Genomic DNA, 72,089 nt, shown 5'->3' with positions numbered 1-72,089 from the left:
TAATTACTTTCTGAATTTTCATCAAGGTCATGAGACCCATCCAACTTGTTATGTAAGATCTTGTAGCTATTTACATATTATACTCATATAAGATATAAATATATTTATCTATGTCAAAACACGTATGTGGTAATTCAGTGCCTCACTCCTAACCTATGAACTCTAGAAGATTCAATTTATAAGTAAGACCATAGTTTCAGTTCTTGAAAAATGGTTAATACCTTAAGACCCATACCATCAATGCACGCATCTACCATATCCATTTAAAATTTCAATGCATATGAGAAAAAATTACAAAAAATTCAATGTTGGCCCCATTCACAGGTCACTATGTGCGAGGTTAATTAATAAGAGCATATACATTTCCTCCAATAATGATCTTCTCTTGGTTTCAAGGATAATGTAATATTATGTACTTATTCCAATCAAAATACTCCTAGAATGGTGAATCCTCACAAAACGACTGGAATAGATTTGTTACTTACCAAAACCCTAGATGGATTATTCCAATCAAAATAATCCTAGAATGATGAACCCTTGCGAAATGACTAGAATGGCTCTGGTACTTCCCAAAACCTCAGAGGTCTTATTCCAATCAAAATAATCATAGAATGTTGAACCCTTGTGAAATGAATGGAATGGCTCTGATACTTCCCGAAACCCTAGATGGCTCCAAACGTAGAGGCCTTCAGAAGGAAACAAAACACTAGCAAATGACCTAGGGTCGAAATCAATGAACCAAATAATGAGTTTGAAATTTCCCTAAGGGATTCAACTTTGGATAATCAAAGCCAAGACTCAATACTTCATTCATTTTTCCATAGGACTTAGTGCTCCATTTCTTTTTCTATAGGACTAAATGCTAAAAAACGACGGAACAATTATTTAACCTAGTTAAAATTTATTTTAATTTTATATATGTTAAACACTATATATATAATGTTATATATATTAAAATGTTTAACATATATAGCTTAAATTTTAAATTTTATATTTTTAGATGGCAACACTTAATTTTATATACATGAAAATATATATTTTTTTGTGGCACTCAGAGAGTTAAGATTGTTTTTCTCTTGCAAAGTGGGAATAACAATGGGGATTGTAACTTTTCATAGTTCTTGGTATAACATGTTAAAATGATTCTTGGCATTGAAATTTTGAAAGAAAATAAATATAGCTAGGAAAAAATCTATGTCAATGTAAAAAATAAATAAGATGATCACGAGAAAGGTTGAGTTTCGTACTCGTTAACCAGTCCTATCTCATACAATTGACAATGAGAAGTTAAATTTGTTAACACTATTCGATAGCTAAAATACTCCATGGTGACAAATTTTCCATCAAATTCTATTCCTATGTGGGAATATTATGGCGATCCTCAAAAATAGCATTGCGAAATTGCAAGTCCTTCAAAAATAAAAATAAAATGGGACAGAAAATGATAGGAAATTATTTGTGGTATTAGGGATAATATATCTACTTATGATATTGCAAATAATATTCAAAGTGACACTTTGCATGCTCTAAATCAGCTTCATGTAAGGATTGAAAAAAATAATTCGAAAAAAAGATGTCACCAACAAAAGCATTTCAATATTTCACTATGTGTCCTAAAAGAGAGAGAAAGCCCAACCTATGCAGGTGTGTCAGCGACATTAAAAAATCATGGTATTAAGAAAATGATCACTTTTCCCTAACATCCTCAAGTGAATGGGAAGGTTGAAAAAAAAAAGAAGTTGTTAGAACATATCTTAACGAAAAAAGTGGCTAGTAATCTCCAAGATTGGGCCTATAGGCTCCCTGAAGCCCTATGGGCTTATCACACCACTTAGTGTAATACTGCAAGATTTTTCCCAATCAACTTGCGTATGGTAAAAGCCCCATTTTCCTAATCAAATTTGAGATTGAGGCTCTTCAAACCACATGAGAAGTTAGAGTTTTAATTTTAAGGTACAATTGTTGTTACCTCGAATTATCGTTACTATTCCCTCAAGTAATAGTTGTTGTTCCCTCAAGTCACAACTCGTGCTCCCTCAGGTCTCAAATACTACAACCTCTAAATTCTCATTTATACATTTGTTTCTCTTGGGACTTTTTAATTTCTATGATCCTTTAATTTCCCATTATCCTTTAATTTGTTATTTGATTATTTTTGTGTTTGATTTTCTAACTTTTTTATTTTCTTTTAATTTAAGATCCTATTTTTGTTACCTCGAATTACCATTGTTGTTCCCTCAAGTAACAATTGATGTTCCCTCAAGTCACAATTGCTAACAATGTGGAGAATATTCATAATGGAGTAATTACTTTCTCAATTTTAATCAAGGTCATGAGACCCATCTAGATTGTTATGTAATATCTTGAAAATATTTACATATTATACTCATATAAGATATAAATATATTTATCTATGTCAAAACACCTACGTGGTGGTTCAGTGCCTCACTCCTAACTTATCAACTCTAGAAGATTCAATTTATAAGTAAGACCATAGTTTCATTTCTTGAACAATGGTTAATACCTTAAGACCCATACCATCAATGCATTCATCTACCATATCCATTTCAAATTTCAACACATATGAGAAAAAACTAAAAAAAATAAATGTTGGCCCCATTCACAGGTCATCATGTGCAGGGTTGATCTAATAATCACCTTATGAGTGACCTCAGTTAAACATTTATTACATGAAGGTATTACAGACTCATGTGCTGGTGTGTGTCTATGTTATTTAGGCAACGGATCGATCAGATTGCAAATACACAGACACTTGAAATGAAAAACAACAGATAAATATAGTAAGCAATATAAGAACACACGAATTTAATAAGGAGTTCACCCTATCCTCCAGGGCTACGTCTTCGGTCTAGCTCTCAGTGGTGGCCTTCTTTTATTGTGTCTTAAAGTAGAGAATTACAATGAAGGAGCTCAATGTGAGTCTCTTGAAATGGAATTTTCTTGGCAGGGTGGTTCTTAGATGCCCCAAGCCACTAGAGTACACAGACTCTGTTCCTTACCAGCTCTGTGACCTTCTGGTCTATAATGGAGAGAGCCCAATGTGGTGCTCAGTCTGGATAGATCCTCTCTGAGATGGCTTGAATCTCTGAAGCTCTATGGTGCTCGATGCTACCTTTGGTCAGCTCAGCCCTCTATCTTCCGTTATGCTTTTGCTTCATTGTCTTTCTTTTGTTTGTTCTTCCTTTCTATGTTCCATCCTCCTCTCGGGGTTTTGATGTCTTTCTGCTTTTCCTGTGCATGGCTTTAAGGCCATTCGTTCTAATGGCTATTTGATTCCTCTTCCACTTCTCGTTGGATTGCCTGCTACAGCTTCACTTGGAGTTCCCTGTTCGGCGTCATCATCAGGCTCATAGGGAGTGGCCACTTGTCCTCCTGTAGCTGCGCCAACCTGCTTTGTTGGTTCAATTCTTTAGCTATGTCATGGAATGAGTCTTCTGCCACCTTGGCAGTCAAATCGGACCTCAAATTCTTCTAAATCATGGCTTATTCCATCATTAAATTTGGTCTTTCCGTCAAGCGCAATGTCAACTATCAGATCTGGATTCCCTGGATCCAATGCCAACCGCTCATTTTAGGTGGTTGACTTGCTTGACTGTTAGCACGCGATGAGCGGCGGTTTTCTCTCTTCTCTGCTTGCGACATGTTGGGTGCTGAGTGGAATCGCTCCGCTTTCACCAAAATTGCTTACCGCCTAAGGATGCCCCTGATCAATACCGTCGGTTTCAGAGCGGGTCCCACCTTTTAGCTTTTATCCTTTTGTCCCATGGTTTTCCCGGCTCTCCATGCGACTAAGCACTCGGGGGCTTCCCATTTCGAGGGTTTTTTCCCAGCAATGCAAAAAACCCCCTCCCTCTGTTTCCCGATTCGGGCTCCCTAGGGGCTAGTTTCACCTCCAGCACAGTGTCCATGGGCCTCGGTCAGCGCACTTTGATCGAGGTCCTCGTCGTTCCACACTGGCTACTAACTGCCACTGTTTTAGAGGTGTTTTTTTATCACTGCTCTCAATTCTTGGAAGTTTGTCCCGACCTGGTACAACCATGGTTCTTTTGATCTTTCTTTATGGATCCAATTCGGATCATGACCTTCCCATTGAAAAGATTTTGGACCACCAAAAATTGGTTTTCAAGCATCAACTAAGTGAGGGTACTGCTGTCTCACTTGTCCAATCTCAAACCACTTTGCACTGCTTGGTTTTGAACCTTTGAGCCCAACTCTGAGGTATTCAACATCTCCCTTGCGCGTTGTCCTCACCTTCCTATCCAGCACCGTGTCTTCCTGCAATTCATTAAGATATTCAAGTAGCAGGTCATCAATAGAAGGCAATTGACTTTGCTCTTCAGGATCCTCAATCATTGAAGGTTCAAACAATCTCAAGCAATCTGCATTTACGACTGAGTAGATGTGCATGTAAGCTGGTAGATCAAGGCAAAAAGCATTTTCACCAATCTTCTCAAGTATCCTAAAAGGTCCATACCTGATAGGCTTTAGCTTTTTACCTTCACCTTGCATCCTGTCCTTGCTGATATACAGCTAGACCTGGTCACCCACTTGAAATCTATTCTCCATCCGATGCTTGTCATGCCTAGCCTTGTATTTGGCTTGGCTCTTTTCCAGCTGTTCCTGTACTGCCTGGTGGATCTTCTGGATCTGTTCAATGAACCTAGTTGCCCTGTCCACATTACTGTGTCCATCAACCATGGTATATTTACCAAAGACAAAATCCAAAGGTGTCCTTGGTGTGAAACCAAAACAGGTCTCAAAAGGAGATCTCTGTGTAGAAGAATGTTTTTCTCTGTTGTAATCATGCTGCACATAGCACAAATGTTCATCCCAAAGCTTAGGATGTTTGCTGCAATATCGTCTCAGTAACTAGATCATTGTCCTGTTAACTACTTATGTTTGGCCATCAGTTTATGGATGAAAAGCTGTGCTTTTCTTCAGTTTGGTGTCCATCAGTTCCCACAGACTTGACCAAAATTTCCCCACAAATAGAGTGTCTCGATCAGATACAATAGAAGTGGGTAATCCAAACTGAACCCATACATGTTCAAAGAACAATTTTGTAGTCTGTTTAGCTATAATCTGTTTATTACAAGGTATCAAAATAAACATTTTGCTAAACCTATCCACAACAACATATAGATAATCATGACCTTTCCTAGATTTAGGCAGTCCTCCAACAAATTCCATGGAAACACCTTCCCAGGGGTGAGAAGGAACTAGCAATGGACTGTACAAGCCTAGTTTTCTATTACTGGGCTTGCTTTTAGCACACATAGCACACCCTCTTACATATCTAGAAATTGTCTCATTCATTTTCGGCCAATAACAAAACCTTTGCAGCTGTGCAACTGTTTTACTTACCCCAAAGTGACTTGATATCAAATAACTATGTGCTTCCCTAATTATCTTTACTCTCTCAGTTTGTGGAATGTAGAGTTTCCCACAATGGTATAAGAGTCAGTCCTTTACATGATAATCCAGTTCTTCTACTCTTTTGCCTTGACTCAAAGTTGCATATACATCTTTAAATTCTATATCTTGAGAAGATTGTTCAATGTAGCTTTCATGTAGCACAAAATTATGCTTAAGTATAGTAGATGCATTTATAATGGGTCTAGATAACATGTCTACAACTTTGTTATGTATGCCCTTTTTATATCTGATGACTAAATGAAACTGTTGTAGAAAACCCATCCATTTGTAGTGTCTTGATTGCTGCAACTTAGTTTGGGAGTGCAGATATTGAAGTGGTTGATGATCAATGTGTATTACTGTCTCTTTGCCCATTAAGTAATGTTTCCACTTTTTCACACTCTGAACTAATGCATACAATTCTTTATCATATGCAGGATAGTTAACTACTACAAGATTAAAAGTCTTAGAATGATAGCATATGGGTTTACCGTGATGTGTCAACACTGCTCCCATGGCATAGTCACTGGCATCTGTTTGGATCTCAAAAGGTCTTTGCAGATCAGGTAGTGCTAGTACAGGTGCTGTACTAATCTTTTCTTTCAAGGTGTCGAAGGCTTTTTGATGTTTGCCTCCCCATTGAAACACCTTGTTCAATCCTGTTAAAGCATGTAAGGGAGCTACAATTGAGGAAAAGTTAGAAATGAACTTCCTCCAATATTGTGTTGCTCCTAAGAAGCTTCTCACTTCTGTAGAAGACTTGGGTTTAGGCCAGTTTACAGTGACTGCCACTTTAGAGGGATCTATCTTCAATTCACCACCCACTACTATATGACCCAAGTGGTTTAGAGATTTATTGCCAAATCCACATTTTGAGACTTTAACGTGAAGTTTTTCTATTTTCAAAACATCTAGTGTCTGCTTAGCATGCTTTAAGTGTTCTTCCCACGTTTTACTAAAAATTAGAATGTCATCTAGGTACACAATAACAAAATCATCAAGAAAAGGTCTGAGTACATCATTCATTAATCTCATGAAAGTAGCAGGAGCATTAATTAAGCCAAAAGGCATAACCAGCCACTCATACAATCCCTGCTTTGTTTTGAAAGTAGTTTTCCATGCATCTTGTTCTACAACTCTGACCTGATGGTATCCACTGTGCAAGTCTAGCTTGGTGAAATAAACAGCTTCCTTCAATTGATCTAAAAGATCATCTATGCGAGGAAGGGGATAACAATTTTTTATTGTTATCTATGCAGTGCTCGGTAATTAACGCACATTCTCCACGAGCCATCTTTCTTTCTCACCAAAATGATTAGTGACCCACATGGTGATGTGCTAGGCCTGATGAATCCCTTCTCGAGCAACTCCTGCACCTGCTTCTTGATTTCAACATTCTCTAAGGTAGACAACATGTACATTCCAATGTTAGGCAATGGAACATCTTGCTGCAAAATAATATCATGTACTATTCCCTTTTTGGGTGGCAGACCTTTAGGTTCTTGAAATAAGACATCATACTCTGAAACAACCTTTTCTATATCAGCTTGATGTTCAGCATTACAGCCCTCAAATACATTGGTTTTATCAGGTTTCTTTTCCTTTACAACCATCAGTAAGAATTGTTTGCATGAATTTATCATTCTTTTCATCTACCCTGATTTTATGAGAATATAATTATTCTTGAGCTTATAAGCTCTTACAAAGTATTCAATTCCATCTTTAACAAGTAGATACTTGTTCTCAGCTCTCTAGAAGATAGCCTTTCTATCATACAAGTAAGGACTTCCTAAAACAATTCCACATATATCCAAAGGAATTATGTCTAACTCCACCTCATCTACAAATGCTAACCCAAAATAAAACTTGAGTTTGCACTGTCTAGTCACTTGTAGTTGTGCTTTATCATTCAACCATCCTAATGGGTATGGTTTCTTGTGAGGTGTGGTTTCTAATCCCAATTTCTTTACAATTGCTTCAGAAATTAAATTTACTTGTAAGCCACTATTAAACAAAGTATCAATCTTTTGATGTTTGGAAATAACTCGAATATGGAAAAGCTCGTGTCTTTTTCTCTCATGTTCTTCATCAATAATAGATTGAGCAGAATTACTGGTAGATGCTTCAGAATTCTTACCTTTTATACCTATGGCTGCAATGGTTGTTTCATCTCCCAAGTCTGACCCAAAATATTTCTGGATAGCTGCAACAATCTTCTTCTTCTTGCCTTCGAACTTCTTAGGTCTCAGCTCTGGATGTAGAATCCAACAATGCTCATCATCATGCCCGCCATTTTTACAGTGAGTGCATGAAGCTTTGCTTTTCTATGCAGTGTTAGCCTTCCTTTCTTTCCACTTCTGCTTTCTTTTCTCCTTGCTCTTGCTTGCAGTGGGTTGGGATGGTCCCCCAACTTCTGGATTTCCATTCTTTCCTCTAGCTTCTAGATGAGTAGCATGTACAGATACCTCATCTATACTAGTGGGATTAAACATGAGGATGGTATGCCTCATGTAGCTGTGTAGACCACCAATGTAATTCAAAAGAGTTTCTAGTGAGTCTAGTGATATTCCTAGAATCAATGCTCTCTTTCTAAATTCTTGAGTGTACCCTTGCACACTTTTCCCTTTCAATTGTTGAAGAGTTTTCCAAACTCATCATGGCTTGTTGCATGCAGGCCAATGGATAGAACTACTTTTTGATTGCAGAAACAAATTCACTCCAGATAGAGATAGTCTTACCATGTCTTTTCATGTTAGCTTGAGCTCTACCTTCCCACCAAACCAAGGCAGTGCCTCCTAGGAGTAGGCTTGCTAGCTGAATCTTGCTCTTGTCTGAGTTGATGTTCTGTACTCTGCAATGCACATCAATTTGTCTAATCCAATTGTCTAACTTTTCAACATTTAGTTCTCCATCATATATAGGCAAGTCAAATTTAACATCTAGCTTGAGCAAAGATGCTTTCTTATTATGCACAGGGCTATTAGGAGGTGTGAGGAAGTTTTCCTCTTTCCCTTTTCCTTTTGAGTGATCATGGGAATGAGACTCATCTTCTTCTTTATCTTGTTTAAAACGTAATGAATCCTCATCCTTATGCTTTCTAAAGTACCTATACATTCCTTCTACCATAGACTTTATAGCTAGGAAACTTTCTATCAATTAAGGGTCTAGCACCACAGAACCTTCTTCTGACATTTTATTCCAAGGATAGACTCTCCCAATTTCAGGGTTAGTTTCCACCAACTCTCCTTCTCCTAATTTGAGCTTTGATCTAGTTAGCATTCAACAGCTAAACCAACACAAGCTTGTCTAACCTTACAGCCTAAAGTTCTGATACCACTTGATCTGATAATCACCCTATGAGTGACCTCAGTTAAAGATTTATTACATGAAGGTATTACAGACTCATGTGCTGGTGTGTGTCTATGTTATTTAGGCAACGGATCGATCAGATTGCAAATACACAGACACTTGAAATGGAAAACAATAGAGAAATACAATAAGCAATATAAGAACACAAGAATTTAATAAGGAGTTCACCCTATCCTCCAGGGCTACGTCTTCGGTCCAGCTCTCAGTGGTGGCCTTCTTTTATTGTGTCTTAAAGTAGATAATTACAATGAAGGAGCTCAATGTGAGTCTCCTGAAACAGAATTTTCTTGGCAGGGTGGTTCTTGGATGCCCCAAGCCACTAGAGTACACAGACTCTATTCCTTACCAGCTCTATGACCTTCTGGTCTATAATGGAGAGAGCTTGATGTGGTGCTTAGTCTAGATAGATCCTTTCTGGGATGGCTTGAATCTCTCAAGCTCTCTAGTGCTCGATGCTACTTTTGGTCAGCTCGGCCCTCTGTCTTTCGTTCTGCTTTCACTTCATTGTCTTTCTTTTGTTTGTTCTTCCTTTATGTGTTTCATCCTCCTCTCGGGGTTCTGGTGTCTTTTTGCTTTTCCTGTGCATGGCTTTAAGGCCATTCGTTCTCATGTTTGTTCGATTCCTCTTCCACTTCTCTTTGGATCGCCTGCTATAGCTTCACTTGGAGTTCCCTGTTCGACGTCATCATTAGGCTCACAAGGAGTGGCGACTTTTCCTCCTGTAGTTGCGCCAACCTACTTCATGGGTTCAATTCTTCGGCTACGTCGTGGAATGAGTCTTCTACCACCTTGGCAGTCAAATCAGACCTCAAATTCTTCTAAATCGCGGCTTATTCCCTCGTTAAATCTAGTCTTGCCGTCTGGCGCAATGTCAACCATCAGATCTGGATCCCCTAGATCCAACGCCATCTGCTCATTTTGCGTGGTTGACTTGCTCGATTGTTAGCATGCGATGAGCGGTGATTTTCTCTCTCCTCTGCTTGCCATGCATTGGGCGTTGAGTGGAATCGCTCCGATTTCACCAAAACTTCTTACCGCCCAAGGATGCCCCCAATCAATATCGTTGATTTCAGAGTGGGTCTCACCTTTTAGCTTTTAGCCTTTTGTCCCACGGCTTTCCCAGCTCTCCATGCGACTGAGCACTCGGGGCCTTCCCATTTCGAGGGTTTTTGCCTAGCGATGCGCGATTAGCACTAATCGCGCATCAAAAACTCCCTCTGTTTCCTGATTCAGGCTCCCTAGGGGCTAGTTTCGCCTCCTGCACAGTCTCCATGGGCCTCGGTCAGTGCGCTTTGACCGAGGTTCTCATTGTTCCACGCTAGCTGCTAACTGCCACTGTTTTAGAGGTGTTTTTTTCACTGATCTCAATTCTTGGAAGTCTGTCCCGACCTGGTACAACCATGGTTCTTTTGATTATTCTTCATGGATCCAATTCAGATCAGGGGTTAATTAATAAGAGCATATAAATTTCCTCCAATAATGAGCTTCTATTGGTATCAAGGATAAGATAATATTATGTACTATGCAAGGCCAACCATGTAAAGGTCATGGAATCTAATATGCCTCCCCCCCCACCTCACATCACTCTCAATATTCCTGACACCCAATTTATCTACTATAAACTATTTGAAAGTAACAAAGTAAGAATCAATCATATATAGAAATTACTAAGAAAAATATATTTAAGTTAAATGAAAGAGAACATATCTACAACAATGCACCTAAATCCCAGAGACGGAGCGATGGCGGGTCTTTGAGCACCTAGGGTTACAGAACAAACATGCTATGTCGTCGCCGTCCCCAGAGATCAGCCAGGCCCCGAATCTGCTTGGCGTCTAGTTGCTGGGATCTCAAAATTCGAGTCATCGCTTTGTTTCTCTCCCGATTTCACTGCTGGAAAGGATACACATGGATCGGATCAAAGACTTCAACAGCAGAAGGAAATATCTCCCTTCGTGGAGCAGGCCGACATTCTCATGGTGGATCTGGGTTTATTTCCTCAAAACCCTAGGTGCTTCGCTTCAACACAGCTTGATCATACACAGATCTGGGTATCTGAGCTACCGTGCGTGGATGATCCAGACCGGCTAGGCAGAGATGTCTGCGCAAGGTGGAAAGAGATGCGGCTGACGTCTCCTCTGCACCCATCCGGTCTGCTAAGGGATTATGGAAGCGGTGGTTTTCGATCTGCGAGCACTGATGCCGGCCTTGGGGCCAAGCTAGCAAAACGATGGGCAGCTGCGATCTCCCCAGCGAGGATTACGCCCTGGCCAGGAAGTATTGCCTGCGCTGATGGAAAAAAGATCCGACAGTCCACTCCTCGACCCCCTCTCGGAAAGCTGTGGGCACGATCTATCACTTTCTGGCAGCCCCCAAATGGTTTATTTGAAGTCCGAGCTTGGGGGCATCGGACTCAGGGTAAAATCGAACATGCAGAGGACGAAATAACTCGTCAACACCCAGATCTACAAACACACCCTGTTATACTCGGGAAAAAAGTCAAGGGCGATATGAACAGGCTGGATATGGCCGCGGAGATGAGGGTTGAACAAAATATGCCGCCACTTCCTCCCGGTTGGCTAGATCCAGCAATACGAGAACCCCACAAGACCGATCCACTCAGTATCGAGGCTGATCTGATCCAGATCTTCATAAAATCAACAGAGGGCAAACACCAATGCATGTGGATCAGTCAGAGAATGAGCATTCATGAGTTAAAAAATGAAATCCAGGGATATCTTGGAACCCCAACACAACACCAAAATCTTATATATGCAGGATACAGTATGCAGGACAAACAAACTCTCCAGCAATACGGCATTACTAAAGATTCAACCATTATCTTAAACCTCCGACTGCATGGTGGGAGCACTGGAACCAGCTCCAAGAATACAGGTTCCTTTCAGGATGCAGTGAAAGGAAAAGAAAAAATGAAAAATAAAGAAGCACCACCATCAGAGGCGCCAGGACCCTACATTGTTGAACAAAAGCCAGAATCACCAACGCTACAAGTCGCTATGCCAAAGGTAACTAGTTTGCATTCTGATTTATGTAAATGTGTAGTTATTTGCAGATTTAATGGCTTCTGGCCAAAATCAGATGCCTTGCACCAATGGATCTATACAACATGGACATCAAGCTGTGAAATATACCTTTGTCCCAAAGGTTACTTCATAGTCAGATTTAACTCAGAACAAGAACGAGACAACATTATCAATCAGGGGCCTTGGTTCTGGGGCAGTGCTGGCGTCTTCCTTACCCCCTGGTTTCCTGATTTCGACGCTAATACAATGAAAGTTTCAACGATGCCTGTATGGGTGAGGCTACATGGTCTCCCTCTACACTTTTGGAATCACAAAGTATTAGCTGCCATTGGGGATTCCCTGGGGAAATTCCTAAAAATGGATGAAGACAGAGCTATCAGGGGAATATTTACTTTTGCCAGAATATGTGTAGAAGTGGACCTGAGTCAAGGGCTCCCTGACCACATCACGTTGAACTTCAATAACTCTCAATGGATACAACAGCTCGACTATGAGAACACAGCATTCCGGTGTAGGGGATGTATGCAAACAGGGCACCTTCAATATGACTGCCCTTTTGCTCGAAAGGACACCAGGAGAACCAAGAATCAACAAAAAAAGCCCAAAGGCTGGCAGAACACCGAACTAGTGGAAGAAGAAGACACAATCATGGAGCCTACAGAGAATCAGACAGAACCCGATAATCTAACGAGACAGACATTTACTCAGGAGGAGAACGCTCCAGCTACACATTCAGGGACTCACACTTTGGATCTGCAACGAGAGCCACAAATGGAAATAAGCGGCATCAAAAGAACCCATGGATCAGAGGGCTCGGATTCTGACAAAGAACTCCAACTAATCACCATGGAAAATCAGCTAACGATCATTACACCCACTCCCGACACTGGTGGTTGGCGACGGGTGGAGAAGAAGAAGGGTAGAAAAGTCTAATCTCACTGGAATTCTTTTTCCTTTTCTCTATATCTTGTAGCTTTTTTTTCCGGGGAAAAAATCACAACTTTTTATTAAGGCAATAAAAAGTTTTACAAGCTATTGAAACATATTCCACCATCTTTGGCTCATAAGACTGCTGCTCTGCTCAACATTTAAGGAGCTGTTCTGCTGTTCTGCTCAACAATTAAGGAGCTGTTCTGTTGTTCTGTAGGACACAGAACCTTTACAATCAACCTCCCAAAAACGAAGGTGCTATATCAACTATGTATCGTTAATGTGTAACCAAAAAATACTGGGGCCTCCTTTTATAAGCAGGAAAACAGCCCCCCATAACAAAAAACAAAAATGTCTCAAAGCCCGAGAGCAGTTCCAAAACGGATATCAAGGACATAAACTGTTTGCTGTGTACATATAAAACTGCTACTGAAAATCATGGTCTCTAAGAAAAAAAACAGAGCTGGAAAATACAAGGAAAAAACATATATATTATATAGTGCCGCTGCAAGAACTGTTTTCAAAAAGAAGCTGGACGGCCAAATCATAGAGACTGTGCATAGGGAGGCATATTTGATCTGACTGTATGCCCCTGTCTGAACTCTTCTATGACCCAGTTGCCCATATCCTGTTGTACACCAGCTTTAGATAGCTGGTCTGCTTCTTCATTCTTGTCCCTGTAAATGTGGCAAATAGAAAAAGTGTTAAAAGATGCCTTTAATAATAAAATTTCTTCCACAAGAGTTTTCAATATCTGATTATGACAAGATGCTTTTCCATTGACCCAATTAATGACATTGAGGGAGTCCCCAAAGATCTGTATCTTGTTTATGTTTCTGTGAAGAAGCCAACATAGAAGGTAACGAAGAGCTGATAATTCCGCAAAGTTATTAGTGCCATAGCCCAGCCCAACAGAAGCTTTTAATGAATGATCAGGATCGATATGAAAGTACAAGCCAGCTCCTGCCCTGTTATTTTGTGAGGCTCCATCAAAAAAACCCCAAGGAATGCCTTCTTGTATGGTGATTGGTTTTTGCTTTTGTTTTTGTTCTTTTTGTTCAGGAGGTGGTAATGCAGAATAAATGGCCGCAATGTTAGTGGCAGTGACGAAAGAAGGAGTATCCTTGTCTTGAAAAGTGCTTTTATTCCTGGCAAGCCATATTCCCCAGCAGTATATGAGTGGCAAGTTTCTCAGGTTTCCATCAGGGAATTCTTGCCACCAATTTCTCCAAGCTGACTCCAAAGAATCGAGGCCCCATCTAGCATTTACCTTAAGCAGCGCAGTAGCTTCCTCCCAAATCTGTCTAGAGATAGCACAAGATATGAAGAGGTGGTTTATGGATTCTTCATCTGACTTGCACAGTGGGCATCTACCAGGCCCAACAAGGAATCTTGACTGTAGAATTTCCCAAGTTGGGATCTTCCTTTTTAAGATACACCAAAGAAACAGTCTGGCCTTGGCTGGGCTTTTGAGTTTCCACAAATTTTTGGCCCACCACTCCGGGATGCCCCAGCCTTTTTTTCCCATCAAGAAAAGGTATCCATCTTTAGGCGAGTAATCCCCATTTTTGCTCTGGGCCCACAACAGGCAATCAGGTTCTTCTTTTATCCTGACATTAGAACGTTGAAGTTCTTTTATAAAGACCTCCCATTCAGCCTTCCACCTGATATTGATTCCCATCTCGACATCATCCTTCCAGGCCTGACCCCAGATTGTAGCTTGTCCCACCTTCTCCACTTGATTTAGAGATGTAATACCTTTGTTATCCAGATGTCTGAGGAGTCCAGGTGAGAGGGCATAATCTTCATTGCATCCTACCCAAGGGTCTCTGCCAATCCTGATTTGTCTACCGTCACCGACTTTCCAAGCTAAACCTTGTTCGATCACGAAGAAAGCTTCCACCGTGGCCTTCCAAATGGCAGAAACGTTTTTTTTCTTCTTGTTTTGACTCCGGATCCAATCTTCCAGGGGAATAGGGTCGATGTATTTCCTTTTCACCACTTTTGTCCATAAATTTTCCATGGTTATTAGCCTCCATCCCGATTTTGCAGCTAAAGAGAGACTGAATTCTGGGAGTCTTTTAATGCCCCATCCACCCCATTCTTTTGGTCTGGCCACTTTGTCCCAAGATACCCAAGGCAGAATAGAAGATTCCTTAGTGCCGGCCCAAAGAAATCTGCTACATATTTTCCTGATTTTCTCCATCACTCCTTTGGGGATCCAAGTCAGGGCTGCCCAATATACCGGAATAGCTAGGAGAACAGATTTTATAAGAGTCAGCCTCCCAGCTCTGGAAAGCCACCTAAAGCTCCAATGTGATATTCTAGCTTCAATTTTGGCTATGAGCCAGTTCCAATCCTCATTTTTGTAGCCTACAGGCTTTAGCCAAAAGCCCAAGTATTTGAAAGGAGTATCCAAAGGCTGTATAGGGAAGGGGAATAAATTAGCCAGACTGTTCCTTTCCCTTCTTTCAAATGCTGCAACACAAGCTTGAGACTTCCCTGAATTAATCTGCATTCCAGTGGCTTTAAGGAAGAGATCAAATATACATTTTAATTCCTTCAGTTCATCAGCGGAGCCATTAGTGAAAATCAAAATATCATCAACAAAAAGGAGGTGTGTGATGAAGAGATTGATTGCTACCTCTATACCTTTTACCTTACCCGTCCTTCTGGCTTTATGGATTAGTCTACTTAGTCCTTCTGCCACAAGAAGGAACAGAAGGGGAGATAATGGGCACCCCTGCCTTAATCCCCTCTGACTGTTGAAAAAAGAGGAGGCCGCACCGTTAACCAGAACAGCAAAACTGACATTTGTGATGCACCCCATAACCCAACTAACAAAGGAATAGTTGAAGCCGAGATGTGTAAGCAACATCCGCAAATAGAGCCAGCTCATCCGGTCATATGCTTTAGATAAATCAATTTTGAGCACAGCACCCTTCTTATTCTTCATCCGTATACTATGAATAACCTCCTGGGCAACCCCAATGGCTTCATGAATTTGTCTTCCATCCAAAAAACCAAATTGTTCCATCGAAATGTTTTGTGATAGAATTGGTGCAATTCTGAGAGCAATAACCTTTGCAATAATCTTATAGATGCAATTACACAAGGATATTGGCCTGAAGTCTTCGAAACTATCCGGATCATCCTTTTTTGGAATAAGAGCTATGAAAGTTGAATTGAAGGGTCTATAGATTTCTCCTTTCTGTCTTGACTCTTCAACTACTTCAGTTATTTCTGTTCCCAGTTGTTCAAAAAAATGAAGGAACAACTCTATAGTCCAGCCATCAGGGCCTGGGCTCTTGTCTTTGCCCATGAGTTTCATAGCTGCTTCCACCTCCTCCTTTGAGACCGGGGAGGACAGTTCTTCTGACTCATCTTCCTCTATGAACCTAGGAAAGCTTTGGGCCGTTTGGATGACTTCTGCAATCGTAGCCTCCCCAGAATCAGAGAAAATGTTCTGAAAGTGTCTTTTCCCTAGCCCAGAAAGCTCTGGGAAGGAATTGACCATCCTCCCTTCTTCATTTTTAAGGCGCCATATAGTATTTGCAGCTTTCCTACCTTTAGCAAAGTTATGAAAAAACTTAGTATTCTCATCCCCCGACTTTATCCAGACAGCCCTGCTTTTTATCCTCCATTCTTCTTCCTTATCCAGTAGGATTTTATTTTGTTGTTTCTCCAAATGGAGGATTCTGTCTTTGGTTGACTGGGAGGAGTAACCATCAACCTCCATACTTTCCAACTGCTTCAGTTCCTCCCTAATATTTCCCAGCTCCTCGCTTTGTTTCAGCTTTTTTTCCTTTGCCCAAGAGATAGTGGCTTTCTTCAAATTTTTCAGGTTCTCCATGAACAGGAAACTCCTATCCCCATCAGAGTTTGGTACAGGGTGTCTCCATGTATTATTGAACAAAGTGCAGAAAGAGGGGTCTTGGAGCCAAGCAGGATTGAACTTGAAGGGAGCTGGGGGCTTGGGGGGAGGGAGGGAGAGGTCAAGAAAAACAGGGAAATGGTCTGAATTTCCTCTTTCCTCAATCCACTGTTTGATCACAGGAATTTTTGATAACAGGGGCTCAGCAATGAGGAAACGGTCAAGTCTTTTGGCTATTTGATCCTCACCTATTCTTCGATTTCTCCAAGTAGGTTTCAATTTGATCGGAGATGGATCAGAGAGATTGTTATCCGATATTAGATTGAGGAGGAAATCAGAAAGAGGATCTTCTCTGGCTGATGGCCCCCACGCTTCAGCTCTGCCAATGGAGAAATTTAAGTCACCACCCATGAGTAAATAAGGAGTCTTCATCACCGATTTCATCATCAGATTTTCCCAAAAGGATTCCCTGCCCTGACAGGGCCCATACACATTTACCAAGGTGATAGGGAAAGGGAAATCCGGAGAAAGAGCCTCCAATCCCAGAACAGATTTCATTGCCCATTGGTTTATAATTTTAATCCGTCCTTCTTTAATTCCAATGGAGATGCCCCCCGAATGACCAGAAGAGTCAACAGCTGTAAAGGACCATCCAAGTAAAATAGTTTTTAGTAAGGCCTCTACCTCAACAGCCTTACCCAAAGTTTCTTGCAGAAAGATTACATCCAGATTAGAGTTGTTTATCCATTCTTTTAAAGCCAGTTTTTTAGGTTTACTGGCCAAACCTCTACAATTCCATGATGTCAAAATCATTTAATAACATTCTCAGGGGGATGGGCTGCTCTAAGGACCCCCGGAATAGAATATTGTTTGCCGTCTGCAACGTCAAGTTTTGCTTTAATCTTTGCTTTGGACATATCTGACTTCCTACCTCGCTTATTTTTGAGGCAGCTATGTACATCGTTTTGTCCCAATCCACCTACAGTCCCAGTATCACTATGTTTCCCTCCCAAGGATCTCAGGTTATATGGACAGGGAGATCTGTCAACCGGAAGGGAAAGAGGGGGCCAATGGTCTTCACGATTAATATCTAGAGCTGGTAGAGCATCAGCAATGAGGTCTATGGAAGGAGGAATAGTGGAATTTTCCATAGACTTATCTTCTTCAAAATCATGTACATTTCCATATTGAATCACATCGGGATTAAGTTCCATGGATTCAATAGTAATATATTCATGTTCATTACAGTATTGAGAAGTAACATGTGGGGAAACATGTACATGCTCAGGCATAATAAGTGTAGAAGTAAAGGTTTTTGACATACCCTTTTCTTCGTCTTCACAATGAGTTTGTAAGGCCGGGACCGTCTTGGCATGCTCCTCCGCGATCGCCGAGTCTTTGACCTGTACCACCTCATGCTCTTTTGAAAAATTTGCAGTTTCCTGTTCTCCTTCTTGGTTCAGGGCCGTTTCCTCCACTGGAACTTTCTCAGATTCCTCTGCCTCCATATTCTCTCCTCCGAGCGTCTCCGGGATTTCGTTCTCCGTAGACAGCTGATCAGGATCTTGTGCATTCCTTCTATTCGCTGAGACCCGCCGAAAGTGTCGCCTCCTTCGCATCAGTGGACAATCGTTGGCCAAATGTCCATACTCATGACATAGATGGCATCGGAACGGAAGATATTCATAGTCTAACATTTGTTCGAAAACGTACTCCTTATATTGAAGATTAATTGACTTTGCTAAGCCTCCGCTCGGCCTAAGGGTGGCTAGGATACGCGCCATCGATCGATCCTTTGTGTGCAAAAAGGACATGTCCGCCTCCAGATATTTCCCCAGACGGTTTCCAATGGATTTAAACACTTCTTCAGTCCATAGGAAGGAAGGCAAACCCGGGACACGAATCCACACCGGAAACTCATCTGCTCTCTCCTTGTATGCATCGAACAAGGGTGTCCATTTCTTTAACAGAATGGGAATGTTCCCAATATGCCAATTGCGCTGGAAAACCCATTCTGCCGAAGCTTTATCTACAAAAGCGAGCTTAAACCAGCCCTTCCCTAGGACTTGTGCTTCAAACTGTAGAGGTCTGTCTGAAACAAAACAAGATTCTCCCCATTCTTGTAGGAATTCGGAGGAATACTTCTTACCTCGAACTCTTCCTACCAGCGTGCATTCTGCAACAGCTAGGGAATCTTCGATAGCGACCTCCATTCCTAGGACCAGATTACCCTCTATCGCCTGAGCTCCAATGGGTCTTAGAGACTTCCTCTTCGCCCCTTTGAATCCTAAGTCCTCCACCTGGATACCTTTGCCCTTACGGCTGTCGTTCTTTTCTGTATGTGCCTGCTGAAAGCCCCCGGTAGATGTTAGCTCCGGCTGAGTCGGATTTTGGTTTGCCAAAACTGCTTCCCCATTTCTATATGATGGCATTCCCTTAGCCGGTCCATCAGTAACTGCCCGCACCTCACCATGTAGCTCTCCGGAACCCTGTGCGATCTGCCCTACAGGGGTATGGTATACCCTTGGCAACGAAACCCTATTTATCGGGGTAGTCCCCTCAAGGACCCTTGGGGGACTGTTACTTGCAGCAAGCCCTAAGATTGGCAAATCTTCAAAACCCTTTGTCAACTGAAAACTCGAGAGAGCATTTTTACCTTTTGGGTCCAAGGGTAAACCCTCTTCGGTTGTTTCTCTGGGAGTCGAAACGCCGTCCCTCTGCTTATAACCTTCTGAGGTGCTTGAATGAAGCTCCTCGTTTTCCGCCGCCTTGTCCACTAGTGGAAACAGAGGGGTATCATTCGGATTTATTCCTCCAAGCCGCGACAGGTCGAAAGCCCCGAAATAATGCTCCACAGCCTGAGCGGTAGTGTCTTTCCCCCACATGGACAAAATGTCTTCTAATGCTGGGTCCAAATCGACTAAATCTGCGGGGTTAACCATGGTTATCTAGGAGCTGTTGCTGGTCAATGGCGGAAACCTTCACGGTTCTTGTTGGGGGAAACGAGATAAGGGCGGTGGATCAAACAGTGTAAAAAACAAATGAGAAAAGATCGCATGGGGATTATCTCAGGCCTATACCGTCGCAGTTTATTGACCTCCAACTGCCAGTCAACCCTGAACCCGCGCCGGCAGCTGTTCTGCTTCCCTCTGACCTTGCAGGCTAACCGTGTCCCTTCCGAGGTTCCAAGCAGCTTCCAGGTTTCGGAACCCTAGCCGCCTCCATGATCGCCTTCCACCAGCAAGAAAGAGTCTATATCTTGTAGCTTCCTGTCACAACAGGAACAATTAATTGCAATTTTGTGATTTTCATTTACTCTGTTTGCTGACTGGCTTTACAGGAACAGCCATCTGAATATGCTTCATGCATCTACAAAATGTAATTTTATCAATATGAATAAAATTACGACTTTTTCCTAGGGGAAAAAAAAGAGAACATATCTACAACTGAAAACATATAAACGCTTACCTCATACATTAAAACATTTCAATATCATTAATTTTTTTATTCATCCATTAGATCAACATTTATGTCATCCGGTTAAAAAATGGCATTGAAATGATCAATAATTTCAACATCATCATCAATTTCATCATTTCCAATAATTATATCATCATGAAAAACATCATCTCCTACATTTGGTTCAAATTCTTCAAGTTCTTCATTTGAAAGTACATCATCAATATCATCTTCATCAAGAACATTATCTCCACCATCTCCATGAACTTCTTTGAAATCTTTGTGATCTGACACATGATCAACAACTAACTGCTTCTCTACACCATCATCCTCTTCAACATTATCATCTTCTTCTGCTACATTATACTCTACCAACCTTCCACTTGAATCATATCTAACAACATATGACCAACTCACTCTACCTAGAACCTTTGAGTAAAAGACTTCTTTGCATTGTATTGGAAGAACATAACGATATGATCTTAGCTCAAATGAACTTATATTAACCATGGTAAATCCATTAGCATGCTAAATAAAATTTCTAGAGGGATCATGTTCATTCATTCGTATACTATACCATATCACATTGAATACAACCAATTTGAAGGAATCAAAGTCACACATAAGTATGTCATCCAAATACCCATAGCATCGATGATCAGAAACTTGTGGACGTGTGTCACCTCTAGAGGAAACATTAATGACCTAGAAGACTTTAGTCATCCCACAATCAAAACTTTTCCTCTTTTGATCAAACCTTTTGGTGTCAAACTTATGGCCTTTGTACCACATAGCATTTTGGTGTTTCAACTGCAATATACCAAACACATAAAAATGCATTGTTAATTAATAAACATATTCATATATATAACCTAGAAAGTATCTAAAAAGAACACACTTGCATTCACATTAATAATATATTTATAAAATAAATTAATAAAATATTACAGGCATGTGAAATTCCATACTTTCTTGTTTATATTTCAAATGATTTGCTAAATCAGTTTATCTCTGCATAAGATTTGCATCTCGAGCACGACGAGCTTCTTTAACCAATGTAGACACCCCTTGCCATGATAACGTACCATGAGATTGTTCATGTATTTCAATCCATGGATTCATCCAATCAAAAAAAATTTAAATGTATAAATGTAGTGCATCCCATTCTCGACCAATTGTATATGGAAATTATAATTTACCAATAAATATTAGTTACAATAGTCAATATTAATATTTGATGAAATAATAAAAAGTAAATAGAATGATATACACAAAAATGAAAAGTTATATATGTGTGTGTGTGTGTCTTATAAATATCGACATTAAATATTTAATTACCTTTCACTTTTTTCATTCTACCTTACCCCAAAAGGTGCTCCCCTTTATATTTTTTTATGGAGTTCACATCCCAAATGCAGTCCAAATGCATACACTACAAGAAAAAAGGTCATTGGTGAGGGTCATGCTTGTGATGGACTTTTAAGGTCCGTCACCAATGTCGCATATGGTGACGGTCTTTAAAAAAGCGTTGTTGTAAGTCTATATAGTGATGGTCCTTTACAGTTTGTCACCAAAGCCATTTTCAATGACACTTTTGGTGAGGGTCATTAAAGGCCCATCACTAATTCTCTCTTAGGTGACACTTTTGGTGAGGGTCGTGAAAGGCCCATCACTAATTCTCTCTGGTGACACTTCTAGTGACGATATTTTATTGATCATCACCAATGAGCTTTTTGGTTACTTTTGGTGATGATCAATGAATGTTCGTCATCATTTATCATTCCAATGAGTTTTTGATGACGCTTTATGCCTGTGACGAACCTTTAAGGTCCATCACCAATGTCGTATATGGTGAAAGTCTTTAAAAAATCATTGTTGTAAGTGTATATAGTGATGGTCCTTTAAGGCTTGTCACCAAAGCCATTTTCAATGACACTTTTGGTGAGGGTCATTAATTTCCCATCACTAATTCTCTCTTTGGTGACACTTTTGGTGAGGATCGTTAAAGGCCTATCACTAATTCTCTCTTTGGTGACACTTTGAGGTGATGATATTTTATTGACCCTCACCAATTCTCTTTTTGGTTACTTTTGGTGACGATCAAAAAATGTGCGTTATCATTTGTCATTCAAATGAGTTTTTGATGATGCTATGTACCTGTTACTATATTTTTTGTCAAAATATAATGATTTAAGACCATTGTTGTAGAGTCTTTTTCATTATGTGTCCAAGGTCATAGTGTTTATAATAGCCACTCAATTCGTTAAGAAGTAATTAGTGTGTATCATTTCCCTCAAGTCATAAGAATATAGTCTTCCTATGATTCAACACATGATTCATCTCTATTAGGTTTATTATCTAGCAAAATTCCTTTAAATAAAGTTCCACTAGTGTGTGTATGAACTATATTATTTAATACATAATCAAGCTCTGTCAATTATATTAATGAGAGATACCTAGCACTCCTCAACATTCATGGCACACCTTAACATGCTTTGGAACAATACTCTAGCATTCCTTGGCACCTTGCATGCCTTGGAACATCTTTGTACCTGGAACATCTTTGTATCTAGAACATCTTGCCATGAGTAGGACACCAAAGAACATGTTGGCATGCCATAGCATAGCATAGCACTCCCCTATCATGTGTTGTCATTCCCTGTAGTCCCTAACATGCCCTAGAACTCCTTGGCATAATATTTCATTAACAAAAATTAGCACTTGGCACATGTTGGCACTTGGCATGTATTGGAACATATTATTAGTGTGCCTAGCATGCCCCTTTTGAAAAAGATAAAGTCTCGACTTATTAACCCTCTTATGTGTTCATTTCCTTTCATTTTAGCTTGGTTATTCCTTTTGTTGCCTTAAAACTCCTTGATGCATATTGGCATACTCTAGCACCCTGCACATCCTAGATGTCTTAGCACCTGGAATGCCTTGCCACTATTTGACACATGTTAGCACACCCCGGAACTACCTAGCACACTCTAGCACTTCTTGACATTCCCTGATATTCCCTGGCATGCCTTACCCATTCTTAGCATACCTTGTCACTCCCTCCTTGGCATGAAAACTAGCACTAATTGACACTCCCCAACACACCCTCATATTCATTCACTTCCATGCATTTTGACCTAGTGCTCCCTTGTGTTGTCCTAGTACTCCCTAACACTCCTCAGCATGCATTGGCACTCTCTAGCACATCTTAGCACTCATAAGTGAAGAATGAAACTTGTAACCATTGTTACTAGACTTAGAATAGACAATAAATCAGCGAGGAAAAAGAGCTAAGAGTTTTAATCAGATTGGGGAAAAATCAGAAAAAATTCGGGAAAAAATTAGTTAATTCAATAAAAAAAAATAGACACATATATTGAATTAAAAAAAAAAACAATTTTCATTGATATTCAGTAAAGCCATGTCCAAACAATTCATAATATCCATAGATGTCCAAAATATCATGAATGAATAAGCATCTCATATACGTTATGAGTCCAAACATGATCCAAAGTACTGAGTCATGACTCCTAACTAGTGACTACATTGAACTAGAAGAAACTTCTTCTAAAAGTTTACAAACAACTGCATACTAATTAGAAAAAATCAGTAACTAAGAGTCTAAGACTCTTAAAAGTGAGAACTAGAAGTGATTCCTCCCACTCCTCCGCTTGCTTGACTCTCAAAGTTCTTCAAGTCATGTAGGCTTAAAAGAGGAGCCTCCTCTAATTGGACCCAATCTGCTACATTTGTAGTTTGCAAATATATCTCTTCAAGGTCTATTGGTGAATGATCCAAACATATCATTATCATGAGACATTGAAATGTGAATTTAATTTTGACTTTGAACTTTAAAGTTTAAACTTTAAATTCCAAATCAGATTATGAAACCTTCAAATTCAAGCTCTCACCTAGTATTTTCTTATTGCGAAGTTGTAGATTGTAATGGAAAAATACAAGTTCATTTAGGTGATTTTGTGTCAATCGGTTGTGATTCTTAGAATTTATTTTCTCAAACATGCTCTAGTTGCACTCACAACCTGAGGCACTGCATACTTGGTTTAAGATTTGAATGGAAAATCTCTTCAAATCTAGTGTATCACTACAAAAGTTTTGCCACCAAAGACCTAGCAGGTGGCAAGGGTTCATGAGTAGACATACTAAATACTAAATAGTAAAAACTTAAAAAGACAACAAAATTTAATAAAACATTTAACATACAAAATAAAGTTTAAAAAAATTTAATGAATTGATAAAGCCTTCAAGCCTCAAAGGGTACCTGGCAACACCTTAGGCCTTTCTCGTATAACACTGGTATAGGAAAATAATTTAGGTGGTGCTCTATAATCCTATAGTTGGGAAAATACATGACTTTGAAATTTTGGATAAGGGAAGCACCTTTCCATGCATGTCATAAGTCCTCTGTGAACCTCCCCATCCTCATTAAATTTGCTCTTATCATAAAAATACTATGGGTTTAAGAAGTTCCTAGCAGAATGTAAGGGGGAATGCAATTTCATATCCCAATGTGAATCAATAATGTAACAAAGAGGCATATAATTTAGCTCCTCATCCCCATATCTTCTTTTGATGGCCTCCTTTGCGAGATCCATCGCCTCATAAATGTAACCCATATCGGGTTTGTCACCATCAACCATCCTGAATGTTCAAGATTTTAAATTTAAATTAATATGAAACATTGAAAATAAAAAGAAGCTTGAAATGAAATTTAAAACATGAAAAAGTTAAAATACTTGAAGTACCTGAGAACTCTAACAAGGGACTCCATCACAACAATAATCTCTTCGGCATCTTTCCAGAAATCGTCATTAAACACAAGTGCAACAACCTCAATGCCTTCAAGGGTCTTGGAATGTTTAGATGCCATCCACTCAGGTCCCAAGGACATCCTCTTCAGATTTATCTTTTGCTCAACCAAAAATTGCAAATGTATGAAATTTGTTGCAAATCTAGTCACTACAGGTCGAACAATTTCTTTACCTTTAATGTGTTTTCTCATGGTGTTTAGGACAATAATGTGGTTGTATAGGTATTTGGTTATGGATTTTTCCTTCTCCACAACCTCATGTATCTAATGAAGCTTACCAATTTCATCAAGCATTAAGCCTATACAATGGGCAACACAATAGGTCCAAAAAATAGTGGGGTGCCTAATCTCAAAAAGTCTACCAGCAACCATATAATTAGCTGCATTGCCAGTGACAATTCGTACAACATGTTCTTCTCCCACTTCTTGAACGACTTCCTCCATCATTTCACAAATAATTTGTGCAGTCTTAACCTTGTCTGAGGCATCCAATTATTTGAGAAACATTGTACCTACTGGACAAGATACAAGGAGGTTTATTAAAGTTCTATTCCTCTAATATGCCCATCCATCACTCATGATCGTGCACCCTGTTTCTACGCATGATGAATGAAACTCAGTTAACACAGGCATGGCACCTTCAACACTTTCTAATAGAAATTTTTTCCTAGTGCTCTCTAATGAAGGAGTTTTGAACCCTGGACATGCAACAACAACTGCATCAATCATAGCTTTCCAATAAGGACTTATGGCACAGTGGAAAGGTATGTCAGAATAGTACCAAAAGTTAGTAATGGCCTTCCTTTCCTAACTATGGATTTTTTTTTTCCAACCAATGGTATCCAAGGTAGGTTGGGAATCAAGTTTTGTGTGGGGAGAAAAAAAGGTGTTTATGTTTCCACCTCCAATGTTGAATGCAGGAGGATTGACTTGGCCTTGTGTTTGACTTAAACTTGGAGGCATGTGTGGGAAACTTGGGAACCACATTAAGGATTCAACAGAGGGAGATGACAATGGGGTAGTGGAAGAAAAAATGTCAGCTCCGGGAGTTCCTATTTCTTTTTTTTGCTTTTCTTTCTTTGCATTATGCTGACTCAACATATCAATGGCCAAGGTTGCTTCATGTTTGACATTTTCGTCAATGTTTTTGCAGAGACCTATATCATGGCCGAGTATTTGTGCAAGGTGGTACTCGAATCTATAAATGTCTCCACTACATTTCACTTTGCAAAATTTACAAAGGAGCTTAGGGTCTCCAAGAATCTTGTCACAATAAGCCCAAGCAAAGTCCTTCTCCCTCAACATTGTTGTTGTTTTGGACTTGTGTTTAAATTGTAGTTTCTATTTAGATTTTGAGTTGTGCCTTCTAATTAATTTGGCTCCTGTAAAATACAATAAAAAAATAAAATTAAAAATTCCATATATAACTTCGCAAAAAAGAGGGTTGGTTTTAAAGGATATAAGGTTTTATTAAGGATCAAAGAGGAGACTGTCCAGCAAAACAAGCACATTTCGACCTAATATGTCATTATGACCTTGAAACACAATTAGATATATATGAGGAAATGCTACCTAAAGGAAATATTATCAACATATATTGCATTGTAATCTTGAATTTGCAAGTTCGTTTAGCAGAAGACAGCTGAACCAATAAATCAATAACAGATTCAGGAAGAACAAAAATACCCAAAGTTGTGAATGCATGGTTAAAGCCTTTGAAGTCAGCAAGATATTGACCAAGGAAGGAATGCTTGATGACTTGGTCGATGGTTGGTATGAAACCATTTCTTAGTGCATTTTAAAAATCTATTTAAGCCCCATTTATAGGGTTGAAAATTCATAACCAAAGGAATACGTTGAACATTTGATTGCTAAACAGTGAAACTTGAAAGTTGCCATTGAAAATGACATTGAAACTTCAATATAGTAATATACCTATTATTTAAGCCAAGTGCCATTGTACCTTGATTGTTGAATAGTGAAGTGACTAAGACTAAAGGTAACACATGCTGAAGGTGATGCGCGACTGCCTGAGGGTCGATATGGAGTATGGATAGAGCTCACCTTGGCGGTTCCCCAATATTGAGTCTCGACTGTGTAATAGTGAGTAGTGATTGATTACTGAAGGTCTTGACATATGAGTTTTGGGCCTAAGAAATGAAAAATAAATTTTGGAACGACTGACTTTTAATTTTTAGCAATGCAGCATACCTAAACTTGCAAAAGTCATGGTCATCGAGTCATGAATGAAAATCGAATAAATTGGAATCAATCCCAGGAATCTGCTTTAATCGGCAAGTCTCAAGTCAAACTTCCATTGACCATGAGTTAAACCTGGTCAACGTGAGTTTGAATCACAAATATTTAGATCGAATCATTTGGAGAGTGAGCAGATTCTGACTCGTGATTAATTGCGATTGATCGGTGAGTCCTGTTTCAATGCTTGTAATTGAAATCTGAACTGAAAATAGGAGATCTTACAATTGAAACTAATTGTGAATTTTCTAAAATGAAATTGGCCCATCGACAACATTTCTATTTGCACCTGGGGGCGTCAGTGAAAGAGATTCATTTTAAATTAGGTTCATGGAGAAAATATTTTATGGAAGATGTTTCTTTTATGTCGAGGAAGACATAGTAATATTTTTTATTAAATTTGAATAAAAATAGTATCTACTCTGTATCTCCCGTATCTCATTATTTTTATCTCTTGTAACTCATACAGAAAGTGGGGTAATAGTGAACATGTAGCATCAAGCTCCACTCCTTTTAATACAAAGTTCTACATGCAAACCTTTGTGTCACTTGCGCTGCAAAGCCTTCGCTGTAGAGTGTGGAGTTAACACCTACCTCTGCATGACAAAAGCTACACATACCTTTTGACTTGGTTTTTTCACCTTTTGTCCATTCTTTGTTTGGAGTCCGGGACAACAAGCTCCACATACTTTTTTTTTTTCCATACCTCTATGTGAGTGTAACTTTGCACATTTTATTTTCTTCAACCAATATCAAAAGCATTTGTGAGCTTCTTTCAAGGCATGAATACATGCTTCAATCATGGAAATTAGCAAAGTTTCTAAAGCAAAAAATAACCATGGTGTTATACTTTTCAATTTCAAATATGTTATGATTCTATTGAGAGTTTTTTAGAGATAATTATTAACTGGACCTCTACTTTTCCCTTTTCCTTAATATAAACTGCATCTCTTATTACATTTCTAATAAAGATATTTACATCAAATACTGGATCAAATGGCCAAGGAATTTTCATAAATGCTTCCTTGTCCACTAGAAGAATAAAGGGTCAACATGTCAAATTGGCTCCAATTTCTTGGGAATTAATAATTGTTTTGAAAAATGACTACTCTTGTTTGAATCTAGAACTATGTTTAAGCTTTGAAAATGGATTTTCCTCCAAATTGATCTTGGAAAGGTCCTTATTAAAGGATTCTCTATATCTCCTCCACTAGAATGAATGGCTTGCATGTTGAAAATTATAGTAGAGCTCCCTTCTGAAAAGCTTGATCATCCCATTGTCACCAAGAGCTCCTCCTATTCCCCAAATTAGACCCAAAACAACATTGAGTACTTAATTATGATCCAACCTGAGAAATTTTGATTGACACTACAACTCAAGAGCTATTAAATTTAAATTGCAATAATATGACTCGTCATTCTTTCATTGAATAAGTATATTTTTTTTGAATTTTTAATTTGTGCTTATAGTATGTGGTACTGACCTTGTTTCACTTGAAAGGGTTTTTATTCTTGTACTATGACAATTCTTGTAAGATTTATGCCTTTTGTAGTATTTGTACCACATGATCATTTTTGCAAGATGTATTTCCTATGTGGAAAGAAATAAGCATTTAGTTATTACCTCCTAAACTAAAGCACGTTTCTTTTATTAGGTGTCGTGTAACATCCTCTGCAAATTGAGGACAAATGGGACGTAATATCCTATCCATCCCCGTAGACTATAGTCCTCCATTAAGGGGAAAAAACCCCAAAATACCCATTTTTGGGCAATTTTTGGGGAAACTGAGCTTAAAAAACCCAAATTTGGGGTTTGGAGTAAGGTTTACTCAATCACTTAAGAATATGAAACCCCTCTAGAAAATCTATAAATAAATAAGGATTGAATTCATTTTGGATCACCAAGTGTGGATTAATTCATTTGTTCTTGAGCATTAGGTCTGATGGTTTTTGACCCCTTCTATCTCTTGTCAATTTCAGTGGTGAAATATTCCACCCTAGTTGACATTCCCTTATTATCTCATTGTTTGAGCACAAGGGTCTCTGGCTGGTTAGCAGATTCTGTTGGATATTGGTCTCTTGTCTTTTTCTGGGCACAATATTTCTGTTAAAGGTGAATGAATTTGGAGGATAGTGCATGATAGCTTAGTTATTTTTGGCATGCACCTCTCTTCAAGGAAGCAACAAAGTTTCTGAGTCCTTAATATCATGTTCTAGGCAAAGCGCTTACCTTAGGTAGTGGAGTTGTTTTTGGCACCTGGAGTAGCGAATCTCTTTGCTTTATTTAGTTTTTGCATGCACAGTTAAAAGGAGCACTTCCCTAGTTATTAATTCTCAGCCTTAGCTAAGGAAGCATGTTTGCATATCTCATATCATATTCACTAGCGACATAATTTAATTTTCTTGTTTATCCATGCAAGGCAAGTGCATTAGGATTAGGAGTTAAGAAAGTTGAGACATTGTTGTACATGTTTCTAGATTCATTGTACCTTCTAGACTAAAGGAAAAGTGAATAGTAGTGTTTGAAATTTTTAGTTATTTCTCATTTCAAAGAGTAATAAATAGTGATGTGATTTGAGTTTCAAATCTATGTACTTGTTGTTACTTTCATTAGTGCCATGTGCTTCGCTATACATAACAAGGGGTTAGTATCTAACCTCCAAAGCTTCTTCAATGCAAACTAAATATCAAATCATGCCCTCATACTCCAAATCATCTAAGGCATCACCCTGGAGAAGTTCCAAAGTAGACCAATGATCTTTGACAAGCCAACTCCAACCCCATGTCACTATACAAGTGTTGACATCAATGCTACAAAAATTATTCTGAAGTGTTGCATCCTACACCAATTCCAAAGATGGATGCCCAAAGGTTGTCTAGAACGAGCTCAACATTCATTACCACATTTAAGAATTTTCAAAGGGATCAGTCCCTTTAAACCATACCAATTTTTACACTTTCATAATTTGGAAATGTTCCTATCAATTTATATTTTGTATTGAAAAGTCAGACCTATTTTATATGTTTATTAAATTTAGAAACAATTATAGGTCAGCTCCAGAAAAATGCCAACAAATTTGTGGGTTAGGTTGGCATTTCTCCAAATACTATCACACATGTATATATACTCACACATTTTCCTTTTTAGATCTTGATTGGTTGAACAAAAAGGTTCGCTTGCCTGTGTAATTTTGTCCCATACCTCCACATCAGCACTCATAGATTACAATATTGTTAATTCTTCATTTGTGTGTACGATAATGTCCCTTTTGGTTGCTATTTTTGATGGAGAAACCTCTGACAATGCACCTTTTACCACAGAGATGTTGTTGGATAGAATCTCCAGAGGAGTCTTACACTAGACATATAAATGGCTATTGTATATCACAATAATAAGCATTAACATATGAAGATGTGCAGACCATAAACTATGTGCATTCAATCCATTAATTTTTCTTTCATGGAAAATTTCTTTCTGCATAGTAGATGTGTTGTGGCACTTGAGTGTGTTTGCATAGAAAATTCTAAGGCCAAACCCGGATTCTCATGTGTCATGGAAATTCAACATATGCCTTGTTCACCTAAGAACTACTTGTAACTCATCTTAGGGTACTCATGTACAGTGTCACTCATCCCACTTAACAAGTTACCAAGACAAGGCTCATCACATCCAACCTTGGTCTAAAACAATTAAGCAACACAATTTACATCTTGACATGCCATAGCACCTGACATGTCTCGGAATGCCTTGGCACTAGGTGGCATGCATTAACATCCCCTGCATTCCTTGGCATGATTTGGCACTCCCTAGCACACCGTGGAACTTCCTAACATGCCTTGGTAGTTTAGCATACCTTGGCATTGCCTAGCATATAACCTTGTCACTCCCTCCTTAACACACCTATAACTCATTGAAACTCCCTCACACACACTCTTATTCGTTAATTTCCACGCATTTTGAACTAGTGCTTCATTTTGTTTCCTTGACACCCATAACACTCCCTAGCTCACCCTAGCACCTGACACATCTTGGCCTACTGCCTTAACACTCTAGCATTCCTTGGCACTACATAGTATACCTTGTCACTCTCTCCTTAGCACACCTAGACATCGCTAACGCTCTTGGTCAAAAACTCTTATTCATTCATTTCCATGCATTTTTACCTAGTTATCCCTTGTGTTTCCCTAGTACTCCTTATCACTCCTTGACATGTGTTGTTACACCCTAGCACCTATGACATCTTGGCATGTTGTCCTAGCCTCTAGCATGCCTTAACACTGCCTAGCATACCTTGTCAATTTGTCCTTAGCACACCTAGAACTCACTGAAACTTCTAATCATAAACTCTTATTTGTTCATTTCCATTCATTTTGACATAGTTCTCCCTTGTGTTTCCCTGACACTCCCAGCTAACACTTCCTTACATGCATTGGCACATCTTGGCCGCATGTCGCCCTAGAACTCTAACATTCCTTAGCATTGCCAAGAATGCCTTGCAACTCCTCCTTAACGCACTTGGAACTCAGTAACACTCCATGCCACACACTCTTATTCATTCATTTCCATGCATTATGACCTACTTCTCCCTTGTGTTTCCCTAACACTCCCTAACACTCCCTGGCACACATTGGCACACCATGGCACTTGTGACATCTTAGTAGGATTTCCTAGCACTCTATCACCTATTGGCACTTCTTATCATACGTTGTCACTCCCTCCTTAGCACACCTATAACTTGTTAACACTCCCTATCACACACGCACATTCATTCATTTGCATGTAATTGAAACGAGTCCTCCCTTGTGTTTCCTTCGAAATCCCTAGCATGTGTTGGTGCCACATCCTAGAACCTAGCACACATTTGCATGCCTTAGAACTTGGCATGTCTTGAAATGCCTAACATTCCTTAGAAATTTATAACATGTGTTAGCAGTTCCTGAAATTCCGTGCACACCTTGGCACTGCCTAGTTTTCATGCCCTCATAGATAACCTTACTTTTTTTGTGACTTGGGAACCCAACCAAGTCACTGAAAAAATAGTGTTGTGCCTAGACCAAAGTCTCCCTGTGTCTCAAACTTCCTTTTCCATCCTCTTATCACAATCGTACGCTTTCCTCCTACAAGTCCTAATATGAAATTCTCCTAACACACTTCATCCATGGGACACCTAGAATTCACTGGCACTCCCTGGCATAATCTCTTATTCATTCATTTCCATGCACTTTGACCTAGTTATCCCTTATGATTCCCTGAAAGTCCCAAACACTCCTTGACATGCATTGACACTATATGGCATATGTCAGCATGCCTTTTCATTCCTTGGCATGCCATGGCACTCCTTAATTATCATTCCCTCATAACTACCCTTATTTTCTTTTAGACTTAGGAACCCAACCAAGTCATGTCTCGACTAAAATAGCTTTACCAAGTTACATTTACTACAACTAGACTATGCCTTGTTCCCCTAATGGACTATAAATAATCTTAGGCTTCTCATGTCCAATTTTGACTCATCCCACTTAACAAGTTACCAAGTCAAGTCTCACATCCAACAATGCCCGTAAAACAACTAAGGAACATATTTTACATCTTCACATGCCATAACATATGGCACGTATAAAAATCCATTGGAACTACATGGCACACATTATCATCCCCTACATTCCTTGGCATGATTTTCCACTCCCTAATAGACCCTACCACTCTCTAACATGCCACGAAACTCTAGCATGCCTTGTGATTGCCTAGCATATACCCTTGTCACTCCCTCCTTAACACAATTGGAACTTGCTGACACTCCCTATCACACACTCTTATCTATTCATTTCCATGAAATTTGAACTAGTTCTCCCTTGTGTTCTCATGGCACTCCCTGACACACATTAGCACACCTTAGGACTTGGCGCATCTTGGCATGTCGCCCTGGCACTCTAGCATTCCTTGGAACTACCTAGCATACCTTGTCACTCCCTCCTTAGCACACCTATAATTCTCTAACAATCCCTGTCATGCACTCTTATTCATTCATTTCCATGCATTTGAAACTAGTGCTCCCTTGATTTTCCCTGACACTCCATAACTCTCCATGCCTTGCATTGGAACACCTTAAAACCTAGCACATCTTGTCATGTTTCCATGGCCTCTAGAATTCGTTAGCACTACCTAGCATACCTTGTCACTCCCTCCTTTTCACACCCTCAAATCATTGACACTTCATGTCACAAACTCTTAATCGTTCATTTGCATGCATTATTTTCACCTAGTGCTCCTTTGTGTTTCCCTAACGCTCCCTAACACTTCCTAGCACTATTTGGCACACCTTGGCACCTAGCACATATTGACTGTAAGTCACTCTAGCATGCTAGAACGACTTAGCACTGCTTAGCATACCATGTCACTCCCCTCTTACCACATCTGGAACTCATTGACACTCCCTGTCACACACTCTTATTCATTCATTTCCATGCATTTTGACCTAGTGCTCCCTTGTGTTTCCCTAGCACTCAGTAACACTCACCACACATTGGCACACATAACTGCAATGAGTTTCACTAACAGTGAATCCAAAAACCCTTCCAGAGTCTAGCTAGTTACTTGTTCTTCACCAAGATATTAGGGTTAAGTTTATTGTATAGTGTTCGGTGTGAAAATATTAGTAGGTTTTTTTATGGAATAGAGTAATTATGATCTTCCCCATGTACACAAGGATAACTGAGAAGTGTGTCCCATAATCATGCAACTAGAACTTCAACATGTACATTAGGGTAACCACAAAATATTATCATATTTACACAAGCAAGGCGATAGGAAAATATTTACATTATATACGTGAATGTACTAAGATCGGGACCATTAACATCATATCTACATATTTACCACAAGACGAGGGTCATTACAACCCCTTAAAAATAGCCATAAGGCCTTCCTCTTTTGCAGCTCCTTGACCACAAGGGTTTAATTGAAAAGCACATAGTTCCTTTAAAGATTTGTAGGTTGAGGCAGCCACTTCAAGCCCTTGAACTTAAAGATAATCAAATATTCACAATTTGTTACAATAATAAGTCCATTATGCACACTCCTCATCTTAGAGTTGGGTAGAGAGGGAGAATACTTTATTGATGCCAACCTTCTAAATGAAAAACTTTGCCTACTCATTGGTTGGACACTCCACCACTAGTTGACACCACTAACACACACCAAAAGTCCAAGATAACCATAATATGTGCCCTACACCCCAAGGGCTTAGATTACACCTCCATAAAATGTACCTTCAACTTTAGATGTCCCAAAACATTAATATTCTATCCCTAGCCTATTTTTTAGATTTTTATAACTTTCTCCTTAACTAACATTTGGATTTAACTATTTAATCCACTTACCATATACTCTCTCTTGTTTGCACCCACCTAGTATACAAGAACACTTATGTTCTTAATACAACCAAGTTAAGAGGGCATGTTTCTTTCTTACACTTAAATGTTTTCAATACAACCAATCTAAGGGCACATGTTTCCTTTTCAAATTCCAAAAGTATAACATGTCTATCTCTGTAAACTAACAACAAAATCATTGCATAAGAAAGGTAAGCTTAAAATTAAATTAAAATTAGATTATTATTATTTTGATAAATACACCAAATATGGAAAAATTGTTTTCAAACACAACCATAAAAAAAGTTTTCGTTTATCAAATACAACTACAAACTTATTAAGCCAGCTTAGATCCATCTTAACCCGGATCTATCAAGCGCTGAGAGGGATCCAATCTCTCGACATGTAAACCTCTTTTTTGGTTATTGATAGATCTAGGTTAAGATGGATCTAGGCTGGTTATATAATACTATATAATATCTATATTTGTATCTATGTGTCTCTTTCTTATTCCCTCTCTCTATCTCACCCCCCAAACATACACACTCTCTCTCCATATCTATCTCTCTCTCCCCCTCTTCCTCTCTCTGCCTCTCTCTCTCCCTCTATCTCTCCTCTCTCCATCGCTCCCTGTCACTCCCTCCCTCTCTCTCTACCTTTCTCCCTCTATGTCTTTCTTCTTCCTTCCCTCTCTCTCCCCTCTAACTTCATCTCTCTCCTCTCGCTTCTCTTAGTCCTCTCTCTCCCTTTCTCTCTCACCTCCCTCTGTCCCCCCCATCACTCTCTCTCTCTCCCCCCTCCATATTTGTGCCTCCCTCTCTCTCTTTACCTTCTCTCCCTATCTTTATCCCCACCTATTCTATCTCTCCCCTCCTCTCTTCTCTCCATATCTCTCTATCCATATATCCCTTGTCACTCCCTCTCTCTCTCCACCTCTATCTCCCTATGTCTTAGTACTTTCCTCCCTCTCTCTCCCCCACTCTCTTCTTCTCTCTCCCCTCTCTCTCTTCCTACCTCCTTCTCTCTGTCTCCCCCCATCACTCTCTCACTCTCTCTCTCTCTCTCTCTCTCTCTCTCTCTCTCTCTCTCTCTCTCTCTCTCTCCATCTTGTCAGTATCTCTCCCCTCTCTTCCCTTCACTTTGCTTGCTATCATCACTTGGATCCTTAGTTAAGATAGATCTATGTTGGTTCTTACTAATATTTATATTAAATTTCACATATTTAAATACAAAAGTATTCTCATTTTTAATTTTATTAAAACCTTAATTTAATTTATATGGGAATAATTTTAGTAGTCATGAAGATAGAGGGTTTATATATGTCTCAAAATTGATTACAACCCTTTTCCTATTAGCTTCAAATAAATTTTTTTATAAAATTAAATTAAATTAAAATATTTTTATTGTGAAATAAGTTATGGTTTTTGGGCATGTGGTATTGATAAGGCATGATATTGGCCCATGGTATTGTAACAAAGACTATTTACAAGTTAACAATATCCATGGTAAAGTGGGGGTGTGTTAAGAATCTTGTCATATTGTTATAAAATATTTAGATTGTGAAATAAGATATGATTTTTTGGCATGTGGTATTGATAAGCCATGGTATTAGCCCATGCTATTGTAACAAAGCCTATTCACAAGTTCATAATATCAATGACAAAGTAGGAGTGAATATCCATGATTAAGAATCCTGTCATATTCTTATAAAATATTTTGATTTTGAAATAAGTTATGTTTTTTGGGCATGTGATATTGATAAGCCATGGTATTGTAACAAAGTCTATTTCCAAGTTAATAATATCCATGGTAAAGTGAGAATGAATATCCATGGTTAAGAATATTTTCATATTGTTATAAAATATTTTGATTGTGGAATAAGTTATGTTTTTAGAGCATGTGGTATTGATAAGCCATAGTATTGGCCCATGGTATTATAACAAAACCAATTTTTTACAAGTTAATAATATCCACTATAAAGTGGGGGGTGAACATCCATGGTTAAGAATCTTGTCATATTGTTATAAAATATTTTCGTTGTGAAATAAGTTATGGTTTTTGGGCTTGAGGTATTGATAAGCCATGGTATTGGCTCATGGTATTGTAACAAAACCTATTCGCAAGTTAATAACAAAATCAAAATATAACAAATTGAATTTTATTATTTTTATTATTAATTGAGCCAACATTTAGATTTTTCCACTCATCCCCATGCTTTTGACTTTTGTTATTATTATTACTATTATTCTTTAACTAAGCCCATATTAGAATTGTTTACATAATTCTACACATCTACTCTATAAATATTGTATTTATTGTTTTTTAGGGAGGGAAATTTTAACATTTTTGAAAAAATCCAGCCTTAATTTTGATGTAACAAAGCCCTCCTAATTCCAATCTTCATTTACTTTCTAAAACAGGTAGTATATTTTCACTTTTAATAGGGCAAAGGGAAAAATAGTAGATATTTTCACTTTTCATGGGGCGGGAGGGAAAACGAGATTGAAGAGAGTTGTGAATTAAATTTTCACTTTTCATAAGGTGGAGGGAGGGAAAACTAGTAGAATATTTTCACTTTTCATAGGGCGGGAGGGAAAACGAGATTGAAGAGAGTTGTGAATTAGGGTTTTACCAGTAGTAGATTGATATTGAACCCCACCATTAGATCTTCAATCCATTAATGGCGCCCATGTATGTTTCATTTCTAACCTTCATGTATTTACACCCCACTTTTAGTCTTCTTCCACACAAGGAGGAGTACACACACTGTTGAGATTGCAACAAGATGATGGAGCTTAGTGAAAAGAGTCGCCTTCACTAAGTGGGCCCGCAGGCTATTTTTGGCGCAAGTCTATTTTTAGACTATGTCTATTTTTAGACATATGGATCATGTCTATGTTTATGGATGATTGATCAAGTTGGGAAAAATAGATGGACTTCTATTTTTGATGAAAGTGTGAGTGATCACAGTGTGAGTGATCAAGTCTATTTTTAGACTGGCTGTCAAAAATAGAAAAGTCAAATATTATTATCTCACAATAATATTTGGACTATAAACTTAATCTTATTCTCTTGGAGCACTTCAGTTTGAGCTACGGAAGTGGCACATGCAGCTGTCAGAAGGAAATTCGTTTTTCTTATGAGTCAGTTGAGTTGTTGCATGCATGACTTCAGTTAGAACTCAAGTGAGTTGAGTTTAGTGGACTGGAGGTACAGTTGATGGAGTTGTGTTCAGTTTAACTTAGTTAAACTGGTTGTAGTTAGTCTAACTGCAGATAGACTAATGATGAGTTGTTAAACTAATTATTAACTCATAATACAACTAAAGAATACATCAGTTAACTCAGGTGCATGTCAGTGCATGTTCAGTTCAACAGGGACAGGTAGAGAATCAGATTGCTATCAGTTATGACTATAGTTGTGCACCAGATCTTGCACAATCAAAGGATTGAGTATGCCAATGAGTTTGCTCACGTATTTGGCCCGCAATTTAGCCTTTTCTCACGTCCACAAAGAGTGAGTGACTATTTTGCAGGTGAAAATCGAGTTTGGGAAGCAATTCTCATCAGTTCTTGAGCAGGTATTGAGCAGTGGAGGCAGGCAAGCAGTGGAAGAGATTTGGAGATCAGATCTGAGCTGTATTGTGTGTGTACAGAGGTGGAGATACTTGTGAAAGTATTATGCTGTGTAATGTTACATGACTCAATCATTAATATACAGATAGTGTGGGGTTTTTAGCGAGATGCTTTCCCCGTGATACATACTGTGTTAATGTGTGAATGCTCTTGATTTTTTATTGTTATTGATGCTGCTATATTCTTGATCAACGTAGAGGAGCTTATGTATTGTGTATGTTTTCCGCATTAGTACATGATCAGGATAATCTCCATTGAATATGTGTCAAATTATTCAAAGTTTCTACATGGTATCAGAGCTAGATGATTTGTAGAAAAAATTTCTACATGGTATCGGAGCAGCTTGATTTGTAGAAGAGATTTTTACAGGATATCAAGCGAGGGTTGATCGGAAGCAGTTGAGTTGGTTGCTGGTGGAATTCGAATTTGCAGTAGTGTTTTCTTGGTGACAACGCAGTAATGTCTTTCAACGGATTGCGATTGGAGTATGCTCTTGAGGGCAGCTCAAACTATATTGCATGGAAGGACAGGATGGAGGCAGTATTGGATGATAACGGGCTGAAGGAATTCATAGATACGGATATCCCAAAGCCTACTGATGCTACTCAAGCTGATGCTTGGCAAAAGAAGATCGCAAAATGTCGAAGAATTCTGTTGGAGGGCGTGAAGGATCACATTGTGTCCAGCCTCATGGAAAGGCTACTCCATATTTGATGTGGAAATCATTAACAGAATTATTCCAAAGCAAGAGCGATCAGAGGAAGCTGGCCCTCAAAGATAAACTCAGAAACATCAAATGCGAGAAGGGAGACAGTATTCCCAAGTATCTCACGAAGTTCACTCAGTGTCGAGATGAGCTGGGAAGTGTGGGGGTTACTGTCGATGATGAGGACTTGGTGAGCTTGGCTCTCCTTGGTCTTCCGAAGAGTTGGCATTCCTATCAGGACTCTGTCAATGGTCAGGAGAAGTTGCCAGGATGGGAAAGACTATGGTCAGATCTTGTGCAGGAGGAGATCAGGCGGAGTACCAGGGACGGATCTTTGTCAAAGGGAGCTGATGAAGAGAATTGTGCTTTGGCTGCCAAAGCAAAGAAAGGGAAGAGAAAGAAAGCTTCTCAGTCTGGTGCGAAAGGCAAGAAGCAGGATATGTCCAAGGTGAAGTGTTTTCACTGTCACCAGCATGGACACTGTGCCACAAATTGTTCGCAGAAGAAGAAGAACAAGCAAGCTGCTGGATCTGCAGGGGGAGAGGCCTTAGCTTCTCAGTTTGAGCTTGATTTTTCATTGATCGCATGCTTGGTTTCAAGTGTGATGGGATCATGTGGTTCTTGGATAGTGGTGCGTCTTTTCACATGACGGGAGATAGAGATTTGTTCTCTGATCTGGAGGACAAAGATCTTGGAGTGCACATCGAGATGGGCGATGATGGTAGATACAGTGCGACCGTATCGGTACCATTTCCTTTGAGAGGGAGTCTGGTAAACCCTTTGTATTGAAGGAAGTCATGCACGTTCCAGGATTGAAGAAGAATCTCATCTCAGTGGCGATGTTAGAAGACAAGGGTATGATGTTGTTTTCAGCGAGGGAAAGGCCTTCCTGCGCAGCAAGACAACTGGTGAGACCCGGAAGATAGGGGTTCGAGTGAGGAACCTTTATCAGTTGCATGTAGATGGATGCGCAGCAATGGCAAGCAAGGCAGAAGGATTGGTGAGCCGGGATGATGGCGAGTTGTGGCACAGGAGATTGGGTCACCTTCACCATGGAGCCTTGAAGATACTGCAGCAGATCACTACAGGGCTTCCTAAAGGCACACTTGCGCAGTCAGATAAATGCAAGGGGTGTACTTTGGGGAAGTTTGTGAAAGCCACTTTTCACGAGAAGGATAGTCGCGCCACGACGATCCTTGAGAGAATTCACACAGACGTGTGTGGACCTTTCTCAGTTTCTTCGACAGAAAAACACAGGTATTATGTGATTTTTGTTGATGATTTCTCTCGTAAGTGCTGGATCTTCTTCATGCAGAAGAAGAGCGAGACATATTCAAAGTTCTGTGAATTCAAAGCACTGGTCGAGAAGGAGTCGGGAAGAAGGTGAAGGCTCTTAGGAGCGATAATGGTGGTGAATACATCTCGGACGAGTTCAAGGATTTCTGCAAGGCAGAAGGGATTCGTAGAGAGCTCATAGCTCCCCATAACCCACAGCAGAACGGGGTAGCTGAGCGGAAGAACAGAACGATTGTGGGTGCTGCATGGGCAATGTTGCATGATCAGGGCCTACCCCTTCACTTGTGGGCGGAAGCATGCAATACAGCAGTTTATGTGCAGAACCGTTGTCCTCATAGGATACTTGGCATGAGTACACCCGAGGAGGCTTATTCTGGTAAGAAGCCTGATCTTTCTCATTTGAGGATTTTTGGTGCTAACGTTTACATGCATGTGACGAAGGATGCCAGAAAGAAGTTGGAGCCGACTGCAGAGGTTGGGATATTTGTGGGGTACACTGATACGCCCCACAACTATCGTGTGTATTTGCCAGACAGTGGTAAAACTGTTGTGCGACGGGATATAAAATTTCAGGAGGAGAAAGCCATGAAGTGTTCGCTTGAGAGGGAGCTACACTTGCATGCAGATGAGGAGCTATTAGTTCCTAAGGATGAGCTTCAGGACGTGGATCAGCCATAGGACGAGGTTCATGGAGTGGAAGAGACCACTCATGCAGCGCCAACCATCAGAGGGCAAAAGCGCTTGACAGAAGCTGAGCGACTGGCTCAAGATGCAGAGAAAGTTGTAGGACCACCTACAGCCCAACGCAGGCAGAGACAGTCACCTGATCGGTACACTGGATACATGGCTCTTATGAGCAAGTGTGTTGTGACTGAGCCATCCTCTTTCGAGGAAGCTGTGGAGGATCCTGCATGGGTAGACGCCATGGTGGAAGAGTATGATTCTATTGTCAGAAACAGTGCATGGGAGATTGTTCCTAGACCGGAAGGGAAATCAGTGGTAGGTTCGAGATGGATCTACAAAGTTAAGCAGGCAGCTGACGGGAGTGTGGAGAAGTACAAGGCAAGATTTGTTGCCCGAGGCTTTTCACAGATTGAGGGGATCGATTATGAGGAGACCTTTGCACCTGTCGCAAGGTATTCTTCCCATATGACGATTCTTGCTCTCTCAGCGCAGATGGGATGGCACATTCATCAGATGGATGTGAAGACTGCGTTCCTCAACGGAGTCATTGAGGAGGAGGTGTACATTGAGCAACCCGAAGGCTTTGAAGTCTTCAGCAGCGAGTCGCATGTGTGCAGGCTCAAGAGAGCGTTGTATGGGTTGAAGCAAGCACCACGTCCTTGGTACACACGGATAGACAGCTATTTCACAGGACTTGGATTCTCCAAGAGCGAGGCGGATCCGAACCTATACCAGATTGTGGTGGAGGGTAAGTTGCTTATCATTGTACTGTATGTTGATGATTTGATTCTAACGGGTGATGAGCTGTTGATACTGTCATGCAAGAAGGATCTTGCTACAGAGTTTGAGATGAAGGACTTGGGCCTCCTTCACTATTTCCTAGGATTGGAAATATGGCAGCGCAGTGGTGGACTGTTTGTTTCTCAGGGCAAGTATGCTCGGGAGATACTGGAGAAGTTCAACATGCATGGCTGCAAGCCTGTTGATACTCCTCTTCCTGGAGGTTGGAGGAAGGAGGATGCCACTTCGGAGAAGAAGTGGATGCCACTGTTTATCGACAGTTGGTGGGGTCGCTGATGTATTTGGTCAATACACGACCTGATATATGCTATGCAGTTAACCAGCTTTCACAAGCTATGGTTAAGCCTACCAAGCTCTTCTGGAAGGCGGGCAAGCATGTATTGCGCTACTTGAGAGGCACATCGGGATATGGTTTGTGGTACAGACAGGAGGATGAGGTGAAGCTATGTGGCTTCACGGATGCAGATTGGGCAGGGAGCCCAACAGACAGAAAGAGCACATCAGGAGGGGTCTTCAGTATCGGATCGACAACAGTTTCTTGGTACAGCAGGAAGCAGAGATCTGTGGCACTCAGTTCAGCGGAGCCGAGTATATGGCAGCAAGTTTGGCTGCATGCGAGGCTATATGGATGAGGAAGATCCTGGTTGGTTTGTTCGGTTCTCATTTGGATCCTACTATGATTTACTGTGATAACCAGAGTTGCATTAAACTCTCGGCTAATCCTGTATTTCATGATAGATCTAAACATATTGACATCAGGTACCATCATATCAGAGATTGTGTGCAGCGGAGGATCATGTTACTTTCGTACATTCCAACGGAGGATCAGGATGCTGATATTCTGACGAAGGCTCTCACCAGGAGCAAATTCGAGTACCACCGAGACAGGATAGGGGTTGCTTATAATCCATATCTTGTGAGAGGGAGTGTTGAGATTGCAACAAGATGATGGAGCTTAGTGAAAAGAGTCGCCTTCACTAAGTGGGCCCGCAGGCTATTTTTGGCGCAAGTCTATTTTTAGACTATGTCTATTTTTAGACATATGGATCATGTCTATGTTTATGGATGATTGATCAAGTTGGGAAAAATAGATGGACTTCTATTTTTGATGAAAGTGTGAGTGATCACAGTGTGAGTGATCAAGTCTATTTTTAGACTGGCTGTCAAAAATAGAAAAGTCAAATATTATTATCTCACAATAATATTTGGACTATAAACTTAATCTTATTCTCTTGGAGCACTTCAGTTTGAGCTACGGAAGTGGCACATGCAGCTGTCAGAAGGAAATTCGTTTTTCTTATGAGTCAGTTGAGTTGTTGCATGCATGACTTCAGTTAGAACTCAAGTGAGTTGAGTTTAGTGGACTGGAGGTACAGTTGATGGAGTTGTGTTCAGTTTAACTTAGTTAAACTGGTTGTAGTTAGTCTAACTGCAGATAGACTAATGATGAGTTGTTAAACTAATTATTAACTCATAATACAACTAAAGAATACATCAGTTAACTCAGGTGCATGTCAGTGCATGTTCAGTTCAACAGGGACAGGTGGTAGAGAATCAGATTGCTATCAGTTATGACTATAGTTGTGCACCAGATCTTGCACAATCAAAGGATTGAGTATGCCAATGAGTTTGCTCACGTATTTGGCCCGCATTTTAGCCTTTTCTCACGTCCACAAAGAGTGAGTGACTATTTTGCAGGTGAAAATCGAGTTTGGGAAGCAATTCTCATCAGTTCTTGAGCAGGTATTGAGCAGTGGAGGCAGGCAAGCAGTGGAAGAGATTTGGAGATCAGATCTGAGCTGTATTGTGTGTAACAGAGGTGGAGATACTTGTGAGAAGTATTATGCTGTGTAATGTTACATGACTCAATCATTAATATACAGATAGTGTGGGGTTTTTAGCGAGATGCTTTCCCCGTGATACATACTGTGTTAATGTGTGAATGCTCTTGATGTTTTATTGTTATTGATGCTGCTATATTCTTGATCAACGTAGAGGAGCTTATGTATTGTGTATGTTTTCCGCATTAGTACATGATCAGGATAATCTCCATTGAATATGTGTTAAATTATTCAAAATTTCTACACACACCTCATATCTCTGGTTCAGAATTCACTATTTTTTTCATCCTCGCTTTTAAGTTTACGAGTAGCATATTTTCACTTTTCACAGAGTGGGAGGGAAAATGAGATTGAAGAGAGTTGTCAATTAAGGTCTTACCAATATATTTTTCATCCTTGCTTTCAAGTTTACGAGTAGCATATTTTCACTTTTCACAAGGCGAGAGGGAAAACTAGATTGAAGAGAGTTTTGAATTAAGGTTTCACCAGTAGAAGACTAATATCGAACCCCACCATTGGATCTTCAATCCATTAATGGTGCCCAGATATGTTTCATTTCTAAGCTCACTGCATTTCCACCCCACTTTTAGTCTTCTTCCACACGAGGAGGATTGGTTCAAAATTCACTATTTTTTTCATCCTTTCTTTTCAGTTTAAGAGTAGCATATTTCCACTTTTCACAGGGCGGGAGGGAAAATGAGATTGAAGAGTGTTGTGAATTAAGGTTTTACCAGTAGCAGATTGATATCGAACCCCACCATTAGATCTCCAATCCATTAATGGCACCTAGGTATGTTTCATTTCTAACCTCGCTACATTTCCACCCCACTTTTAGTCTTCTTCCACACAAGGAGGAGTACACACACCTAAGATCCCCCACCATTGGATCCTCAATCCATTAATGATGCCCAGGTATGTTTCATTTCTAACCTCGTTGCATTTACACCCCACTTTTAGTCTTCTTCCACACAGGAAGGAGTACACACACCTCAGATCTCTGGTCCAAAATTCACTATTTTTTTCATCCTTGCTTTTAAGTTTATGAGTAACATATTTTCACTTTTCACAGGATGGGAGGGAAAATGAGATTGAAGAGAGTTGTGAGTTAAGGTTTTACCTCTTCAATCCATTAATGGTCCCAGGTATGTTTCATTTCTAACCTTACTGCGTTTCCACCCCACTTTTAGTCTTCTTCCACACAAGGAGGACTGGTTCAAAATTCACTATTTTTTCATCATTTCTTTTAAGTTTAAGAGTAGCATATCTTCACTTTTCACAGGGTGGGATGTATGTTTCATTTCTAACCTTACTGCATTTCCACCCCACTTTTAGTCTTCTTCCACACAAGGAGGACTGGTTCAAAATTCACAATTTTTTTCATCCTTTCTTTTAAGTTTAAGAGTAGCATAATTTCATTTTTCACAGGGTGGGAGGGAAAATGAGGGAACATAGGTAAAATCATATGTATTTTTCCTTCTTTTATCATTTGTCTCTATAGAGTTGATTTTACTGGGTGTACACTGTATGCATCTCAAAATTTCTCTTTAGGAAATCCTATTTTTATTCTTTCCAAGAAAAACTCTCTAGGGAATCCCAATGGATGTTTCCCCACATTCATGGATGGAATCCTTGGTAAACCCATTGGCATTGACTACTACACCTCACCCAAGGTATTTCAAATAGGGCACCTTCCAGCATAGAACTAGCCAAATACCCAGTAACATTAATGACATTGGGCTAACCCCTTGGGCTCAATAAATCATAATCAACTATACTATTTTCCATATTAACATATTGATCCTATTTAAAATTTTGTTAGAGTAACCATAACAATCCAAGCCTATTCCTATTTTTATTTTGGTTTTTAATTCCTTCTTTGATGTGCTGACAACTTTATATGACTGTATAGATGTTTATTTTTGTCAGAGTATATGTTGAAAAGTAGATGCTCTCTTACATTCTACCTTGTTTGTTATGTATTGATGGAGTTCAGTTTCATTAGTTGTGAACAAATAATTGTGTCAGGAATGTATACAAGGATTCCTGTATCACTATTTATAAACTGAACATTGTTCTTAAACGAGCAAAGTAGATCCTTAATGTTACATGTTTGTATCTCAGGGAACTTCCAATCCTAATAAATGAGGTGAAATTTAAGTGTTTCCAGAATCCAAATTTCAGGTTTTGTGAATTCACTCATATATGGTCCTGGAAAAGCGAAGTGAAATTTAATTATTTCCAAATCTTAAGTTCTTTGAATTCCCTCATATTTGGTGTTGGAATCTTTTGAGCAAACAGGGAGAATTTCTTTTAGTTGCATTCAAATTTTCCAAAAATAATCCTAAATTTCTCCCTGACTAAAATTCTCCCTGAAATGGCTTTGGGATTGAAAATTTTGTAAATATTTTTAAGGAAACAACCCAAAATAATTTTTCCAGATTAGAGTTTTATAACACTAGGTACTAAAACAATCTTCTATTTTCTGCTGCAAATGTCTGATAGAGTCTTCCCAGAAACTGATCAGAAAATTAGGTAGATGCGCTGGACAAACTAAATAATTTTTAATGAATAATCACTTAACATAAGTGATATATTAGGTTGCATAAATATATAAATTAGAAGCATGAAATGAATAATAAATATCAACAAGATTGACATATTCTTAATTGAGTTGAATGATGCCAGGAATAACTTTGACTAGAGGGTGTTGAAAATGGCATAATTTTGTTCTAGTTGGATAGATATAGAACTAAAGTCTCAACCTTATTAAATAGTATGATTTATGCCTTGCAATGTTGAGATATGTTGTGATACCACTTTCTAGTAACCTAAACACTTTGGATGAAAGTTTAGTTGTGAATTTTACTTGCAAAAGATACAAGTGAAAATATAGATTAATTGTCCCTTGTGTAGAACTTCCTTGAAATTCTACTACTGCTTGAATGAATAAATCTGAAACTAATTGTTGCATGAAGACAAAAATATCTCTACCAATTTGAAGTGGAGTAGAATAGAAATAAAACGAAGTCACACTATAGCCAAAAAAAAAAAAAATTCTAGGGAACCCAACTAGGAAAACCCTCTGCTAGCTATAGAAATTTAAAATACTATCCATATTAGACTTTGAGACACCTTCTTCAAGACCAAGTTCATCAATTCTTATTTCTTTCCGTATTGATTTTCATAAGAATTAGGGTTGTTGTCCGTCAAATCAGAGTAGCTAGAAAGTGTCTCTTCGATTTCAGAAATCAGATCAGGATCAACTTCATCCAAGAATCCCCTAGAAGGCTCATCAGTGGCAAGAAGAAAGGTCTTTTTTTATCTTATTTCATTGCATGCATCCATCATAATCACTAATTTGTCTTCATTTCTTTCACAGTTATTTTCAATGTTAGATGAAAAAGGTAATTTAGTATGATATAATCCTTAGGTAACCAACCTCAGACATATTGTTGGTTAATTTATGTTGTTTGAAGTTTATTGAGTTTGAGTTTTATCATGAAACTACTAGAAGCATACTAGAATGGGTGAGTTGATTATCTTGATAACAATGTTATGGTTTGATCTAGTCCTTGAAAGGAACTTATAGTTAATGGTCAAAACTTCACATTCCTTTCATTTTTTTATCTTCATATATAGCAAATATCTTTATGTTATACCCTCTAGCTAGATATATATAGTAACTGTCATTCAAAAGTTGGATGCCATCATTTTGGATCTTGAGCTTACTCAATTTACCTTTGTTTGTGTTGAAAATGTCATTAGATCTCATTATATCGTCTATTGTAGAGCATGAATCCAATTTACCTTTGTTTCAGTTAAAAATGTAATTAGATCTTGATATACCATCTTTTGTAGAGAATGAATCTAATTTCTCATAGTCCATTTGCTTGAGGTATAACAAAGCTACTTTAATTCATTAAACGTACTTTTCATATTCTATTTGCTGATTGTGATTCTACAGGCCACATCTGCATTGGAAAAGGGGCATATTTAATGAAGTGTGGAAGGAGAGGGAAGCTTCAATTATGTCCTTTCAAACTTTCTAAGGTATGTAATAATTGTTTTTAAAAAATCTCCATAGAATGTTGTGCTTTAACTTTTTCTTTTGATAGTGGATTATTTATGTGATCTCCCATCTCTTACACACAACCAGAGTCCAAACATACATGGTTTTCTGGGATATGTGGACAATGGAAAGATTTACGCTAACCATTTATCTAGAAATTTACACTATAGAAGATCAAGCATTTACAGTTGAATATTTCCTTGCCACTAAATTAGAGTTGAAGAGTCAGACTCCTATTTTTTAGGCATATACCTCACTTTTAAATCAATTTATTGCTGACTCTATTAGACCTTCCATGGAAGGGAAAAGAGTGATCACTACCATTTCTTAATATTTTTGCAGACCAAGTAAAGATTCCAAATGTGTATAAATTAGTGGCTTAATGGAGAATCCCAGGAGTGGCGCTATTGTAGCAACAAGAAATTCGTTTATTTTGAGTTCTTCATTAGTGCATTGATAGTATATTGTTTATTCCATACAATACCTCAACAGTGTATGATCAAATTACAGTTAACCATGTTATAATATTTTGACTTACCCTCTTTTAGAGGGAAACAAGAGTGCGTGTCAAGCTTGCACATCACAATTGTATCATGCAAATTTTACCTGGGACAAGTTTTGTGGATCTAAGAAGCAAGATACCTGTTGGAATTCAAGAGGCAACAATACTACAAAGTGGGAAAGAGGTTTCATAGTTAACTTGGATTTCACATTATTGTTGGAGTCAGTTTGTTGGAAAGATGTTGGATACCCCAACTTCCTTTTTATGACTGAGTGCAAGATTGAATCCTTCGACATATTCCTCGCTCAATTGTCATTAAGTGATGGGTTTTCTCAAAAGTGCTGCACACCTATAAACTTTACTAGAGTTGTTCTTGAGTCTTCGGAGGTGGTTAGCTTTTCCAAGCACACACGTACAAGAAGAGGAGAAATAATATGTACGGATAATTTGAAGTTATCTACCTGTGAATAGGGTGTTCCCATTCATAAACCTGACTACCCGCTCTACTTCTTTCTAGTGAACAACTTTGTGACTTTCCATGAATAGTGAGACAATTCCAACCCGATAACTATAAATTTCTTATTTAAATCTATACCCAGTAGATTAGAATCTGCACAAGGAGAACTCCATTATTGTTTTGAAAGAACCTACAATCGACTTATACCATGCTATTTAATATTTTCTGTATTTATTCACATCCTTGGTCTGTGACATAAAGATGCAACAGGCTACCTTGCATTTTCTATACTAACACTCCTAAAAAATAATAAAGTATGCCCAAATCTATCATTTCAAATGATATATGTAGCTCACCTTTTGGTTTTTCAATTATCAAAGTTGTTACCTATATTGATGAGAACTTCTATAACTGATACCACAATGACAATATATGTTATAGTTTTATCCATGTGTTATGAAACCGGCTCACAAAAATATAGAAAATATAGATGAATCCCTTATAAATCAGCCTCTTCATGGGGCAACCTCCTTTACATTACACAAATGAACAATTCTTGGATGATACAAATGACAAGACTTCCTTTCTATATATAGGAGTCTAGGGGGTCATAATATAATCAGATCCGACATAACAATAATAATGTAAGGGCACAATAATAACAATAGTGGGATTCTATGGGGCATAATAATAACAATATATGGACTACATGGGCAGAACAATATAATAAGGGGGTTGTACTAATAACAATAAGGGGTTACACTAGTAGTATAGGGACCTAACCTGCACCTCTCCTTCAGAAAGTGTTGTCCTCAACACTTGAGTAGTTCTTGATGCTTTTGTATAAAATACTTGTCCTCCCATGCGGAATCTTCATCGGGTAAGTTCTTCCACTTGATGAGATACTCTAAAATTGATAGATTTCGTAGCTGTCGGGTTCTTGTTTTTGTGACTACTCTAGGCTCCAATATGATTTTTCCTTCCTCGTCAAGTTCTAGAAATATTGTTTGAACATGATCTTCTGCAAATTTTGAATGAGTGGCCACACTTCTTCGTCCTTCTTCCATTCATCCCTTGCTTCATTTATCCATTCTGGTTGGATAATAGAAATAGCACAAAACAATGCTTCCACATCCTCATCCTTTCTTGAGAGTGCATATGCCACAACATTTTGCTTCCCTTTTTTTATATGATCTCAAAGTCATAACCCAACATATTCGTGACCCATTTTTGTTGCTCTTCAGAGGATAATCTTTGTTCTAAAAAGTATTTCAAGACTATCATGATCCATTTTTTCCTTGAAGTGTCTTCCCTTTAGGTAGGGTCGCCATTTCTTAAGTGCATGTAGTATTGCCAACATTTCCTTCTCATAAATAGCTTTGTGTAAATACTTTCCTTTGATTGGATGACTTTCGAGAGCAACAGGTCTTTCATCTTGCATTAAAATAACACCAATTCCATTTCTTGAAGCATCACATTCCACAATAAAGGTTTTTGTGAAGTCTGGCGTAGCTAAGATCGGTGCTTGGCACATTACCTCTTTAAGATGTTCGAAGGCCTTTGTTTCTTCTAGAGTCCATGAAAATGAATCTTTCTTCAATAATATTGTTAGAGGTTCTATTATTCTCCCATAATTCTTAACAAACTTGTGATAATACCCCATCAACCCGAGAAATCCTCATAGATGCTTTATGTATGTGGGGATTTTCCATTCCTTAATGGCTTTAATTTTGCTAGGGTCTACCTTAACACCTTCATGAGATACAATATGACCCAATTATTCCACCTCTTGTACTCCAAAGAAACATTTGGAGCTTTTTGCATATAATTGTTTCTCCTCCAATAGTTTGAGCACCCCGTCAACACGTTGAACATGATCCTTCCAAGAATTGCTGTAGATTAGTATATCATCAAAAAATACTAGCACAAATTTTCTAAGGAAGGGTTTGAAAATGGAATTCATCAAACCTTAAAATGTAGAAGGTGCATTTGTAAGGCCAAAAGGCATGACCAAAAATTCATAATGACCCTCATGAGTGCTAAATGATGTTTGCAGAATGTGTTCAATCTTCATTCTGATTTGATGATATCCTGAACGAAAATCCAACTTGGTGAAGTAAATTGATCCATGCAATTTATCCAATAATTCATCAATGATAGGAATGGGAAATTTATCTTTAATAGTGAGCTTGTTGAGATCGCTATAAGTCAGACACATGCGCCATGACCCATCCTTCTTGTGCATCAATACTACTGGAGCAGAGAAAGAACTTTGATTAGGTTGAATTATACTAGCCTCTAGCATTTCTGCAACCATATGTTAAATTTCACTCTTTTGGGCATATGGATACCTATAAGGCCTGATGTTTGGAGGAACACTTCTTGGAATGAAATGAATAGAATGATCATGATCACGAATAGGTGGGAGGCCTTTGGGAGTCTCCAATGCCTTGGAATGATTGTACAAGACTTTTTGGAGATGATTTCGATGTGGGAACCTCTAGCGAACATAATTGTGCAATTACACCTCATTTTTATTTCTTTAGAAGATTTTTCAGTTCGTTAGAGTTGATTATCTTTCCTGGTTTCCTTGTGATACCCCTTAATTCAACTGCCTTTCCTTCTAAAGAAAATTTCATGAAAAGTTATTGAAAATTAAAAGCTATTGTACCCAGGGATTGTAGCCATTAGACTCCTAGTACAACATCAACACCACCCATTGGAATGGAAAGCATTGGGATATTCAATACATATTCTCCCATGGATAACTTGATATTATGGCACTTTCGAGAGCAATTTATGGTTCCTCCACTTGAAACCATCACTTGACACTCTGGTGCAGGATATAGGAAGCAATTCAATTCCTTGGATATATTACAATGAATACAATTATGCGTACTACCTGAATCAATCAACACTATTACCCTTTGCTTATTGATATGTCCTTCTATATTGATAGTTTGAGGAGTGGTAATTCCGGCCAATGCATTACAAGATATGGTCGGATTCATTTCTTCTTTCTAGATGTGATCTTTCACTTCTTGAACCTTTTTCTTCTTGATATGTCCTTCTATCTTGAGAGTTTGAGGAGTGGTAATTATTTCCAATGCTTAACAAGATATGTTCAGATTCATTTCTTCTTTCTCTGGGGTTGGTTCCTAGTGTATATCCTCTTCTTTTGATGTTTCTTGATCCTTTTCTTCCTCCTCTTCACAATCTATGTAAAATAATTTCTTCTCAGCACACTTATGACCTTTAGTGTATTTGCTATCACAAATGTAATAAAGTCCTTTTTATCTTTTTTCTTCCAATTGTTTTCATGTAAACCTTGTAGGTTGTGGAAGGCTAGAAGAAAAAAAACTTCCATATTTATAGTTATGAGTGGTAGGATTCCTTGTTTCCATAATTCTGCTTTCAATTTTTCTTGCCAACCTGAATCCCTTCTCCAATGAATCAGGTTCCCAAAGATGAACCTCATGTTGAATGTTATCCTTTAAAGTCCCTATGAAGACATCAATCCTTTTCTTCTCTAGAATATCATTTACCCTTATATTCAATTTTTTGAAATCCTCAATGTGCTCTACCATTGAACCCTTTTGTTTGAGATTTATCAATTGCCTAAAGAAGGTGTTACTCTTTGCATCCTCATAATGTGCTATCATTCCTTCCGTGAAAATTGACCAAGTGACAAGTGCTTTACGAGAACACAACCATTTATACCATAAAAATTGATCCAGTTATAAATATGAAGATGCAATTTGTACCTTTTGTAACAGTTTCACATCATGTAGATCAAAATATTGCTCCATCTGTAGTATCCAATTTACCAGATCCTTGCCATCAAACTTCCTCATATTTCCTTTTCTTGATTTTAGGAGCTCGATCTTGAAACGACTGTAACTCTCTAATTTCAGATTTTCCAGTTCTGAAATAACTACCTGCAATAGCCCTCTGCGTCCTATTTCCAATGCCACCAGTCTGATCGAAATTGGATTATCCAAGAAAACGTTATGCACAATCTCCCTAGATGACCTGATTATATACCTTTTCAAAAGAGCGAACTTGTATGAAGTGCCACATGTCACTATTTTGACTTTCGGATCTGAAAAATATAAACAAGAAACTACAGTCTGTCCTCTTTCTGTAACTTCTTACGAAAGTTCAATATGATGCTGAGAGAGAAAGTTATGATGATTTTCCCAAGGTCATTTGTTTAAGATGTAATTTGGGAGTCTGCAAAACCCTAACTTCCTCAGATCATATATCCTAAAATATAGTGAGACAAGATCTAAAATTCAGATCCAAGGTTCAGACCACTTTCTTCTCAAATTGGTTTTTTTCTTTAGCTTCTAAAACTTTGTAGTGAACAAGTTATAGCGAAACTTCCACGATGACCTATTTTAGATGAAATTCTAGAGCTTGCAAAAACCTTAACTTCCTCAGATCATATCGCCGAAAATATAGCGAGACAATATCTGAAATTCAAACTTGATGTTCAGCACGATTTCCTCTCAAACCGGTTTTTTTGTTAGCTTCTGAAACATTGTAGAAGCAAAGTTATCGCAAAAATTCCATGATGACTTGTTTGGAGCAATGAAACCCTAGAATCCAAAGCTTTGATACCAAATGTTATGAAACCAGCTCACAAAAATATGGAAAAGATAGATGAATGCCTTATAAATCAGCCTCTTCGAGGGGGAAACCTCCTTTACATTACACAAATGAAAAATTCTTGGATGATACAAATGAAAAGACCTCCTTTCTATATATAGGAGTCTAAGGGGTCATAATATAATCAGAGCCAACATAACAATAATAATGTAAGGGCACAATAATATCAATAGTGGGCTTCTATGGGGCATAATAATAGCAATATGGGGACTACATGGGCACAACAATATAATAAGGGGGTTGTACTAATAACAATAAGGGTTTACACTAGTAGTATAGGGACCTAACACCATGTTTCTCTCAAGGTGTCTCTCCTTCAGTAGAGCAGCAATACACTTTAGTTTCCATTTAAAGGAGAAGTGTACCCAATAGCAACCTTGGCCTGTGTGTAGATGGGTTAAATGCACATTAGACTCTATCTGTTGTTTTGAAGGTGTTTCTCCTTCAACAATACTTCATCTTAGTAGATACTCTCGGTTTACACCTTTAGTAGATGCATGCAGCCTTGGGATACATGTTGTAGATTATAGTTTTCCTATGAGGTTGTAGTAGTGATGAAAGAAGTGCATTGATTTTAGGCATATTTAGTATGCTTTTATAGTTTGACTTAGATGCTCACTTTTCTTAATTTAGGTGTTTTTCTTAGTTTGTTTTATTCATAGATTTATCTTTACGAAAAGTGCATAGCAGAGAAGGGTTCTATATTTTGACCAAGGGACACACTTCTAGGTAGGAGGTACTCTATTCTAGGAAGATTTTTCCATGCAAGTTAGGTGCTTTATCCGAGAATCCCAAGAGGTGTTATTGTAGCAATAAGAAATTCATTTATTTTGAGTTCTTCATTAGTGCATTGATAGTATATTGTTTATTCCATGCAATACCTCAATATTGTATACAACCATATTCAGTATGATTTTATAGTTTGACTTAGATGCTCACTTATCTTAATTTAGGTGTTTTTCTTAGTTCGGTTTTATGCATAGATTTATCCTTAAGAAAAGTGCATAGTAGAGAAGGGTTCTATATTTTGAGCAAGGGACACACTTCTAAGTGGGAGGTACTCTATTCTAGGAAGCTTTTGCCATGTAGGTTAGGTGCTTTATCCGAGAATCCCAAGAGGCGCTATTGTAGAAATAAGATATTCGTTTATTTTGAGTTTTTCATTAGTGCATTGATATTATATTGTTTATTCCATGCAATACCTCAACATTGTATGATCAAATTACAATTAAGATTGTCATAATATTTTGACTTACCCTCTTTTAGAGGGAAAGTAGAGTGTGTGTGAAGCTTGCATGTCACAATTGTATCATGTAGAGTTTACTAGGCACAAATTTTGTGGATCTAAGCAACCAGATACCTATTGGAATTCAAGAAGGAACAATACTACAAAGTGGGAAAGAGGTTTCGCAGTTAACCTACCTTTCACATTATGGTTGGAGTCGGTTTGTTGGCAAGATGTTGGATACCCCAACTTCCTTTTTATGAGTGAGTGCAAGATTGAATCCTTCGGCATATTCCTCGCTCAATTTCCATTAAGCGATGGGTTTTCTCAGAAGTGCTTCACATCTATACACTTTACCAGAGTTTTTATTGAGTCTTTGGATGTGGTTATCTTTTCAAAGCACACACGTACAAGAAGACGAGAATTAATATGCTCGACTAATTTCAAGTTATCTTCCTGCGAATAGGGTGTTCCCTTCCAAGACCTGACGACTCACTCTACTTCTTTCTAGTGAAAAAATTTCGGACTTTTCATGAATTGTGAGACAATTTCAACCCCATAACTATCAGTTTCTTATTTAAAGTTATACCCACTAGATTAGAACCCGCATAAGGAGAATTCCATTCCTATTTCAAAATAACCTGCAATCGACTTATACCATGCTATTTAATATTTTATGTATATCTTTACATCCTTGGCCTATGACATAAAGGCACAACAAGTTACCTTGCATTTTCTATACTAACAATCCTAAACAATAATAAAGTATGCCCAAATATGTCATTTCAAATGATCTATGCATCTCACCTTTTGGTTTTTCAATTATCGAAGTTGTTATCTATATTGATGAGATCATAAAAAACTGAGGCGACAGTGACAATATCTATTAGATTTTTATCCGTGTTGCATTAAAGGTGTTTTTCCTTCATCAACACTACAATACATTATAGTTTCCATTCAATGGAGAAGTGTACCCAGTAGAAACCCTGGTCTATGTGAAAATGGGTTGAATTCACAATAGACTTTATCTATTGTTTTGAAGGTGTTTCTCCTTCAATAGTACTTCATCTTAGCAGATCCTTTAAATCTACACCTTCAACAAATGCATACAACCTTGGGGTACATCCTATAGATTCCAGTTTTTCTATGAGGGTATAGCAACGATGAAAGAATTGCATCGATTTTAGGGATCTTATTGTTGTTGTATGAAATCATGCTTGTCTAGTGTTTCCCAAACTTATATAGAGCCATATTTATTATACTTTTATAGTTTGACTTAGATGCTCACTTTTCTTAATTTAGGTGTTTTTCTTAGTACTATATTATGCACAGATTTATCTTTAAGAAAAGTGCACAGTAGAGAAAGGTTCTATATTTTGAGAAGGGGACACTCTTATAGGTAGGAGAAACTCTATTCTAGGGAGCTTTTGTCATGCATGTTAGGTGCTTTATCCTGGATAGATTTCAAAGTCCTTGCCTCCTTGACAAAGTCCCTTCCAGACAAGACACCGGTGGATAGAGTTCCAAGTCCCTAAATTTTCCAAAAACCCACCTGACACTAGCTATCTAGACTAAAATCCTTTACATTTGAGTCATCTCTTGGTTGTGATTTCATAGAGAGAGCCCTCTCTGGTTTGGTAGGGCTAGCTACCAAAATAAAAGCTTGGTCTGTCGTTACCTCATCAATCTCTTCATCAGCCTGGGACATTATGGAGGATAATAGAGGGCATGATAACTAGGGAATTCCAAGGTGTTCTAGTGAATTTAAGGTTCCCATGTCATGGAATAATTCAATGCTAGTTGTGAGGTCATGACTGCCAAGGCGTGTTAGGGAATGCTAGGGCATGATAAGATGTGCCAGATAGTACGAAGACATGTCAAACAAGCTAATATGTGCCAAGTGCTAAGGCATGCCAAGATGTACAAGGGTTCCAAGTCCCTGCCTCCTCTTCTTCCATATGATATCCACTTATGACATTTCCTTTGTAATATTTGGTGCATTTGATAGTTATAGGTCATATATAGGTTATAAACGTTCTCAAAGTTTCACTTCTAATTGATTATTCAACTGAACCTATTGATTCTCTTATACATAACTATTTTTCCCTCCACCCAATTTTCATAACTTGAATAACCATTAGGTAGGGACCTACATCTTCGATGTTGCTTTGCTTGTTTAGTAATTTCAAGGTCTAATTTAAAAAAAAAAAATTCTTTAAAGGGTGCTAGCTCAATGGAAGAGCACTTGCTTTACAAGCAAGAGGTTGGTGGTTCAATTCCATCGTGCCCTGACATCCATATGGAATGGCGATGATCAATTTTTGGTGATGGAGGCTCTTTTGACCATCACCAATGAGCTTTGGTGACATTTTTCGACCCTCACCAAAAATATGAAATGGTGACGGTCAACGAATGCCACCATATATACACATCAATAGTGATGACCCTCAAAGGTCCATAACCATAAATCGTTGTTGTTGATGTGAAATGGTGACAGTCATTGTCCGTCATTATAGTCATTATTCGTGATGGACATTGAATGTCACCACAACACCTATACTTCTAACAATGCAACTTTTGGTGATGGTCAATAGACGTCACCATATATATGCACCAACAGTGACAACCATTAAAGATCCATCACAATAAATCATCATTGTTCATATGAAATGGTGACGGTCACTATCCGTCATTATAATTAATATTCATGACGGACTTTGAATGTCACCATAACACCTATACTTTTGGTGACACCACCTTTGGTGACATTTAGTTTTTGGTGGCCGAGGCTATGGTTCATCACCATTGCTCATATGCAATGGTGACGGTCTCTATCCGTCATTATAAATCATTATTGGTGTTGAACTTTGAATGTCACTACAACACGTATATTTTTGGCAATGCCACCTTTGGTGACGTTTAGTTTTTGGTGACAGAGGCTATGGTCCATCGCCATTACTCATATGAAATGGTGATGGTTGTTATTCGTCATTATAAATCAATATTGGTGATGGACTTTGTATGTCACTACAACACATATACTTTTGGCGATACCACCTTTGGTGATGATCAGTTTTTGGTGACGAATTCTCTTTTGACCGTCATGAATGAGCTTATGGTGACATTTTTAGCCCCTCACCAATGTCATTTTTTCTTGTAGTGATATTTGCTACTAATATATGAAGATAATGAGTAATTTACACCATGGATTGATATTCCATATATCCCTCCACCACAGAACCCTCATGATGTTCTCTTTGTCTAATGAAAACATTCAATGAGAGTTAAGTGCTTGTTCACCATCCACATTGACCTTGTGTGTACAAGTCCACACAATTCTATCTACTCAACTTGGTTAATGAGGTAGTGTTCTTATGCATTTAAAAACGCTAGAGGTAGATAATTTTTCAATTTCACACATTAGCCAAGGAATTTCTCTCTTCCAATGTTTTATATCATCTTTATGTATTTCTTTCAATGGAAACCATATACAAATCCTGCAAGAAAATAAGTACATGTTTTAGCAAAACATAATATGTTACATTACAAGTAAAATACATCGTGTCATTAAGTTGATCAATAACTGATTGATAAAACACTTGGCATATAAATAAATACTTACCTAAGGTATTTTCCAAGGCCATATATAACTTGTTTGATGTTGTTGATGAAGTCGTCTGGGACAGATAGAGGTAGAACATACTATAACAATAAAAATGATTTGTTATTTGACTAATCCAAAGTAGAAAAAAAAACCATAAAGGTGTATATATACCAATATAAAAATAGATATACCAAAATAATTACCTTAATGAAGGTATGTGAATTGTAACAACCCTGGTAAAAAATCCATGTAATAAAGTTAATAAAGGAAAAATAATAACTAAGGTCATGGGACACATATTCCAAGTTGAATTTTGGATAGAACATCCTAGTGTGGGTGTTCATTTGGTTTATTATGGATAAGGAAATTTGCAAAGGCTTTGGAAAGAAAAAGTGGCATTAATTGTCATTTTGTTTATGAAAATAATGAAAATTAGGAGAAAAGGAAGGTGACAGGTTACAGGTTGCATGTAAGGAGGAAAATGAAGGAAAATAATGGAAAATGAAGAAAATAGAGGACTCATTAATAAAAATTATTCTTAGGATCAGTTCACAACCTTTTGTTAGTTCATTTTTGGAGCTCCCTCTCTATTCTCTCTACTCTCTCATACTCTTGGTAACGTAGAGTATTCTTGGATCACTCAAGCATTAGAGGAAAGATGACAAAGGAAGGACAAGAAAGCAAGAGGAAGCAAGGATAAAGCAAGGAAGAGTGGGAATCAAGTGACTATAGTGGAATTAATTGCAGGTATCTAGTTGCATGCATGATTTCCTTACTAGTTTTGGTATGGATGGTACATGCATGTGTGTTTTTGGTTCTCTTGCTATCATTAGCATGGGTCTTGCCGGGTGTGGAATTGGTTTTCAACCTTGCCATGTGATTTCCAAATAGCTATGGTGTGATGGGGCTCTCTTATTTTGGTTGAGTTGGATTGTGAGATGGATTCAAAACTAAATGGGGTGGTCTCATGATTAATCATAAGGCCTAGAGTAAATCCTAGTTGTGAATACCCTTAATTGGGCCTAGGAATCCCTTGGCTAGTAATGGAGCGATACACAGTAAAGCCCAGAGGGTGGATACCTCGTAGGCCTAGTTATACCTTAACCGGTAATGGAGGGATACATTGTAAAGTGGAGAGGTGAAGACAAACAAATTCCATATGGTTTAGGTGGAGAGATCTGGAGACATCCATGCTTGTTCAGGCCCTAGTGATTAGGTGGGATTGTGGTAAAGCCTGGTTGTATTGATGAAGGTTTCAGGCCTAGAAATCCTTTGGTGGATATATGGTAAAGCCTAAGGAAGCATTGAATAGTTCTGTTGTGAGTCCCACGTTCATGCTTTCAATATGGCATGGGGGTGATTGGTTGAAATAAATATTTGATTCAACCCAATCTATGGTCGGGTGGTTCGTGGAAGTCCCTAAATTGGTTGGCTAATCCATACATTAATAAGAAATCCTTTTCCTTTGGTGTTTCATGTGTAAATGTACTTGTTAATAAGTGTTTTTTATGGTTGTTCTACTATTGTTATTATGTTGGTTATGTGCTGATTATAAGCACGGTTCGTAACATAATTTGGTTATGGATCTCATCATTATTTTATTATTACGAGAAATGTGAATGAATATATGAATATATGACCTAATAGATGATAATGCAACTATTGTGATAAGGCATCAATTCTTCTTTACAATTCCTAGATAATTATGAGACCCCTATGCTTAGATCAGTGGTTATGACTCGTAGATTACATGTTTATGATACGTTTGACGAAATGTATGTCATGGATAGTAGAGTTTAGGTTAGGTCATAGTACCATTGTTTACATTAGTAGCTTTAATTCATTGTTATTCTAGAAGTTCCATGAAGTTCTAGGCAGAGGCTTGAGACTTAGTCCTAAAAATCTGGTAGAGAATCCAAGGTCGCTAGCTAGGAATTACCTGAAAATGGGCATAATTACATGCATGCCTTATTGTGGGAGCAACTGGAGGGTATCACTCGCATGCATGGCTTGTCATGGGAGAGACTGGGGGTCTAGCTCAGCGAAATGACAAGTTGTCTTAGGGGTTGGGTACTTGGAAGGGTTGGTTGTCTCCTGAAGGTTCTGTAGCTCCTGAGAAATGTCAAATTGGTTTTGTTTTGTTGGTTCGACTTCCTTAACTATACATGGGGATTTTAATCACATCATAGTAACTCTTCATCTCATGTTTACCCCAGAGCATAGGCTATCTTGGGTAAATGTGGGAGGAGGGTGTTAAAGAGTGGTATCAGAGCATGGTTCATCCCTTGGACTGGATGGGTAGAATGTGTTGGTCATGCACACATGTCGATTGGATATGTGTTCTTTATTCTTGTGGTTTATGTACTTGTTTTGTAGGCATGGTCACAATTGTGTTGCCATGTGAAAGTTGATGATGTTTTTGTTGGATATGGTCATCATAAGTGTATGTCGGTTATGCACTTGTTGTGCATGTCAGTGTCTATACGTCATTATGAATACATTGACATGGTTATAGTTGTCATGCATTAGGTCATGGTATGTGGTTGGCATAGTCATGCATGGTAATTGGAGGATGGTTGAAGTGATGTTTATGTATTGATATGATTATGTTTATACATGTATTGTGCTAATCTAGTTGACATTACAGATGGGATATCCTCTCTTGAACTATACTGAGGTATGTTGATTATGTTATGTTTTGGTTTAAGTTGACATGGTATACTTTTAGGAAGAAGATCAAAGATGAAAAGAACGATGGTAGACTATAGTTCATGAGACTCCCCTTATGGATCAAATGAGAAACATGTTGATAGGTACTCTCCTAACATAGTAGACAGATTGAGAAGTTTGAAGGCAGAAATAAGAAGTTGCAAAGCAGATAATGCTAGAATCATCCAGGCACAAGAGAAATAAGCATGAGTTAATGTTGTAATCCTTTAGAGTTTTTCAGACTTGTAGAGACAAGAACTGCTTAGGATCATCCATGGGTAGGTGGATAGGACTAATGGGGCATATGGTAGTAGATCTCATGGTGGGTACAGGTCAAAGAGGGATGACATGATTATAGATGGTAGGTTCTTTGATACGCCAGATTGGAGAGGTGATGGACACATTTTATATTATAGTTATGATTCTAACAGGTACCATGGTCATCATCATTATCATCCTTATAGGAGGAGGGACATGGGATATTTTCCAGGTGAGTTCAAGAAAGCCAAGCCACCTACCTTTGATGGGAATTTTAAGAAGTCAGAGGATGCAGAGGCATGGATACTTGGGATGAATAAGTTCTTTGAGCTACTTGATTACAAGGAGAACGTGAAGGATATAATAGTTATCTTCAGTCTCAAAGGGAAAAAATACATCTAGTGGGAAGATGTGAAGTGGGTTAGAGACATCAGGATATAGGACTTGAATTGGCATGAATTCAATAGACTTTTCAGGAAGAAATATTTGTCAGAGAGGTACTACGACAACAAAGATGAGGAATTATATGAGCTAAACATCGGGCTGATGACAGATGAGGATTATACAACCAAGTACTTGGAATTATTGAGGTATGTATCATATCTTAAGGATAAAAAAGCCAAATTTCATATATTTTTCAATGGATTTCCATTAGCATTTAGAGACCGGATTGAGTATGATGAGCCTCGATCACTTGAAGAAGTCATTGGGAAATTGAAGCACTGTTATGAGCAATCAAAGTGTAAGACATAATATTATCAAGGTTGGAAAGGGAAAGAAAAAGCTAAAGGTAAATGGTATCCAAAGTGAATAAGACCTCAGAATGTAAGAGAGAAAGAAAATGTTTCACCTTACAAGAAGTTTAATGGATCACAACCCAGAGGGAAGTAGAACAAAGGTGATGGTAAGGGACAATTGCGGTGTTGGATATGTGGTAAGGATCATCTAAAGAGGGATTGTCCATAGAATCAGGGTGTACAGTGCACAAGACAAGCAAACAGTTGGGGACGTTGAGTAGAGAATTCCACAGATTTATGCATCATTGGATAATAGGCAGGAGGATCACCAAGAATCTATTATCGAGATGAACGGTAAGCTTTGTGCTCAAGTTGTTTCTATTTTTATTAAACTTGGATCTAATTATAGTTATGTAAGTCCTGACCTGGTGGATAAGTGTGGTTTGAATAAAGAAGTGCATGCAGAATCTTGGTTAGTGCAGTTGGATACATGTACAAAGAAGAGAGTTCATCATTGGGTAAGAGCTTGTGTATTCGAGTTGAATGGTATGCATACCTTAGCACATTTGAAAGTACTTTTGTTGGGATGATATAGTATGCTTTTGGGTATGGACTGGTTGTATCTTCATAGGACTAAGGTGCAATGTTATGATAAAGATATTGAATGCTTGGATGAAAATGGGGAATAGAGAATCTTGTAGGGTAAGAAGAATGCTACATCACTTCGAATGGTGACAATTATGCAGGCAAAATGCACTTGCAGAAAAGGGTGTTTATTATTTGCAGTGCATATTTCTAGTGATAAAGGTAAGGATGTTGAGGATGCATAAGTTATGAAGAGGTACCCAATCTTGTAGCAATTTCAATATGTGACTCTAGCAAAGATCTTAGAGTTGTCGCCTCATAGAGAAGTGGGCTTCTCTATTGAGTTGGTACTAGTGGCAACACTAGAATCAAATGCACCATATAGGATGAGCACACCAGAGTTAGTAGAGTGGAAGTTGCACTTGAAAGAAATGCTTGAAAAGGGATACATTAGGCCAAGTATATCAGCTTGGGGTGCATGAGTGTTATTTGTGAAGAAGAAGGATGGTAATCTTAGGTTATGTATTGATTATAAATAGTTGAAAAATGTGACCATCAAGAACAGGTATCTATTGCCAAGGATTGATGGCATGTTCGACAAGTTGAAGGGAGAAACAATGTTCTTAAAGATTGACTTGAGATTCGGATATCATCAAGCACACATTAAAGAAGAGGACATATACAGGACAACTTTTCGGACCAGGTATGGGCATTATTAGATTGTTTTAGTTCCATTTGGTTTGAATAATGCTCTAGCTACTTTCATGTGCTTGATGAATAGTGTGTTGCGTCCTTCTCTGGTGTTGATCCAAGTCGCTCCAAACACATGCAAAATTCCAAGAGGGCTTAGAAAGGGTCAAAATTCAAAGTGGTCATATCACTCCCTAACTAGCACTAGATCAAATTGCTCGTTGCCCTCATTCCAATGGTGTGAACGACACTCAAATCTGATCTCGTATGGGGGAGATAGAGCTCTCCAAAGTTTGACAAGACAGGCAAAAGTGGGGCCCATAGCATGCCACATGGCATCCCAATCAGCAATGGGGACCCACTAATTTCATGTGGTGAATGAATGGCCACTAAACCCTTGACACATGGCGTGCTAGCATTTACTCCTAGCCTTACACAAAAAGAAAAAAAATATTCCATCATTTAAAACAAAACACAAAAACACTATATATTAAGATATAGTGATAAATTTGGTTTTCAAAAATCATATAAAAATCATTTTAAATGAAACCATATATAATAATAAGTATGGTTTTCAAAAATCATATAAAAATCATTTTAAAAAGAAACCATATATATTTATGGTTATAAACTTCAATGAATTATGTGAAAAAAAAGGTGGGTGAAATAGTTTTGAACGAATACATTAAAATCACATGGTGTACCATAACCACATGCCTTATACCCCCGACTACCATACTAATTACATAGAAACGACCATGTGTTACGGAGGCTGGCAGGTATCAAACCCGCACTGGCCATGTGGGCTAGCCTACCAACATGCGGCGACCACCATATTATACAACACCAATTTAATATGTAATGGCTATGGGTTATACGGTTCAGTTTAACAATGCGCCTTTAAAAATAAAAGGAGATATATGTGGATTCTGCGGGGGAGGCGGGATTTGATCCCCCGACCTGCCCTTAACAAATTGCCCAGTTTACCAATGTGCCAAACAACCTTTGTGCCCAGGAGCATGGAGGAAGAAGCGTGGATAGTCTCCACGCTCAGGTGGATAGTCTCCACTGGTAATGTAAAAATAGAGAGTCTTTTAATTATAAAAATTTTAAGCTAGCTACAGACCATTTTGTTACATATAGCAATCTCATTTTGAGAGAAGGTCCTTATTGGCTAGGATGTTGGTTCCGTAGCTCTATCATTTGGTATCCTGCTAAAGGTTATCGGGCTATATACGAATTTCTTGAAGGAAAAACAAGGCCCATCTTTGAGCTCTTGGCCAAGAACCATGGTTTTAGACCACTTTACGACATTCCTTCTCCAGCTTATTCTTTAACTACTCTGCATACAAATTACTTTCTTTTCATGAGGCCATGAAAAAGGGTAAGTAGGGGAGTATGTTGAGTCACGGAAAGGGTATGTGTTTACTATTAATCTCATCATCCTTTTCCTTTATTCTTATATTTTCTATACCCTAATGCGGTAATATATTGAGAAATTATGGTAAGAAATGAAGGAATTATCTGCAGATATGATTTAGCTAATTATTACCCCTCTTTATCCAGGAAAACAACAAAAAGGACAATTGTTGTTCACAATCAAAAGAGTGTACATGTTTGTCATCTACACGTAGTGTGAAGCATGACCATGATACATCCGCAAAATGCTTGTCTTGTGCTTTTATTCTTTTCTTTTCTGTGGATATGTTTAAACTCAGAGTGTGTTGCTCTTCACTATTATATCTTTATTGTTTGTTGGTTTACACATTTATATTCCTCATAAACCATGCCATCACCAACATGGGTCAACCAATGGGCCGATGGCTACATTGGAAATATCACTTCATGTGAGTTGTCCCATGTATTACTCAGCTTAGGAGTAGGAGTAGTGTTTGCTTTCCTTGATTTCTTTGTTTACTTTGTTTGCTTTGCTTGTTTAATTTCTTTGTTTTTTTCTTTACTTTTATTTACTTTTGTCCTTTGCTTTCTGTTTCTTTGCTTATTTTTCACCCATAAGTTTAGTTTCACATGAAACCATGTGTGGCTCTTGAGACAAGCAAGGTAAAGTACAAGAGGACTTGTACAACTATCAACACTTGGTTATCTTTTGTCCTCTCTCTTTATGAAAGAGCTTGTTGTCTTTAGTCGATGATACCCTAATGGAAAATATGTTCTATTCAAGTGAGTCTTGGTGAAAACACAATGCTTGCACTATAACTAGTACCACCTACTCTAATCGGTTTTTTTGGTTTAACCCTTGTCAAATCAGTCAAGTAGATTAAGGTGAGGGGGGGAACCTTAACAAGTAGTGTCATAGGTATATATAAAATAATTCTCTGAAGGGACAACCTCTTCTGCTCTCAATAATTCAAGATCCCTCTTTTGCCTCTGAAATAAATAAGTGCCTATGCATAGTTATTTGAAAATGAAAAAATGGAAAAAAAAATAAGGCGAAAGAAGAGAAAGGATTCCTACGCAAATAGGTGATGCAGGTAACTCTGCAGGAGTACTGACTAGGCTCACTGGCAGCAGAGTGATGCTTGTGTCCCTGCATGACTCTGTCAGGGTAGTATCTAGGCTTTTTGGTAGTGGAGCAACATCAAATATGAAACTATGACTTTGACATATTTATTTCTTATGTACCAATATACCCCTCATCCCCAATTGAAACAACTGAATTGGCTTGGAATGTGTGCTGATCGATCAAGAGAATGGTAAGGGACTATTTATTTAACTCAAGCCTAGCGTTGAAGCGATGTTGATCAAAGAATCGAGAAATACTTCCAGAGGAGTTAGACTTGCTTTTCATGAACAAGGTCCATACATAGAGCTGGAGTTCTATTAGTGCATCGCCAATGTTGTAGCGGCTACAAACACCCTCTAAAATTTTTCCTTTCCTTCTTTTTGGAGCCACCCTCCTTGTAATCAGCACAGTAATCCTGCACTTATCATGTACTTGTGTTTATTTGAGTGCATCTATGGTTTCACAGCTTGTGTACAACTCACTTGTCCCATCGGTCAGCCACAAGCACAACAAGCAGTTGGTTCACATCCGGTTGATCAGTTGTCGGGAAAAACTACGCAAACTTGGAGGGAAACTTGTCTTTCATTCCAGAACTGGGTAGAGCAGCCCGACAACTGCCCTGCACTCAAAAATTGCATAGAGTAGGCCAAGAAGCCTTGCTCTGAAAATTTCGCAGAGCAGTCCAACCGAAACTGCTCTCCAGAAATGCATAATTTCAGCCAGCTGCACTGCAATCTGTAATTGCACAGAAACTGGCCTAGCTGCACTGCTCTGCAAAAATGTACAAAGCTACCCAGGCTAGCTCAACTATTCTTTAGAATTATGCAAAACTGACCAGCTTCATTGCTCTCCGAAAATGCGTGAATCATCCCAGCATCACTTCTTTGGAAAATTGTGCAGAGATGGCTAGTCATCCAAGGCCTCTCAGTCCATAAACAACGTAGAAGTTTTTCCTCACTGACTGTCCATTGCATGTGCCAATAGATTATTTGATTCCCTCCATAACTGCACAATCCTTCCTTGCATCCTCGATAGTTTTTCCTGAAAAATTAAAAATAAAAAAGAGAAAAGAATCCCTAGATTTTAGGGATCTAATTTTAACAATAGGAGTTACATGCAAAACTATTTTTAGAAACTTCCCTTCTAGTGTCGCTTTTTCCTAGATTTGTGGCATGCACGTCATAAACCCTAATTTTTCTAAATCTATTTAAATGACACCTCAGAGCTCATTCTTCACATTCGATCTTAGAGGTTTAGCATTCCTAAGGCATCTAGGAACCTTTGGCATAGTCGATGCAACTTTTCTGGGTAAGTTTTTCTTTTCATGCCTTTTGCTACTTTTTCTGTCACTTTTTAGTTTTTGACTTTTATGAGTGTTGTTTCCTTCATCTTATTGAATGACCACTGGAATTTCAAGTTTTTTTAGCTTGTAGAAGTGTTGTTTCAAGTTTTTCATTACCATTATTTAGTGTTGCATGCATAACAATGTTTCTACACTCACAGTCGTCGTTTCAATGACTCACTTCATGAGCTTCTTGGTTTTGTCATTTAATTGATTTCTGCACTTGATTGAATCACATACATGTTCATTTCACTCAGATATACACTAGATTCACACACACATTCACTCCTTCGTGTTTTCGGGTTGCCATTGGGCAGATCTGGGCTATCTCGACCCTAATCCTGTGTCTCCCAGCAGGTTTTGCACATTCCTAGAAGTCAAGGGTCTACCTTAGCTCTAGGTATTGTGCATAGTTTGTCCACACTATCTCTCAACTATGCTCTGTGCAATCCTGGGAGGCAGTGCCTAGTCTTGCCCATTGGAACTGCGTAATGCGTAGTTCTAGCAAACAACCCGGCCTGACAGTTCTAATCATTGTGCAATTTCAATCAGCAGTCAACTTCTCTAGACCACACATTGCATAGATCGAGCTAGTAGTCAGCCTCACTGGCAGCTAGGACAACACAATGCACAATTCTAGCTAACAGTTTCCTAGCTTGCCGAAGTCAGTGTTGCATAATCTTGGCCAACATTCACTAGTTTGTTTACTGAATGTTTCTTGAAGTTGTTTGATGTTTTTAGCTGACATTGTACTTCTATGAGTGTCTTATTTGTCTCCAGGTACCACAGGTTTTGAGAAGCATCTCAGCAGTACAGTTATCATGGCCTCCAAGAGAGCTGGATCAAAAGGCACAATTGAAAGCAGTATTGGGGACGTGGTTGAACAGGGGTCAATGAGATTTCTCGTGTATGCAGACACACACTTGTTCATCAAGAAGGACATCAGGATCACATGGAAAGACATCAAAGCCATCCTCTCAGGCATCTTTGAGGAGAATTGAGAGGATCGATAGGTCTATCTGAACATCCATATGTCAGGACTATAAAAGGTTGCATGCTGACTTCCTGTGTTCCATTGCGCATATGTGATCCACTAGATTGTCTCACGCACTGATCCTAAGGCAATGATATTAAGGAGTGTTAGTGGAGCAAGGCTTGCTTCCTTTAGGATGGAGGATTATCAGGAGATATGTCATTTTACATTCCCAGTGAACAGGATAGATGCACCATTCTACACTCCCAACGGTAGCACGAACACAAGAGACATCTTGAATAGTTGGGTAAGGGAGCCAGAAAATTTCAAGACGACACCCTACTAGATATATAGGATAAAGACACTTAGGAATGCATATCACTTCTTGGTCATCTTCACATGTCGCTTGTATGGCAAAGGGAGCACAAAAACCTTCACGCAGAGTTGGGTTTCTATGCTGGATCAGCTGGCTAGTGAAGGAAAACCATTCAACTACTCTAACATGTTGGCTCTCTAATTGAAAGTGAATCTATCCAATGCTCGAAGTCTGCTGATGCATCAACAAGAAAAATTCTTCATGTCTGCCTACTTTTTCGATGCAATCTGTGCCCGTCAAGAATTTCCTCGCATGGATTGGGCATGGACGCCTTCAGAAATTGTTGTGAACATATATTGCAAGTTTCTCTTAGATTGTAGCTACTGAGGAGTCATGGCTAGAATATGTGACCATTTCATTTCCCCTCCATACAAAATGATCTTTTAACAAGATCCACCCTGCATGTCCCAGACAACAATGGAGGCGTTACTAAACATTGCAGATTGGTACGCCTCACCCGAGGGAACCTTCATCAAGATGTACAAGATGGAGAAAGCTCAGCATGCATTGTCGAGGTTTTCCATGGAAAAGTTGGTCATGCAGGAGGTTTCATACCACATCTCAACAGGGTTGTCAGTTGGACTGCATAGGAAGAAGATGGCACCATGGCCCATGCTTCATGTGCAAATCAGGTTGTATGTGATTGAGAGTTTAAAAGAAGTGGATGTCGAGGTGGAAGACTTCAATAAGTTTAAGTTCGGAAGTAGGAGTTTCAACCCATATGACCCACATGGTTTATGCAGGGACCAATGTGCGAGAGTGTACTATCCTTGGATCCAAAGTGCTTGTCATTGGCCAGAGGAAGACCCATGGAGATATTGTTATAACTCCTCTAGGCTCAATGAACTTGTTAGCATTGCAGTGGAGTGGCTAGAAGTGCTCAAGGAAACAACACCACAAGGAGAAACAACAACAGCAACAACAAGTAGCGAACATGTGCAAGATAAAGGCAAAAGGAAGATTGTCTAAAGCATGAAGATGGAGAAAAGCTACAAGTTTAAGGAAGACCCACTTGTTGAAAAGGTAGCTTTGGAGATAAATGAGAAGAGGTGACAACATGACAAGAGGATAGCGCAAAGAAATATATAGAAGAAAAAGCTGGAAGATATAGAGAGAATGTTGTAGGAAGTCCAGTAGAAGCTCAAGGAAGAACAAGAGCTGCATAGAAGAGAGAAGGAAGTGTAACATGAGCATGAATAGGAACAGGAATAGGAACAAGAACAGGAACAAGAACATGAACAAGAACACGATGAAGTGTAAGGCGCACAGACAACACAAACTGTACCGATACAGGTTGAAGACTTTGAACCATTAGCAGATGAGGAATAGGGTAAGCAGCCACAGGAACAACAACTTTCTCTGCAAGATGAATAGATAGTAGAACAGATGGACATTGAGATGGAGAAGCCGGTACAGGATTAGGATACTGACCTCATGCCAAAAGCAACCGAGGACACTCCACAGGCTTCACTAGCTCCAACATCAGAGCAAGTCCCGAGTGAACAAGAGGATACCATTCTCCTTGGGGACCATCCAAAAATAGATGTGTACAACGTAGCCTTTGATGAGTCGCAACATAGGTTTGTACAAGCATGTAGAGCGCACACCCCAGATGAACATGCATCACTTGCGTACTTAGATGAACGGGTGATTGTGTCAGATGTATGGAGACATCCAATTACCTTGGATGATTCTACAAAAACTTATTCCGAAGTCACGAGATTGAGTGTTAGGTTATTGATAGCAAAAAATGAGCATATGGCTAAGGAGTTGCAAGCAGCGAAGCAGAGTGAGGAAAAATCAACAGGATTCGCTAGAGCAGAGATGAAGATGTCCATACTTGCTAAAGTATCGACTCTTGAGACAGTCACCCGGAGACTATATGATAGGTTTGTCACTGTGCACATGGCAGTTTCCATGTACATGGTCATCAGCAGCGCTGCACCAAGATACCGCGAAGACTCGAAGTCATATATGTCATAGTTGATCATGTATAGACATGGACAATGAGGTACAATGGAGCCTCACTTCACTTACACAAGATGATGAAGGTGAAAGTAGAGTTGGACAAAGCGTGCATCTCATTAGGGGAATTTTGAGGTCTAAAATAGGCCTTCTAAGGAAATAATAAAATAATAGTGGAAATAATAAAATAATATTAGATCACATCATCAAACTTTAGAGGGAAAAAATAAAAGAAATAGTTTTTTAAACTCGTATTTTCAACTTATCTCCCTATAGGTTTACTCAAATTTCAAGCGGAAACACTCATTGGATGCAAAATTTGATTCTTCATCTAAGGAGTACCCATTTTTCATACTTTCAATGGACCCCGCTACACGAAAAATAAGAAATACATGAAAAAAATGATTGCAATCACATTTTTTCATGTATTTCTCATTTTTCGTGCAACAGGTTCCATCAAAAGTATGCAACATAGGTACTCCTTGGATGAGGAGTTAATTTTTTCATCCAATGAGTACTCATGCTTGAAATTTGAGTAAAACCTTAGGGAGATAAGTTGAAAATATGAGTTGAAAAAATAGTTTTATTATTTTATTATTTTTTAATCATTTTACTTTTTTACTCCAAAAATGGTGAATCAACCCCCATGGTTGACATCATCATCTTGAATCCTATTGGTTTTTATAAATTTTATTTTGGTTGTACATTTTTCTTAGGAGCCCCATTTTAGACCTCAAAATTCCACTAATGCGAGTCAGATTCCGAACGCCCACCACTCATCACCAGTGTGGAGGCTTCATATGCGCAGTTGTACAAGAGTTTGGATGTCGTGGTGAGAAAGTATGGCACCTCGTCAATTGGTACGCTCACCGAGGCCAAAGAGAAGAACCAAATCAGACTGGATCTCGATGCGTACTTTGATCAGTTGATGCTCATGGCCACCAGCATAGATAATAGGAAAATGTACATCACCTGTTTGAACTTGCTTAGGACTAAGCTATGCATGTTACATACTGAGTTGGACTGAGGTTCCAAATCAGTATACCCAGAAGAAATGGAGGCAAGAGTTTATTTCCAGAAGGACATCATCAAAGAGTACACGGACATCATTGCACACTATCAAACATGGCATCAGTTTGTCATTGAGGATCACAGAGAGAAGGTTGATGAGCTGGTCTTCCCACAGCCGTCTGAGTCTTAGTGTTGTCTTGTCTGGCTAACTCAAGCCAATTTTATCCCACATGGGTATATGTGGAAAATGTATCAATTTTGTAAAAATGATATAAAGTGAAATTCCAAGTATCATTAGTGGAATACAAATAGTGATATGCAATCTAAAGAGTCACAACGGTAGTCCAAGAGTCACAAAGGGGAATGTCAAGGGTCATCCATCCCTTTGTTATAAATAGAACCTCATAACTCATATAATAGGCTTTTGGGAGCCAATATTTTTCTAGGCATTGGTTAGAGTGGGATTGGAGAGTATTGTGATGATCCTTGGCTTCTCCACAATGCAGAATGAGCATATCTCTTTGGAGGAGCAAGCGGTGTTGACTGTAACATTCCACTATTGGGGCTAGTGGCTGTCATGGTTGTATGTATGGATAGAACTTTCACTTTATATAATATAACAGATCCAACACGTTTCATGCATATGTTGTTATTGTAGTTCAACTATTTTGGTTACTTTAGCAATGTATGTAGTTTACGTATGCATTGATGTATGGACTATTCCATATGTGATTGTATGAAACTTATTAAAGCATGTTGTTGGTTTAGCTCATCACTTTGGATTGTCGACTATTTTGATTTATAGTTTGTGATGTCATTCAACTCATGTGTTCCTTTCAGGATGTCTACTATTACAGGCTT

The 72,089-nt window shown here is 38.6% G+C and overlaps 1 protein-coding gene across 1 annotated transcript; it reads right to left on the bottom strand.

Moving 5' to 3' along the window:
* Nucleotides 1–13,323: 13,323 nt before the first annotated feature.
* LOC149239131 (uncharacterized) lies at nt 13,324–17,466 on the bottom strand. The gene is made up of 3 exons (XM_089369763.1): nt 16,521–17,466; nt 15,862–16,346; nt 13,324–15,756 (listed from the first exon to the last, which is right to left on the bottom strand). Exons 1-3 carry the CDS (start codon nt 17,464–17,466, stop codon nt 13,324–13,326), a joined length of 3,864 nt encoding a protein of 1,287 aa, XP_089225889.1.
* Between the last annotated feature and the right edge of the window lie 54,623 nt (nt 17,467–72,089).

Source organism: Pinus tabuliformis, chromosome 8, assembly GCF_031772625.1.
Source record: "Pinus tabuliformis cultivar Carrire ecotype Pingquan chromosome 8, CPIR1, whole genome shotgun sequence".
Classification (NCBI taxonomy): Eukaryota; Viridiplantae; Streptophyta; class Pinopsida; order Pinales; family Pinaceae; genus Pinus; species Pinus tabuliformis.
This window is presented reverse-complemented; position numbering and strand designations above follow the sequence as displayed.

Coding starts and splice junctions, on each gene's coding strand:
- LOC149239131 (XM_089369763.1), bottom strand. CDS start 17,466: ATGATTTTGACATCATGGAATTGTAGAGGTTTGGCCAGTAAACCTAAA. Junction 16,347..16,520: donor GGAACTGAAGCAGTTGGAAA/GTATGGAGGTTG, acceptor ACTTTGCTAAAG/GTAGGAAAGCTGCAAATACT. Junction 15,757..15,861: donor TCTATAAGATTATTGCAAAG/GTTATTGCTCTC, acceptor GGGGTTGCCCAG/GAGGTTATTCATAGTATACG.